The sequence below is a fragment of the Hibiscus syriacus genome, unplaced genomic scaffold, assembly GCF_006381635.1.
Source record: "Hibiscus syriacus cultivar Baekdansim isolate YM2019G1 unplaced genomic scaffold, ASM638163v2 tig00110160_pilon, whole genome shotgun sequence".
Lineage (NCBI taxonomy): Eukaryota > Viridiplantae > Streptophyta > Magnoliopsida > Malvales > Malvaceae > Hibiscus > Hibiscus syriacus.
The window spans coordinates 3,160,854-3,232,942 of record NW_024062608.1 but is presented as its reverse complement, the minus strand read 5'-3'; the positions used below and the strand labels follow the sequence as shown (position 1 = coordinate 3,232,942).

Genomic DNA, 72,089 nt, shown 5'->3' with positions numbered 1-72,089 from the left:
GAATTATGTAATTTGATAAGGCTTTATAGTATCGATACCCCTACTTAGAGTATTGATACTTCCTTATTAGGGTATCAATACTATTCTGGGTACTGATACCAAATCTGACTACTAGAATTTATGACTCAATGATGATATTTATAACTCACCCTTTGGTATTGATTTCTGATAAATAGTATCAGTACTCTTTATATAGAGTATCGATACTAGCTAGCCAAAAGCTATAATGTTATTCTTACTAAGTCATCATGAACACTCCCTTTTTATAAAGATAAACGTCTCATATCGTTATTCAAGAAATATGCAACTCAAACTCTTATTCGTATAGATTAATTTATTTATTTATGCTCATAAGGGCAATTTAGTAATTTCAATCCTTTAAGGGTATTATAGTAGTTCACTTACAAGTATATTAAATGTTTAAGGCTTATGGAAATAGTACTTAATTAATTATCAGAGTTTTAACACTTTTTTATGTGCACTCTGAGGCTTTTAGTATCACTTAATATGAACAAGGGTATTTTGGTTATTTTACTCATTCGAGGGTATTTTAAGCTTCCACTCAAGTTTAACAAGCAAACACTAATGTCTTGTATCATTTGTTAGAGTCTTATGCTTTCAAGGGTATTTTTAGATCCTTATAAGGCATTATTTACAAATAGGGTTAATTTAGTAATTTCAACCCTTCAATGGCATTTTAGTAATTTCTCACATTCTCAAGCTATATACTCGATCTCAACCATTATTAAACTCGTTGTTGTTGAGTTTAGTTAGAATCTTGAAGTCTATTCACCAATCATCAAAGATGATATCGATACCTTTATATAGGTACAAATACCAACTTTAGGGAATCGATACTCTCCTTGAGTATCCGTACCAAAAATAGCTTCGATACCCCCATAATACTCTTAGAATTGACACCATACATGTAGTATCGATACTCTTTCAGGTAGTATTAATATTTTATTAAGTATTGGTACTCTCCTCTACAGTATCGGTACTCCCCTTATAAAATAGCCTAGTTTCTTCCAGAATATGAATAATATCAATATTCTTCATACATTATCGATAATACAACCCATAAATACCCTATTTATCATGGGAAATAACCCTAAACTCATATTTAAGCTAATTATTAAGGCTTATGAAAGTTATTAGGGGTCATCATACATCATTTTTACACAAAAAAAAACCTAAAACATGAACAACCATTTTCAAGCAACCAAGCCCCCCATATGCTCTTCCATCTTATATAAGCAAGTTATTCTAAATATTATGCACTACAAGTAGTAAAAAAGAGTTATAGTGTGTTACCTTAGGTCCTATCAATCGAAAAACATCTCTAGATTACCCAAGAACCAACATTTGCTTGACCTAGCTCTTTGGGGATCTTTGCATCATTCTGCCACCACTCATATGCCTCCATAATGCTCATTTGAACAAAATAATGATCACCAATTGCTCAAAAACAACTAATCTTAGGGAAAACATGATAAAATCATACGAGAAACCCCTTGGAGCTCAAACCCTCCTAAAAACCCATGGGTGCTCAAGAACGCCATTGAAGAAGATGGTGAGCTGTCCATGAAGCAAAATATCTGAAGATTATAAATCTTACCTCTAATTTTCAGATTAAGGAAGAAGATGGAGATAAGTTGAAAATTTTCTCTTATTCTTGCTTAAATGGAGACAAAGAAAAGAAGAAAGAATAATAGAAGAGGAAGAAAGAAAAAAAGCCTTTTTCGCTTTCCTAAAATCCCGCGTCTAATAGGAAAAAAATCTCCACAAATCAACCATGATTTTCCTAAATAGGGAAGTTAAACTCTAAGTCCTCCTATATTATTTTCTAAACTTAAAAATTCCTTTTTATCTTCTACAATGCTAATTTCATACCAGATTAAACCTAAATTTGAACTGATGGACCTCCATGATAATATAAATTTATTAAATAAATTCTTATGTTAGCAAGAAACTACTAAACCAATATTCGGGGTGTTATACACATTACAAATATAATTATTCGAATTTCACATCTCAAGAGAAAATAACACTAATTTCTACCGCTAAGGTTACTCATAGGTTCAATAAGTATTAAATCTGGCAAGGAAAAAGAATACGTTAATAAATATTAAATACAAGAGATATAATTTAGATCTTGTTTTTTTAAATAGTTTGCAGTGATTATAAGATAATATTTATTCAGAATTTTCTTTAATCATTAACAACGTATACACACTCCATATCATAACTATTCAAATTCAAAACTTATAAGGAAAAATAACAATTCTTTAAGTAACTAAAATTACTTGGTAAGTTATGAATTAAGCCTCGATGGAAATAGGTATATGAAAGACAGAATGACGTGAGGTGATGCGAGGGTGACGAAGGGATCTGTGGGACGTGAACGGCTTTGAGCCCTGCTGCTTGTCCAACCCAAAGGCCGTTTCTAATGATACGATAAATTTCATAGAATAAAGGAAACCCTTTTTTTCCACCACCCAACACACGGAAAAATGGCTGAGATAATGTAACTGTGATTTTTTAATTTTTAAATTAATTTATTTCGGAGATTATTTCTTCATCTAAAGTAAATTGAACAGTATTAATCTAAAGACTTTAGGTATTTCACGTGTCTTCAAGTTAAATATGAAGACTCCACGACTGCATGACTTTTTCAGAAAAATGAAGAAGACTTCACGACTGCATGAATTCTTCAGACAAATAGAAAAGACCTCAAGAGTGTACGACGTATTCAAACCAATAAGAAGACCTAATTCAAGAAATAATATGATGAATACATTATATGAGAAAATAATATTTCCCACTACCATTTTCTTTTCATGGTTTTGTTATTTCAACTTTATGCAAACATTTTTTTAAATTTTCAGAAAATGTTTCCATTTAATATATTATTTTTATTATATTGATAATATAAATTTCATATAAAATATCAGCGATCTGAAATATAATAATATTTTTTTTAATAATATAAAAATATTATTTTATTGATAATATATCATAATATAAATCATCTATAATGTATCTATAAAAATTGATTCGTGATAATATATAAATTTACATATTATTAATGGGTTAAATACATAAAAAAGGATAATGATGAAAAAGTAAAGTTTGGATGGAGATGTTAGATGTCAAAATGTCGCTTTCTTGTCCCCCAATCACATTTTCATTTTGATATCGTATGCATCATATTTTATACATTAATGGTATGAATTATTAATAGCGTATAACTCATTTAATAAAATATATCATTGACTCATATATATATATATATATATATATATATATATATATATATATATATAGATGAAAATATATTGTATGTTTAGACCTACATTTTCTAAATGTTTTAACGTTAAATTTATTGAATAATTTTAGTGATAAAATGAATATTATTTTTTTATTAGTAGATTTGAGTTTGAACATTTTTATTTGTAATATATATATATATATTATTAATAAGTTAAAAAAGTTAAATAAAGATTATCTTATAATCACTTTAATTTTTTTTTAAAAAATTAACATTAATTTTATTATATAATTAAAATTCGAGGAATTAGAATTTATTTTACTAATAAATTTACTATCTGATTATGTATCCATATAAAAAGGACCTAGATAATGTCCTAAATTTATTTATAAAGTTGTAGTTGTATACTTTTATAATTATTTTTCTACAATTTATATAAAAATAATTAAAACGTTTTTCTAATTTTATCTTTATTTTTTTATAGCAATGAGTGGAGTGGTTGAATTTTGACATATTTGGGTAGACATAAATTGATTGGGTTTAGACAATAATTATCATTTCCATATAAAATCAAAACTATATGGAACCAAATTTACTTAAAATATCTTCAAATCACGTTCCTTTATTTAAATAAATAAATAAATAAATACACTGTTATGGTCTTTATTTCAAGAATATCTTGACAAATGATATTTGAAAATGATATAAAATTTTCATCAAACGGTAACAATAACCAAGCCAAGTATCATGCCCGTTTAATTAAGGTCCCATATGATAATACTGTCTAAAAGCATTTTTAATTAAAAAAAAGTTGTTCTGATTGCAAAATCAATATCAAATAGTTAAAATTTGAAAAGAAGAAGAATATAAAAATAATAGTTTCAAACTCACGGTAAAAATTGAGATTTTTAGTTTTTTCTTTTTTAAATTGTGTTTAGAAGTAAATTTATATTTTTACTCTTATCAATGAATGTACTCCACTCATTTGACTTGAAATTTTTTTGAAATTCCATTTCTTTTATTAATTATGTATTTACATTTTATTTCAATAATTTAATACTAACATCCTTAAAAAATGATTTATTGTTTAATAATTTGTTTTAATTACTTAAAAATAAATACAATTTATAATTTATATATTAAAATATTAGTATTAATTTATTATAAAATATATTTTTATTATAATTATATTTTGTATTTGTATTTGTATATATTTATTATAGTTTAAATTGTTATATTTCAATATATAGTAATATTTTTTAATTTTTTTATAATATATATCTTTTAATTTTTTATTTTTGAATGATTAAATGGATGAATATATTATTTAAAATTTTAAATGAGTATTTGTAATTAAATCAGAATAATTAAAATATTATTTTAAAATCTAAATATTAATAAATATTCAACATATATTTTTCTTAATAAAATATTTTATATATAAAAATATTATTAATGAATTATTTTAAAATATTTTTTATTATAGTTTTCGGAATAGCAGGTGTTGGCAGAATTCTTCACGATCACACTGATGCAAGTCTTCTTCAATTTTCAAGATCCATATAGGATTGTCGGATCCTAATAACGTAGAACTTACGGGAGCTTCTGCGGTGCGGTGCCTAAAAAACGGCTAAAAAATAGTGTGACCGGTTAAAATTTAGACCGGTTATGTTATATCATTTAACCGGAAATATTATCAAGTACAATAACATATTAGGTAGCGCTTATATAATGTAATAGGTATCGCTTATATAATGTAATAGGTATCGCTTATATAATGTAATATGTAGCTCTTATATAATGTAATAGGTAACACTTATATAATAAAATAGACATTTAACCGGAAATATTATCTAAGTACAATAACATATTAGGTAGGGCTTCTATAATGTAATATGTAGCGCTTATATTGACATATTTTCTAAGTAAACCGGTATATTTATATCGGTAACATTGCAAATTTACCTATTACATTATAATTATCGGTTTCGATGTTTTTTGGATCGATACAATTTTAAATGTATCGACACTTTATGCATGCACCTCGTTAGACATTCATTCTAGAAAAAAGTATCGACACAAACTTAAGAAGTGTCGATACATTATTTAGACCTATTTTCTCATAAAACCAATATATTTCTATCGGGTACATTGTAAATTTACCTATCACATTGTAATTATCGGTTTCGATGTTTGTGGGATCGATACTTTTAATAAATGTATCGACACTTTATGCGTGCACCCCGTTTGACATTCATTATGGACAAAAAGTATCGACACAAATTTAAATAATGTCGATACTTTATGCTGACCTATTTTCTTATAAAACTGGTATATTTATATCATTTACATTGTAAATTTACCTATTACATTATAATTATCGGTTTCGATGTTATTGGGATCAATACTTTTAATAAATGTATCGACACTTTATATTCTAGATAATAAGTATTGACACAAATTCAAAAAGTGTCGATATATTATGTTGATATGTTTTCTAATTAATCGGTATATTATACCAGTTACATTGTTAATTTACCTATTACATTATAATTATTGGTTTCAATGTTTTTGGGTTGATACTTTTAGAAAATGTATCGACACCTATTTAGCTAGTTATTGTACATACCTAAATATGTCCTATGAATTTAATGTTGTACTCACCCTTCAACTACCACTACCAATACCACATCCTATTGAAAGCATGACTAAAACATGTTCAATGAACCTTTACTTACATCTTCATCAACTCCGGGACCACTGAACTTGCACAACAAAATTTTTGCCATGGATCATACTGATGCAGACAATATTAAGCCAACCAAGGAATACCATGAAGTACATAATGTTGATGAATCTGACAGATTGGTTGGTCAACTCTTCTCTTCACGTGATCAAGCTTGGTACTTTTACAAGGGATTTGCACGGGAACATGGGTTTAGTGCACGTAAGGGAACAACACAGCTTGACGTGGAAGGGAATGTGAAGATACAAGAATTTTGTTGTTCCAAAGAAGGGTTTCGAGTATCAAAAGTCAATACTGTTGATCGTCAACGTGCTCATAGGCCAGTCACAAGAATAGGATGCAAGGCTAGAGTCGTAGTTACAAGAACAAATACAAACCATCAGTGGGTTATAAGTAAGTCTTATCAGAAACATAATCATGCATTGTGCACACCTGCTATGACACAATTTATGCATTTTAATAGAGTTTTAAGTAAGGATGATATCGATGAGACAACAACATTGAAAGAGGTCGGTGTTGGAACGTCACAAGTAATGAACAATGCACTTCAAATAGGTAAAGCAAAGGAAATCGTCGATGGGGATGGGGATGTGAATGCACTTATTGCTTACTTTGATTATAAGAAACATAATGATCCCGGGTTTTTTATAACATACTCGGTAGACGAATCAGGGGCATTGCATAATCTTATTTGGTCGGATTCTATATCGTGATCATATTACACATGCTTCGGTGATGTAATTGCGTTCGACACAACGTACAGAGATAATTTGTATGGCCGACCAATTATGCCTATTGTCGGTGTCAATCATCGCCATAACACAATTGTGTTTTCCACTGCAATAATTGCTGACGAGACGTCCCAATCTTTCGAGGGGGTGCTACAAATTTTTTTAGAAGCCATGATGAATAAATCTCCTATTTCAGTTGTCACCGATGAGGATAGGGCAATGCAGAGGGCTATCAAATCTGTTATCACTTATGCTAAGAACATATTATGTTCTTGGCATCTTTCTCGCAATGCACAAGCTAACATTGGTGACCCAAAATTTACATCAGCATTCTCAAAATGCATGGCTTCCTGGTCGACAACCGAGGAATTTGATATTCAATGGCGTTCGGTTGTTTCAGAATTCAACGTCGAAAAGCATCCATGGGTGATTGAGAAGGGAAATACTCGACACTTATAGGCACAAACATATCTAACAGGTCATTTATTTTTCAATATTCGCTCAACACAAAGGTACGAGTCTATGAATGCTTCACTCGCGATTGCACTGAAACACAAGAAGACATATTTAGATGTTGTTCGTGCAATTGAAGATAGGATAAGTAGAATGCGTATGAACGAGTTGAAAGCGAATTACTTAAGTTCCTAGACGAAGCCTTTCCAGATCAAAAAACTGGTCGACCTTGAAAGCCATGCTGTTGAGATTTTTACCCGCGAATCTTTTCGTGCGTTCTAAGACGAACTTCAATGGGAGACATTGTACCGGATTCAGGAAGAGATTCAGTCCTTATCAGATGAATGTCAACATTATATTTTGACAAAGTACAAAGAAAAAAAAGACATTTGAAATTAATTTTGATTCTCGTACGAAAACCTTAAATTGCTCATGCAAAAAATTTGAGACAGTTGGACTTCTGTGTTGCCATTAACTTCACATTTTGAAGCACTTGGATTACACATATTTGCCCGAGACTTTGATTCAAAATAGGTGGACTAAGGATGCGAAGGTTTCTGCACCCAGTTTTGTTGACTTGAATGTGCCTCCAGAAGTGATGCAAATGGCAAGGTTCGTTGCTCTACGTTCAACGTCAAGTAGGTTTTGCTACATTGCATCAAAGACAGACGCGTATTTCAAAACTGCAAGAGATGAGATGAAAAGACTAACAGAAGAATTTGAAAACTCGTTTGGTTTGAATGATTCAGTCAACTAGAGTAGTGTAGTAAACAACGTTCGCGACCCTCAACAAAAACAAAGCAAGCAAAAAGAAGTACCGAAAAACAAGGTCGAGAAGAAAATTAGGCGATGTGGGTACTGCAACGGTGAGGGACATAACAAACTAACATGTCCTCAAGTCAAGCTCAGTTTGAATACAAGCACACAACCTACATCAACTGATTTTTTCGAAGATGAAATGGAATGGCCATTCAGTCCCACACATGATGACAACGATCTCCATATATCGTAAGTATCAACATGACTCCTACTGTGTATAAGAAACATGTACAACAACCTATTGCTAACTTTTCTCATCTCATACATAATTACATATAATTATTGAAGAATTGTTGTATTCAGTTGTTGAAGAATTGTTCTTAATTTTATATAAGAATAGTTGTTATGATATACGTTCATGTTTTGGGACCAATTAGTTAGATACATGCAATAACCTATATCCTCGAGGCAGAGCACAAGAAATCTGGCACTTAAAGATTTACCAAGAGCGGTAGCTTTTGCTCTGCATGAAGACTGAACCTAGAATCAACTTTACAATTATGCCTATCATGCTGAAGAGAACCTGCTGAATAATATGATTTGCAACTGCAAGCATTTTAAACGCTAAACCCAACTCCTCACATGGAAAATTATGTAACAGAGATGTCAGGATTTCCCATAAAATAATTGACATGTCTGTTGCGTAATTTTCCATGTGAGTAGTTGGGTTTAGGGTTTAAAATACTTGCAGGGTTATGCAAATCCTATTATTCAGCAGGTTCTCTTCAGCATGATAGGCATGATTGCAAAGTTGATTCTTCATGCAGAGCAAAAGCTACCACTCTTGGTAAATCTTTAAGTGCCAGATTTCTTGTGTTCTGCCTCGAGGATATAGGCTACTGCATGCATCTAACTAATTGGTCCCGAAACAGGAACGTATATCATAACAACTATCCTTATATAAAATTAAAAACAATTCTTACTGGTCGCTTTCGATTTTCTTCAATATTGATACGCTGGGGCTCCATTTGAAGGTCATCATCTTCACGAACAAAGATTGAACTTTCAACCTATAACCATTCAAAAACAGCAAACTTTAAAACCTAACCCCTCTTTTTGAAGACTAACATTCTAAAAAATTAGGGTTTCGACAACATACCTATCGAACATGTGAAGGGAAAAAAAGTGTCCAATCTGGAAATCAATACCCTAGGATTCGATAAATTTACATGAATAACTGATCGTAACTGTTATGAACGCTGGTATTCGTTGGAGTGAAAGAGAAGAGAAGCTTTAGGGTTTATTGATTTGGGGTTTGTATAGCGTTACATATAAATAATAAAGGGAAAAACGCGTAATTTAAAAACGTATCGACATAAATTTAAAAGTGTTGATACACTATGTTAACCTATTATCTCATAAAACCGGTATATTTATACCGGTTATATTATACATTTACCTATTACATTATAATTTTTAGTTTCAATGTTTTTTGGATCGATACTTTTTTATAAATGTATCGACACTTTATGCGTGCACCCCATTTTGTATTCATTCTGGACAAAATGTATTGACACAAATCTAAAAAGTGTCGATACATTATGTTAACCTATTTTCTCATAAAATCGGTATACTTATACTGGTTACATTGTAAATTTACCTATTACATTATAATTATCGGTTTCGATATTTTTGAGATCGATACTTTTTAAAAATGTATCGACACTTTATGCGTGCACCCCTTTTGGTATTCATTATGGACAAAATGTATCGACATAAATTTAAACAGTGTCGATACATTATGTATACATATTTTCTCATAAAACCGATATATTTATACCGGTTACATTGTATATTTACCTATTACATTATAATTTTCGGTTTCGATATTTTTTGGATCGATACAATTTTAAATGTGTCGACACTTTTATACGTGAAGCTCGTTGAGCAAAGGCTCAGACAAAAAGTATCAACACAAATTTAAAAGGTGTCGATACTTTATGTTGACCTATTTGCTCATAAAATCGGTATATTAATTTTGTGTTTATTAATTTTTCATTAAAAAAGTCTATTTTTACCACCTACATTGTAAATTTACCTTTTACTTTAAAGTTATTGAATTTTGTAGTTATTTTACATACCCACAATATGGAATGGCCATTCAGTGCCGCACATGATGACAATTATGATGATATTTGGAATAATGCAGACAACGATCTCCATATATCGTAAGTATCAACATGACTCTTGCTGTGTATAAGAAACATGTACAACAACCTACTGCTAAATTTTCTCATCTCACACATAATTACATTCATATATAAAATTATAAATCGTAGATAAAATTATAAATCTTATACAAAATTAACCCTACATATATATCATCGCTTCCTTTTGTTATTCTTGTGTCTCATGGCAGCTTTTGTTATCTCGTCTCTTAGTTGATTTTGATTGTGGCTTACGAGATTGTTTAATATTCGCGATCGATCCCACTTTCCAACAACCTATATTCAAATTGTCAGTATGTTAAGTATTGTAAACCACAACATTCATTCTACGACTTTTAACAATTTAACCGCAAACGATTTTTTAATTCCACTTACAAAATCACCAGTTGCCCCTGTAGAACTGATCGATTTCATCCACATCATTACATATATGCCGCAATCATATCTGTTACAAAATTTGAATACCACATATGTCAATTATGAAACCTGCATAAATTAAGCTTTCTATTTATGATAACATCTCATGCCCATTCACTTGCTCATTCATCTTATGCTCTACAAATTTGAAATTTTTCAAGGGGAACTTTCCTATAGATCCACATGCTTCTACCCAATTACGTTTCTTATTATAACTATCTAATATTTTCATCTGCATTAAAAACTATGAAGTTATGATCCAAATAAATTATGCATTATAATTTACATAATTTCCTTTTATACATACCAATCTCTTAGCATCATTCACTCTCTGTTTAGTTGCTTCAGATGTAAACAAACAATCATATATTGTTGCAACACAATCTACCATATCCAACACCAACAGATACTAATGTGAATTATGGCAGTTTATGTAATCATGATCTGCAACAAATTTCACCCAATTTGACAAAATTCAACATTCTATATCCGAAAACATCATTTGCAATTCGTATGGTGTCTTACCTTCTCACAGTCGGTGAATTTCACATAGTTACCCAATATGGGACCCCAAAAGGTAGCAATATCCTCAACCCTTACTTTGCTGTTGGCATCCAACGCCTATTGCTGCAATTAGGCAACAATCATTATTAATTTACAGTCTATAACATTACTTTTTAACATTTATTAATTTAACTCACCGCTAAGTGATATGGAAGGTAGCCAATCCTCTGGAGTGACTTTTTCGAATCGTAGCATACTGTCCAGGCGAGCAAATCAATAACCTAACAAAATTAATTACACAATCAGAACATATTCAATAGGTTTTAACATTTTTGTACTTTCTACTTACCACACCGTCAACCTATTCCGTAGGCTTCAACGTTGCAACGTCGGATACACTAGCGAATTGATTTCATATTGAGATTACAGAATATCTGTATGAATCATTAGGATTAATATCTTTGTCATGAATATTTAAATATCACTCACAAAGAAATATATTTCACTTACCCTGATTCTAACCCACTATTCCATAAATAATCACAAATTGCAGCTTCGAGGTCATCAATTTCGCTTGGAATATCCGTTTTTTCAACCTACAATTTTGCATACAAATTTTTTTTCACAACAACATGATAAAGATCAAATTAAGTTTTCTTTTATTCAACTTACCTTCTGCTTCTTCTTCTGGGGTGCAGGACATTCCGAATCCAAATCTGCATCTATAACACTCTTCGGTGTATAGATCACATCGACATCCTTCCTCCTCATTTCCTTCATCTTTTCTTCTTCCTCTATCTTTTCTTCTTCCTCCATCTTTTCTTCTTCATATTTTTTCAGTTCATCGTATTTTTGCTCTACATAGCTCTTCATCTCTTTTATTTCACCCTTTAATTTTCCCCTTAATATAAGTATTCATCAACCACCCCCTTCACCCTCGTAAGTTCACTCCTCAATTCCACAACCTCCTTCACCACTCCATCAATTTTTTCACCCGTCACCATCTTAAGTTCACCCCTCAACACCTCAACTTCTTTCACTACTCCATGTATTTTTCCTTCAACTTCCCCTTATGCCTCTCAAGTGTCTCTTCGACTCTCTCAAATTTCTCTTCGACTTTTGATTGTCTTTGCATGATATCAAATTGGAATTTTTTGGTATCAGCCAATTCAAACATCAAAATGTTGAATTTACTCTGGTTTCCCTCACCGTCATCCCCCAATACAACCATCTCTTCTTCCTTCTTCTCTGCCTCTACTACCTCCTCTACCTCCTTGCCAATAACCTTTAAAATTAAATTACAGTATTAAGACATTGATTATATTCTTAATATTATTTAATTATATTTATTACCCTTTCTTTCTTCCTCGGTCTATCCAACTTCAACTTCACCATCACTCTAACCACCTCTTTCTTCCCCCATGCACGGATGCGTGCCACTCCGGTTCTTTCATAAGCCGGAACTGCCTCACAGCCCGACCAAAAATCGAACAGTGCAACCTGTTTTTATAATAAAATTTATAATTTTATATAATAATTATACTATCATTTTATATAAAAAACAAAAACGTTCTTCAACTCATTTACCTCTAAGATTGCTATGCACCCTTTGAGGTATCTCTGGCTGCCCTTTTTAAAGGTGATTATTGATTCAATCAATCTCGAATGGACATATTCAGCCCAATTGAATTCACCCTTCAAGCCTTCATCGCAAATGAGCTTCATATAGTCCTTGTTCGTTGACGTATCACCCGTTAGACAAAGAAAGATCCCGACAAGTTATAATAGAACTCGGGCCTTCAGCTCATCCCCCCCGTAAGATCCACTTTTGATTTCCTCTTCAAGTTCAACATATGTCACCTTCTGCTTCAAACCATATTTGGAGGCAAGTGCTTTCCAGTTCTTACTCTTAGAGACTTCTACAACACTTTTGCCTTCATTTCTTACCCCCAAGACGGCTGGTGCACATGGGATCCCCAGAGGAAATGAAAAATCACCATATTTAGCAATACATTGTTCGACATCAAATTGCTCCATCAAGGATCGACATAATTCCCTCCGAATAGGTCGATCCCTTACTCCTACCAACGATCCAAACCCCATTTCTCTCAGCACATTCAACTGACTCTTCTCATTAAGGTGTTTAATTAATGAATTCACCATTTTAATGTTGCACCTTGTCGACACTTCCTACATTTTTTAATAATATATAATGTTATAGTTCTTATATATTTTGTATCAACGTATTTACAAGTTTAATGAATACCTTCTTTTCATGTGCTTTCCTCCATTCTTTGTATTATTCACTATCCATCTTTGACTGTGCAATGTAAGGTTCCTTATCAGCATCACTCATCGAATTCAATTTCTCCAACACATCATTTCTCACCTAATATTAAGCATAAACGTTTCTTAATCAGTACATTAATGCTAAATAATACTCAATGTCAATTTCAATTTACATACCGAACCGATGTGTTCGCCACCTTCCTTTATCCTTTGGCATTCGGTCATACTGTCAATATTTAAAATTTGTAATCAATTTAAAGTTCTTAAATACTTTAATCCAATTACCATTTCAACAATAATAATAAAAAGACATTGATACTTACTAGAAGTACACATAACCACCTTTTGGTTGCTTTTGAATCTCGGCCTCAATTTCAACGTCATCTTCACCACCAATAATTCCAATATCCTTTGACTTCATTTTTCCTTCATATATCAGTTTACACAAATCAAATCAAATACTAGTTACATACACTTTATTCAATATAAAAATATCGATAACTACTCTTGTAGTAAAACGATTTCCTTCAAAAGAATTTGAATGGCCACCACAACAAGTGTCGGCACATTTATACAACCTACAATATCATTTTCTACCTATAATATTATAAAAAGGTATCCATATTTATTTTCTACCTATAATATTATATAATCAGTCCCAGATCCTTCTTGGCGGCTTCGATTCGAAATCCCTAAACTAAACCCAAAAACCCTAATCCCTATTTCCTTCAAAAGAATGTGAACACTCAATACTTCAAGTATCGACACATTATACAACCTATAATATTTAATAAAAGTATCAATATTTATATTTTACCTTGAATATCACTTTCTACCAGTAATCGGTCCTAAATGCTTCTTTACTCCAAAACCCCAAATAACATATAAAAACCCAATTTTTTGATTACTGTAATAATAAAAAACTAGGGTTTCGACAACGTACTTTTTGATTCGACTACAACAACAAACAAACAAACTTCGCTTTAGAAATGCCTTCTGAAATGCAGCAACAATTACGCTTCGATTTCAAAAACCCGTCCGTTCTATCTATTTTTCAGAGGATATTTAACTATGCCCTTTATATTTTCACCAGATATGTTATTTATATTTAATCGATACAACTACCAAAGTGTCAATACTTTTATGTCAGGTGTCGATAATTTCGATAGTATAATTACATATTTATTTGAAAGTATCGATAATTTATTATGCGTACTTATTAAAGTATCGACACTTTCAATATATCCGGTAGCACTTTACCGGTTTTGACTGGTTTTGTCATATTTTTACCTGTTATATCATTATGGATCGATACATTTTTATAAAGTATCAACACTTTATAGGCACTAAAACTGCTTCTCTTTTAAATTCACAAAGTGTCGATACTTATATTAAAGTATCGACACTTTCAATATATCCGGTCGCTCTATACCGGTTTTTTCCTTTAGAGATCGTTTTTATCATATTTTTACCTGTTATATCGTTGTGGATCGATACATTGTTATAAAGTATCGATACTTTATAGGCGCTAAAACTGCTTCTCTTTTAAATTCACAAAGTTTCGATACTTATATTAAAGTATCGACACTTTTAATATATCTGGTCGCTCTATACTGGTTTTGTCCTTTAGAGACCAGTTTTGTCATATTTTTACCTATTATATCGGTATGGATTGATACATTGTTATAAAGTATCGACACTTTATAGGCGCTAAAACTGTTTCTCTTTTAAATTCACAAAGTGTCGATACTTATTTTAAAGTATCGACACTTTCAATATATCCGATAACGCTTTACCGGTTTTGTCTTTTCGAGACCGGTTTTGTCATATTTTTACCTGTTATATTGATGTGGATCGATACATTTTTATAAAGTATCGACATAAACCGACAAGCTAAGTTTGTCGGTTGCCAAATTTTTTAATATTTCTCCATGATTTAGACCTACTACATTATTATTACTCAACATTTCTGGTAGCGCTAAACCGAATTTGTTAAATATCTTTTAATGTATCCGGTAACGCCGTATATTAGCCCGCTTTTCCTGAGACAATCCCAGAACTTGCTGCAATTATGTAATCATGTAAGATGTTACTATCTTTAGCGAAGGATTGTAAAAACAAGCTGTTGATCGAGTTGTCGCGGCCGTCTTTCGGTTGGGCCCAGAATTGGGCTTCGACTTGAATAATGGGCTAGAGTCTCCACCGATCATTTTAAAAAAAATATTTAGGCTGATCGAGCACCATCTTACCTGATATGCGTTTTACAAGAAATATGTCGGGTTCGGGAGTCAGTTCCGGTCAAGGAAGGATTAACACCCTTGAACCGCTCTTTCGGTACCAATTAATTTGTCGGTTGTCTTTAATTGTGAAAATTATAATTGAAATTGAAATTTAAAACATTCGATTCGACTTACTTACCTTTGATCGATTGGAATTTATTCTAAAAATGGGTCAAAAACGTTATATAAAAAACAAATAAATAAGTCTATATAGTAAAAATAAAAACAAATCAAAGGAAAGGAAAGGAAAAAATTAAAAAAATTAAGAAAAAAAATAAAGGAAAAGGCCAAAATAAAATAAATGTAACATGCAAGTTATAAAAAAAATAAGTTAGAGATTATAATGAGTAAATGAAATAATTCAAGAATGAAATGAATAAAACACAAATATGGATATATAAAACTAAATAATGAGAAATAGTTAAAACAATATAAAAAGAGACTAAATTAAAAGAAAGAAGAAATTTATGGGTTTTAAAGGAACCAATGATATTTGAAGAACCATGGAGAAAATTTATCCTCCAAAGTTAAAAAACACATGGGTTTTTTAACTTTGGATTTAGCCTGGGACGTGAAATAGATACAAAAGTGAAAAGATATTGGCTTTTCATCCATTTGCAGTGTCTTCTCCAAAAATATATAACCCGTTCATCGTTGCCATTTGGATCACTACCGGCCAACCATCATAAGTCATTGATGGATTTTAAATTATTCCGGGAGGCTCGCCATGATCCTCTGAGTCCAAATCTGGAGTTGATTTCATCGGGAAGTGCTCTTGTCACCGTAAAATAACAGGAAACCGACCCGGCCTTCCTTTTCATGATCCGCGAACGTCTACCATTGGATCGCTCCCATTTCGAGATATGTTGCTCCCCGACATCACCTCTTTCTTCCCAACGGTCGAATTTGCGAACGAACCCCCCTGGTTACTGGAAAAAGGCTCTGGTTGAGAGGCTAGTACCATCTCTCCATTTTGTTTCGAAAAGAATCTCCTCGGTATTTTCTTTGACAAACTCTGTATTCTTTCGCGTGTATTTTGCTCATAAATCCCCCTCCTTATTTCGTATCCATTTATAGCCTAGGATTTTGCTAATTTTAGAGAGTTTCATTCGAACTAAAATGTTTGGTTTGTTAATGATGGAGTCCTATTGAGACTAAAACTTGATGACTTGGTGATGTTGCCGTGAAAATCGGATGCGTGGGGTGGTTGAACGTGAGGAGTCTTCGGGGGCAGCTCCACTGGATCCGGTTTGGGTTAGTGACTGGGTCGATTGGGTATGTTTGCAATTGGATTGTACCTAAAAAATAAATGGAAAAATATTAGTTTAACAAAAATAACAACAGTAATATAATAATGTAACATACATATTACGCAATGTAAAAATAACGTATAATGTCAGACGAAAATTAGTGTCTACGGCTGCCCCTCTTTGTCCTTTTTCGTGGAACAAAAAATTGGACAAAGATAGACACAATTTTTTGTTCGGTGGAGTTAAAATTTGACTCTGATATTTCAATTAAGAATAACTCCCTGTCGAATTGAGTTGCAGATGGCTCCTCCATCGCGAAGTCGAGTCCATCTTAAAATGATATGGAATTGAAGTCGTAGTTTGGAATTTGAATCGGGATACGGCTTCTTGTTGCCAAATTGTAGTTAACCTCGGTCTTTTTCTTGGTTTAAAGACCTTGGTTTAAAAATTTGACTGGAAAATAGTTTCTTGACTCCACCATGTGGTTGATAGTCTCTCGAAATCGAACTTAGAAATCTTCATTGACAGATATCTTTTCTCGACATAAGCTATGTTGCTGGAAAATGGTTTCTTGTCACTAAGGCACGGCTAACCCAGGTCTTTTTCTCAACTTAAAGACCTCGGTTTAAACTTTAGCCAGAAATTAGTCGATACATCATCGAGCTGAATGGAATCGAACTCGAAAGTTTTCATTGACCGATAACCCTTATTGCCTTGAGTTATGATGTGCTAAGCTGATAGATTGCCCCCAGATCTTCTTTTTTACTTAAAGACATTGGCTTCAACCAGAAAGTAGTTTCTTGATACTACAATGCGGTTGATGTGTCATCGAGCTAAATGGAATCGAACTCGAAATTTTTGTTGACAGATAACCCTTCTTACCTTGAGCTATGCTGTAAATTTGATTTGCCTCTGAGTTGAATATAATCGAACTCGAAGGTCTTTGATGACAGATAACCCTTCTCGCCTTGAGTTATGCTGTAAATTTGATATGCCTTTGAGCTAAATGTAATCGAACTCGAAGGTCTTTTATTGGTAGATATCCCTTCTTGCCTTGAGCTATGCTGCAAATGATGCGCCTTTGAGCTGAGTGTAATCGAACCCGAAGGTCTTTTATTGGCAGATAACCTTTCTTGCCTTGAGCTATGCTACAAATGATGTGTCTTTGAGTTGAGTGTAATCGAACTCGAAGGTCTTTTATTGGAAGATAGCCCTTCTTCCCTTGAGCTATGCTGTAAATGATGCGCCTTTGAGCTAAGTGTAATCGAACTCGAAGGTCTTGGTTGATAGATAACCCTTCTTTCCTTGAGTTATATTGTAAATGATATGCCTTTGAGCTGAGTGTAATCAAACTCGAAGGTTTTTTGTTGGAAGATAGCCCTTCTTGCCTTGAGCTATGCTGCAAATGATGTGCATTTGAGCTGAATGTAATCGAACTTGAAGGTATTTTGTTGGCAGATAGCCCTTCTCGCCTTGAGCTATGCTACAAATGATGTGCCTTTGAGCTGAGTGCAATCAAACTCAAATGTCTTGGTTGACAGATAACCCTTCTCGCCTTGAATTATGTTGTAAATTGGATGTGTCTTTGAGCTGAGTGTAATCGAACTCGAAGGTATTTTGTTGGTAGATAGCCCTTCTCGCCTTGAGCTATGCTGCAAATGATGTGCCTTTGAGCTGAGTGTAATCGAACTCGAAGGTATTCCAATAGGTCAAATTGGTTTAGGTATAGCTCCTCGCTGCTGAGTTAAGCAACCAATTCTAAAAGTGCTTTTGAATCCAGTATCTTTCTTCTTGGAGTTGGAACTTGACTCAAAGAGCTGTAAAAAATTATGTATGCTAAAAATGGTGAATGTGATGATCTTAAGTATGTCTAAGATGCATACAACATGAATTAGTTTTGTTATCTCCTGGATAGAGCCTCGTGTTTTTTCTGCCGATATGGTCCTTGTTGGAATCGACAATGCCCCATTTTCTTCTCGGGTTTCAGCCTTTCACAATTGAGATTGTCATGTTCAAAAATATTTTTCTTCTTTCTCTTATTTTTGGAGGGAAAAAAAGGATATAAGAATTCTGTAAAACATTGCTCCTTAATTCAGGCTTGCAATCGAATCAAATCATAAACATAAGTTCAAAGAAAAAAAAATCAATAGCTCTTTTAATACTTTCAGAGTCATAATTCTTTGACAAATATCTGAATTGATGAGTTGGCTCCAGGTTGGCTTCCTAATTTCTAAAGTTTAAGAAAAAATGTCATTTTCCTTAGTTATTGCAACATGCCTTTTTATTGGCTTGGTATTTTAATTGGATGCGAACAAAATAATGCAACTAGCATGACCAATTATTAGACCTTCTATTTCAGTTCTCTGAAACCTTTCATTTGTTCAAGCTTCATAGGCTCCTCTAACAAAGGTAGTGCAGAAATATCGGTCTAAAAATGTAATTCTTGAGTGCTCGTGTGAAATTGACTATAACAGGTGTTCCTTAACTCTCTTAGTCCATCTTTATCGAAACTCCTTATTTAATTTGCTATTGTCTGGCTAGCTGGATCCATAAAGCCGGGGCGTTTAACCAATTGCTCTAGAGGGAAAACTCAAGCTTTATTGTATATTATAATCGTCTTTATCAGGCTAGCTAAATTTTATCCATAAAATCGGGGCGTTTAACCAATTTCTCTAGAGGGACAGCTCAAGCTTTATTGTATATATATATATATATATATAATTATAATTTGGGTATACGGATTCAACTTCTTAAGTTTGTCAAGAAGAACCTGTTATAGTCTAGGTGTTGTTAAAAGTCAAGGAATCTCATCTTTACAATTCAATTTCTAAGAAACTGACCTAAAATAGGTTCACCTACTCGACTATTCCATCTGTGAAGATCATTATCATCACTGAACGTCTTAAACAAAAAGTATAGTAATGTCATATGCAAAAGATGCCCCATGTTGTCTGCACCTATGCACATCTAAATACCAATCCCCTTTTTCATTCCCTTATGAGAGGAGAAGGTTATATTGGTTATTTGTAAGAGAAGGGTATAGTGATTTAGCGTATCTTCTTGGGTAAGGTCAAAGTCCTTGTTTTACCACTTTTAAATCATGTTACTTTGTCAAAGATCTATAACTTTGAATCATTTACAGAGTTTTTTTAATTCAGTTGATATTCAAAGAATTGCAAGTTTGCAATTTGATTCATTGCTTGCCATCTTTAAAGTAACATAAATTTATTTAAATGTTCAAAAAAAGAAAGTTCAAAAACAAGTTACACCAAAATATGAGAAAGTTTAAAAACGAATTCAAACAGGATGTTGTAAATGATGAAATAAAATGAAATGATATTCTTCCTTATTTGGATGCCCCCGAGTTGTTGAAGTCGATTCTATTGAATGCGTAACAGTTCACAATAATGTACCCTGGGACGCCGCCATGATATTCACAATGAGCGTTTTCATCATACGACTTGGAGTATGGAGCTTCATGGGTTCCACCGGGTATGGAGACACTATGTGAGTATCAAAATGTTGTCGGTAAAGTTCCTTGTAAGTCATGGGAATAGGATCGAAATGTTCCCATTTTTTATGAGACATTTGAATGTAATAAAAAAAGAGAAAAATAATGCCAAATATGCAAGAATGCACGATGCATGCAATGTTCGAGGCATTGATCCAAAAATGTGTTTATTATTATAAATAATCCTTATTAGGGACAAAAGTGTTATTTCTTAAGAGTCAAAAAAACATTTTAAAAGTATATTCTTTTAGACGCTGAACAACTTCTGACAGGACACTTCATCTTCCGCCTTTTTCTGTCACCGATTGAATACTCTTTTGAACCATTCCGGCCTCTCTGAGTTGCTTTTTGTACTTGTCCCAAGAAATCTTGAATGGTTGCATCTCTGGTTTTTATTCTTTGCTGAGTCTGCTATAAACGAAAAGCGCCTTTGGAAGCCTCCATTGAAGGGAACTATCTGAAACTCACTTGCTTGCTTCTTGGATTTGTCAAAAATGGTCTGTTGTATTTGAAGGGACTCTCTAGGTCAATAACCTTTTTCTCGTCTTTCCCCTGCAACCTTTGCTAGCTCAAAAAGTTGACTTTTTGTGTGCACAGTGTAAATCTCGGTCCATTCCGAGTCCTTCACCATGCAACAAAGTGGTGTACTCTTCGATCGTGGGCATCACATTTTCTTGACATGAGTCTTTTCTGACCATAGTCGGACCTCTGAGCTTTTCATCTCTTGTATTATAACCCCTTTGTCCATTAACGCAAATTATTTACATTTAACGAACACGTTTTTAGTGGATCAACACCTCTTTTGGATGATGTAAATGATAAAAATAAAATAGAAGAAGACAAAAATGAAAGGAAAAAGTTAGTGAGATAAATATGATAATCAAAATGATAATAAAAGTCTTACCCCACATGATATTTACCCAACATGCTTATTATTCCTACCCGGACATGATCTCTATCCTGTAAGTTTATTTTGGACAAGCCTTAACCGCATAAATTTCTAATTCACATGCTTTGAATAGAAAATAAAGCAGGAAATAATTCAAGCATCTTAGGTTTTGAAATGGAGTTTTGGGGTAGGCTCTAACTCCTGTAGTCTCCCGGTTTAGGTTCTAAAAAAGGTACCCGAATTCTCCTTGTCGGTGCCCCCTTGGGCTTGCCAGACCCTTAGTCCTAAGCTCATTACAAGCTTATGTGAAATAAGTTAAATTCGAGAGGATACATTCCCTTATGCCCATAAGGAGAATAAATTCACACGAAGATATAAGGTATATGAATCCCGAAGGTTACTTGTTAGGCCCATACGGAGAATAAATTCTCACGAGAGCGTCACTTTCACCCCCACTTAAAAGGGTTCGGAGCTCGGGTATAGAGCTAGAGATAGAAACTTTTCAAAAATCTGAAATAATTGAAAAAATATCAGTACAATTATTTATGTGAAAAATAATCAAAGGTAAATAATTGAAATCGAATAAATAAATTAAAACTAAAATTTACTATTTTCGCATAAAAAGACAATCGAAAATTAATTCTGGCCTCACTCACTTACATGTCCCTAGTGGAGTCGCCAAGCTGTCGCGGTCGTCTTTCGGTTGGGCCCAGAATTGGGCTTCAACTTGAATAATGGGTTAGAGTCGCCATCGATCATTTTAAAAAATATTTAGGTTGATCGGACACTATCTTACCTGATCTGTATTTTACCAGAAATATGTCGGGTTCAGGAGTTGGTTACAGTCAAGGAAGGATTAGCACCCTTGAACCGCCCTTTCGGTACCAATTAATTTGTCGGTTGTCTTTAATTGCGAAAATTATAATTTAAAATATTCAATTCGAAATACTTACCTTTGATCGGTTGAAATTTATTCTAAAAATGGGTCCAAAACGTTAGATAAAAAATAAATAAATAAGTCTATAGAGTAAAAATAAAAATAAAAATGAATCAAAGGAAAGGAAAAAATATTAAATAAATTAAAAATAAAAAAATAAAGGAAAAGGCCAAAATAAAATAAATGTAACCTGCAAGTCATAAACAAAAATAAGTTAGAGATTAAAATGAGTAAATGAAATAATTCGAGAATGAAATAAATAAAACACAAATATGGATATGTAAAACTAAATAATGAGAAATAGTTAAAACAATATAAAAAGAGACTAAATTAAAAGAAAGAAGAAATTTATGGGTTTTAAAGGAACCAATGATGTTTGAAAGACCATGGAGAGAATTTATCCTCCAAAGTTAAAAAAACACATGGGTTTTTTAACTTTGGGTTTAGCCTAGGACGTGAAATAGATACAAAAGTGAAAAGATATTAGCTTTTCATCCATTTGCAGTGTCTTCTCCAAAAATATATAACCCGTTTTCCGTTTAGATGCTTGTCATTTTGATCGCCACCGGCAAGCCATCATAAGTCATTGATGGATTTTAAATTATTCCGAGAGGCTCGCCGTGATCCCCTGAGTCCAAATCTGGATTCGATTTCATCGGAAATTGCTCCGATTACCGGAAAATAATAGGAAATTGTTCGGCCTTCCTTTTCTCGATCCGTGATTGTCCACCATTGGATCGCTCCCATTTCGAGATATGTTGCTCCCAGGCATCACCGCTTTCTTCCCAACGGTCGAATTTGCAAACGGACACCCTGGTTTCCCGAAAAAGGCTCCGACCGAGAGGTTAGTACCCTCTCTCATTTTTGTTTCGAAATGAATCTCCTCGATATTTACTTTGAAAAACTCTGTATTCTTTCGCATGTATTTTGCTCATAAATCCCCCTCTTTATTTCGTATCCATTTATAGCCTAGGATTTTGCTAATTTTAGAGAGTTTCATTCGAACTAAAATGCTTGGTTTGTTAGTGATGGAATCTTATTGAGACTAAAACTTGCTGACTTGGTGATGTTGCCGTGAAAATTGGCTGCGTGGGGTGGTTGAACGCGAGGAGTCTTTGGTGGCAGCTCCATTGGATCCGGTTTGGGTTAGCGACTGGGTCGATTGGGTGTGTTTGCAATTAGATTGTACCTAACAAACAAATAGAAAAAATATTAGTTTAACAAAAATAACAACAGTAATATAATAATGTAATATACGTATTATGCAATGTAAAAATAACGTATAATGTCCGACGAAAATTAGTGTCTACACGAGTCATGTAGTCTGTTAGCTGTAAGTTGGACCAATAACTCAAGAATATCTCCTCCCTCATTTGCTGATATAGGTAGTAAATGTAATTCCTTATGTGCACGATATTCCTGGGTCGTTAATTTTGTGCATGGAGAGAGAAATGTTGATGCTCGTGATCTAGTTAAAGAGGGGATAAGGAGAATCAAGCCTTATGTAAATAGATTGGGATCGAGCTCTCTATGGGGTTGAGAGGTTCGTGTAGTAGATGTTTGATAGGGTTAATTTTTGCACGTATTTTCCAGGTCTAGTGATGTTGTTATAAGGGAAATTTACAGAAAATGTACTTTATCTATCTTATTCATCATAATAATGATTTACAACGCTAAGGTAATTATATACAATCACTAGCAGTTACTAATCTAACTAACATATTAATATATTAATAACAACCTAACTAACTAAATAACTGAAATCTAACACTTCCCCTCAAGTTGGTGGTTAAAGATGTAAATTAACCCCAACTTGGAAATCAAGTACTCATGTTGTTGAACTCCCAAGGCTTTAGTTAAAATGTCTGTTGTTGTTCTGTTGTCTTCACATGCTTAGTTTCAATCATTCCATTTTGAATTTTCTCTCAAACAAAATGACAATCAATCTCAACGTGCTTTGTTCTCTCATAAAAAACTGGATTTACTTCTATTTGAAGAGCTGACTTGTTGTCACACGTCAACTTTGTTGGTCCTATGCTCTTGAACCCAAGTTCACTTAACAAACCTGTTAACCAAACTATTTCTGCAACAGTTACTGCCATACTACGGTATTCTACCTCAGCAGATGACCTTGTAATTGTGTTTTGTTTCTTGGATTTCCAAGATAGCAAAGAGTCTCCTAGTTTTATAAAAAAAACCTTTCATTGATCTTCTAGTCATTGGGCAAGTTGCCCAATTCGAATCACAAAAAGCTTGAAGTTGACACTGACTTGCTGCACTTAACAACACTCTTTGACCTGGATTGCCTTTAATATATCTAACCACTCTTAAAGCTGTTTTAAAATGTGATTCCTTTGGTTGCTGCATGAATTGACTTAATAATTGCACTGAATAAGCAATGTCAGGTCTTGTATTAGTAAGATAAATTAATTTCCCAATCAACCTTTGATAGCTTGTCTTGTCTTTTAGCAATTCATCTTCTAAATTATCAATTGGATCTTCTAAAGTCAACCTTTTATTCTGTTCCAAAAGTGTTGTAGTAGGCCTATCACCCCTAGTCCAGTTTCTTCAATTAATTCCAATGCATACTTCATTTGATTTATAACTATTCTTTTTTCTGATCTCAATATTTCCAAACCAAGAAAATACCTTAGTTGACCAAGATCTTTCATCTTGAAATTTCTGTTCAAAATTCCTTTGAGTTCCTCAATAAAACCATTGTCATTTCCAGATATCAAAAGATCATCCACATATATAAGCATTATGACAATTTTGCTTCCTTGTGATTTAGTAAACAATGAATAATCAAACTTTCTTTGAGAATAACCTGCCAGTAGTAGTGCCTCTGTCAGCTTCATGTTCCATTGTCTTGAAGCCTGCTTTAATCCATACAAGGATTTTTGCAGTCTACACACCCTAGTCTCCCCCTGACTGCAAACTCCTTCAGGAAAGGACATATATACCTCCTCAACTAAATCACCTTGGAGGAATGCATTATAAACATCCATTTGAAAAGGAAGCCAATGATGAATGGAAGCAAAAGCAAGAATTGTCCTAACAGTGACCAACTCTGCTACAGGAAAGAAAGTCTCAACATAATCAACCTTCTATTTTAGTGTACCCTTTAGCAACAAGACGAGCTTTAAACCTTTCTTCACCATTCGAATTGTATTTAATTCAGTACACCCACTTACTTCCAATAGGAGTCTTATCTGAAGGCAGGGAAACCAATGACCTGGTATTATTTGATTCCAAAGCTAAAATCTCCTCATTCATGGCTTGAATCCAGGTAGGATTTTGAATAACTTCTTTATAAGTCTTAGGCTCAACCGAATGAGAAATAGAAGAAAGATAAAGTTAAGTTTTAACAGGAAGATGAAAATAAGAAATAAAATTAGAAATAGGATAAGTACCTGGAAGAGAGGAAGATTGGTAGAACTGCACATAATCAAGTAACCAAACAGGCTGTTTTTTGACCCTAGTAGACTGTCTAGGAGGAATATGAATGTTACTTGACAAATAATCATCATAAATAATAGGATGAAGTTGAGGTTAAGATAGATCAGAAACATTTGTTGAAGCTTGAGAAGATGGAGACTGTTTTGAAGAAACAGAAGGTATAGAAGAAGAAGAAGAATGATTGAAGGAAGAATTGGGCTGAGTAGAGTGAAAAGACATAACCAGAAAATCTGATTCAAAAACATCTTGAACAGGGAAAAATAATGAAGAGGAAGAAATAGGAAAATGAAAAGGGGAAAATATAAATCAGAAACATCTTGAATAGGGGAAAATAATGAAGAGAAAGACATAGGAAAATGAAAAAGGAAAATGTCTTCATGAAACTTTACATCTCTATTAACAAAGAATGTTTTTTTTTTCAAGATTGAACAAGAGGTATCCTTTTTGAGTTGCAAAATAGCCCATGAATATGGAAGGTATAGCTTTTGAAGAGAATTTGCCTTTGTAGTTTGGTTGAGTAGCATAGCATAAACACCAAAAAACCTCATATGAGAAATATTAGGTGGTTTACCATGAAGGATTTCAAAAGGAATTTTTTCATCTATAGAGGAAGAAGGCAACCTGTGGATTATGTAACAAACTGTGTTGACACATTCTCCCCAAAATTTAATAGGGACTTACGAATGAAATTTTAGAGCTCTAGATACTTCTAGCAAATATTTATGTTTTCTTTCAGCAATACCATTTTGCTTAGGAGTATGAACACATGAACTTTGATGAACAATGCCCAAGGAATAAAAAAATAAGAACATTCAGAGGCAAATAATTCAGAACCATTGTTACTTCTAATGAACTTAATTGTGACTGAAAAATGGTTTTTTTATATAGGCAAATAACTGTTTTAAAGAAAGGATTGCATTACTCTTAAGCCTCAACAAGAAAATCCAGGACATCCTTATATGATTATCAATAATGGTTAGAAAAGACATATATCCATTATGAGTAGAAATCCTATAAGGCCTCCATAGGTCAATGTGTATTAAATCAAATGGTTTAGATGCCCCAGAAATACTATGTGGAAAGGGTAACCTAGAATGTTTAGCAAGAGGACAAACAGAAAACTTATGTATACAGTTAGCATGAAACTTGTAAGACTGTAAGTATGGTATTTTATGTAAATTGGATAAAGAAGAATGCTCTAAACGAGCATGCCAAAGCTTAGTATTATTAACACTTGAAAGACTCATACAAGTTGAAAAAACAGAGGCTGGAGTACATGAAAAAAGAGAATTATAATGAGAAACAGAAGAAATACCAGAACCAAAAGTAGAAGAATAAAAAAAATACAACCCTCGAGACTATCTACCAATCCCCTTCATCCTTCTATTGGAGAGATCCTGTAAAATGTAAAATCAAGGTAAAAAGAAACATTGCAATTAAGTTTTTTGGTTAATTTGGAAACAAATAGGAGGTTATGAGAGAATTTAGGAACAAACAAGACATTTGTAAGGGAATGATCCTATTTGGAAACAAATAGGAGGTTATGGAGAGGTCCTATATGTGTGATGGAAGTTGTTTAGCCATTGCAATTAAATACCTGCAAGATTTACTGTTAGATCCACAGAAGGTTCATTTTTCAAGAGGTTAAGGATTTGATTGTACTGAGCGCGTGTGAAAACAAGAGCATTAGAAGCAGCATCTTGTTGTGGCTTAAGACTTGCCTGATTATGAGAACCAATAGCAGGTCGACTAGAAGCCAAAGCCACCTGACTCCCTTTCTTCTTGGAGAATATGAAATCAGCAGGAAATCTGATTAGCCTATAACAATTCTCACGCTTATGCCCTCGAATCTTACAGTGATCATATACACCAGAAAACTTCTTCATATCACTATTCCCAGTAGAATTAGAGTACATAACAGAAACTTCAGAAATCAGAGAAAGAATAGAAGAGTAAACCCTCTACGATTCTTCTTGAACAAGCATCAAGTATGCATTATTTACAGACAACAATGGCTGCATAAGCAGGATCTGACTTTGCACAGCAGCATACGTCTCATTGAGACCCATGAGAAATTGAAACAATTTCTATTGAGTGTGATGAGCACAGGTGCATTGTGAAAGAACACAACTGCATGAAGAAATCAGAACCAAAGCTTCTTACTCATCCCAAAGTAATTTAAAACTAGCAAAATAGGCTGAAATTGTAGAATCACCTTGAGTTAGGAGAGCAATTTCATGATGAAGGAAAAATGTCCGAGATCCATCAACCTTATCAAATCTTTCCTTCAGGTCTTGCCAAACTAAAGCAGCACTGGACGCGAAAACGATGCCAGTCGAAGATCTTTATTCACCGTATTGAGGATCCAGGATAATACAAGAGCATTGCATCGCTCCCATTGTGAATGCAATAGTTCGTCAAAGTCTTCTTTCCGATAGTCACCAGTGACAAAACCTAACTTGTTCTTCGCAAGCAGAGCAATCTTCATAGATCTACTCCATACACCATAATTTTCGATGCCAAGAAGTTGATTCGATACAAGAAGAAAACCAGGTGCATCAAAGGCATGAAAGAATAACGGGTGATTGAAATCAATGACGGAATTTTCCATGGTAACCAAAGAGGGAAGAAAAAACCCTAAATCAAGTTTGACCGAGAAAATGAATTCACGGGAAGCAGATCAAATGACTCATGATACCATGTTAAAAGGGAAATTTACAGAAAAGGTACTTCATCTATCTCATTCATCATAATAATGATTTACAAAGCTAAGGTATTTATATACAATCGCTAGCAGTTACTAATCTAACTAACATATTAACAGATTAATAACAACCTAGCTAATTAAATAACTGAAATCTAACAGATGCGTTCTTGTTTGTGATGGTGTCTTCTAGTTCTGTTATATATGTGTCGTCGATTGACCAAGAATGGTACCGGTTTGAGTTTCATTGTCTTTGGTTCACGATTTGGCTCGAACATTAATTCGTTAGGTGATGTAGAGGACGAGATAATGGCTCCTCGCTGAGGTGCTGATTGTTTATGCTGAAAGTATGTCAGCTAGCTATCTTGCATTTTAACTTTCTAACCTTGGGTGTTATCGAGTTTAATGTAGGTTGTGTGCTATTGTTGGAATCTGATGATGTTGTTTACTTTCGTTGATTATGGATGGGATGTAAGCTCAGTTATGATGTGTAAGAGATAATTTATATTGGTATTGATAAGGCCACTGTTTTCCTCCATTAGGTATAGGGATTTTTTAACTAAACTCTTATCATTGTCTTATTAATCTTATTTGCATTAATAAATCGGCCAATCTTATTTCTCAAAAAAATATATATAATAGGTGTCAATATAATTTAAATGTTATATTTTTAATTTACAACATAATGTCTAAAATGTATATTCTATCTTTTCAAAATTATTTTGAACATCAATCTCAAACAATTAAATTTTAAATTGCATTTTTGAAAAATCACTTTTAAAATTTCTTTCCTACCCACTTTCAAAAGTCACATTTTTTTAAAACAATATCAGCCCTAAGACTTTCATTCCATATTTAAAATCACACTTGAGTAATTATGAGTAATTATAAACTATGCCAATCAACTTGTTATTTTATTTTATGAAGGATTCAATAAATTAAATTTAGACATAATGATATAATTATGTAAAAAAATATAACTATTATCTGAATAATTATATATAAATATAATTATGAGAATTCTAATTTTATAGACATGTTTGATTGATGGCATATAGCCACCTTGTAAATATTGTAATTTTCTATACATATTTGATTGTATAAATTATAATTATATAATTACAAAATCTTAAATTTAATTATAAAAAAAAAGTATAATTACGGGCACAATTACACTAATTATCACTCATTCTTCATAAATCAAAAATTGAAATTGAATATTTTCAATTACATTCAATTCAATAGGACTCACAAATTACTATAATTATTTAAACATGTTAATATTATATAGTTACAATAAAATCTAAATATACAATTATTTTTCAAATGCATTCTAAATAATTAAATAATATATATTTTCATTATAATATACATAAACTTTGATTAAAATTATAAAATTTTGTTTAAAATAAAATTATTTTTAATACTTAAATGTTTCTTCACCTATAAATTTACACATATAAACATATACTCATTCATGTATCTTCTTATATAATATACTAATAGCATGCTGATTACATTTAAAATTATTCGCCAAAGTAAAATTATGTTTGAGATTAGTATTTGATACGTAATGCTAACACATGTCTGTTATACTTTACATTTCATCCTTTCCATTTCACTTGTAGAGCTTCTGATATTATATGAAATAATGTTAATAATAATAATGATAATAACAACAACAATATGAGCTATAAATTTCCAATTTCTTAAAAAAAAAATGGGACGGTCCAGAACATCCATTGTGAAACCAATCTCTACAGTCAGATCGGATTCCCCCGGTCCCAACTTGTAGATCGGCGCAGTATAAAAACGACGTGATCCCAGTGTTTCAAAGAGATTATATGGTTTACACCACTCCTTTTGTGTTTATTTTCGCTTTTGCCCCTCCGTCCTTGTACTTCTCGAGTTTCTCGGCTTTTGTGGCTTTCTGCTTAATGGAAGAGCTCCTTAAGCTTTAATTTTTTGAGTTCTGCAGTTCGTACATTTTCGCCTGCAATTTTGAAAGAAGTAATCGTTCTTCTTCTCTTTCTTCCTTCACCTAACTTTCACCGGTAAGGTTTTTTTTTTTTTTTGAAAATTTTGTTTTTAATTTACTGTCTCCCTTTTTTTTAATTTGTTTCTGTTTGCAGTTCTGTTTCATTTCAACTGTAAGATCTCCATCCCCTCTTTTACCGGTTTCTGTTTGCAGTTCTGCTTCATTTCAACTGTAAGATCTCCATTTTTTTTTAAATCTTTTGTATTTGTTACCTGCTTGTTCTGTTTGGTTGCTCGGAAAACAAAAAGAAAATGGATGTATAGTACTTTCCTTTTTTGCTATTTTCTGTTTGGTTTATCTTCCTCCTTTTTATCCTGCTTATCATTCAGGCAATATGGAATACTAAACTATCCTAGAAGGATTTAGTGCATAAGACAATAAGACTATACTCTATTTTCTCTCTTTTTTGTACTCTTATGTTTTTTATTTTACATTCTATTGTTTCTCAGTAGTGTAAAATAATGCTAATGGTAGTTGATTTTTCGTACCGACTTTTTTTAAACTAGACTCAGATTTTGGTAAGTTCTTTTTCTTGTTAAAATCAGGGAGTAGAAATCATTCTCCACACGATAATAAGAATTTGTTAAAGTTGACACTCGGTTTTTTCATTGACATGTAATTTAGTGTTTTGTGTGTGTGTGTGTGTGTGTGAAGTAAGACTGGTTAAATGCATATTAGTTAGGCGTTACACCATTATTTGAGCTTTTTGACTCTTGAATGGAAGCCATTTATATGACACAAATTAACAAACCATGGTAGCTCGAGTTTCCTAAGAATAAAAATGTTGAATTAGGTTTAATGGATGTTATTGGATTCTGAAACTAATGATGCATGGGGGCCTTTCACCAGGAACCATCAATAATTATGGAACAACTCTATTTGGTGGTTAAATTTAGATCATCTTAGACATTGATTGTATTTTGTAGTGGTACTGAATCTTGTGTTTTGCTTTTCAAAATAATTTGGCTTAGAAAGTGTTATTCTTGAAGTGAGTAGAAATTTTTTGATTTCTTGTTTTTGGGTTTCTAATCTATACAGTATAAGAGGCTGCCTTGAGAAGTTTTGGGTTCTGATGTCTCCACCGCTGCTGGGCGTGGAGGAGGAAGTGCAGAGTAATGTTTCTTCTCCCTCTGTTGACTGTGGCTTGGGGTTAAAGGAGCATAATTATCTGGGATTATCTGATTGTTCTTCAGTTGACAGCTCTGGTGTCTCGAGTTTGCCAGAAAATAATAAGAATAATCTGAATCTGAAGGCTACAGAGTTTAGGCTTGGTCTTCCGGAAACCAATCCCCTGAGACAGAAACAGAGCTTTGCTTGCCGAATTCAGGAAAATTTGATGAGAAGCCGCTGTTTCATCTACTTCCTTCCAAAGATGGAATCTGCTCATCATCACAGAAAAATGTTGTTACTGGAAACAAACGGGGTTTCTCTGACACCATGGACGGGTTCTCTGAGGTGAAAGGCTACGTGTACATGGAAAAAAGTTGGATGTTTCATGAAGCTGGTTCTGATTCTGAGTCTCCACAATCTGTGGGACGTAAAATATCCTGGTATTTCAGGAGTTAATGTGATTTTGTCAGTAAGGTCTCCTGGAGTTCAAGCATCTGTAGAGAAAGATGAGCCTGCAGATGTGTTACAAAAACAACCTTATTCCACTAGCGGAATCAATCCCAAGCAGACTGATATTTCTAACAACAAAAGCAGTGCACCTGCTGCCAAGTAAGCATAATTTACTGGAGAAATGACTCTTAACATTTGGATGATATAATGGGCATTATTTCTTAACTTTTTTATTTTATTGTTGTTATGATATGCCATCCTTGACAGGGCACAGGTTGTTGGGTGGCCACCAGTAAGATCATTTAGGGCTAAAACCCTGGCCACTTCTTCGAAGAACAATGATGAAGTTGATGGAAAGCCTGGTCCTGCTGCTCTTTTTGTCAAGGTCAGTATGGACGGTGCTCCTTATCTGAGGAAGGTAGATTTGAGAACTTATTCGACTTACAGGGAACTGTCTTACGCTCTTGAGAAGATGTTCAGCTGTTTTACCCTCGGTAAGCTTTGTATTCTTTCATGGCACTTTGGCACTATCAAACTGAACACTTCTGATGCAAGAATGTCTGGCAAAGGTCTGGTTAACCACACGTGCATTATGATTTCAGGTCAATGTGGGTCTCATGGTGCTGCTGGGAAGGAAATATTGAGTCAGAGCAAGTTGAAGGATCTTTTGCATGGATCAGAATATGTGCTAACATACAAAGATAAAGATGGCGACTGGATGCTAGTCGGGACGTTCCTTGGGAGTAAGCTTCAGTCAAATTTACTGGTTGCTTTGATATTTTCTTTACCCTATTTACTTTCTTCCGAAAATTCCTCTTCGAGTCTTGTTGGATGTATTTATGATGAAACACTCATTGCTGATAGATTGAGATTTCCTCCCTCTTGTTACCGTCATCTGCCTTTAATTTTGTCTCAGGATGTTTATTGAAACATGCAAGAGGTTGAAAATCATGAAGAGTTCTGATGCAATTGGATTAGGTAAGTAGTAATTGGTTTCCTGATCTTCCCGGAATAAATCAAATTTATTATATATTTGGTATATATCACTTCATCAAGGGAACCAGGACTCATGCACATGTTATCAGCTTTTGTTTGTCTCTATCTTTATGTTCATATATTTGAGTGTAGATCTGAATTATTGTACGTCTTGCACTAGAAATGTACTCATCTAGATTCATGTTTTCTACACAATTTAATAATTCCTGGTGTTTTTTGAATGGGAGTTATACCAATCATCATATTCATGCATTCATCTCAAGGTACAACTAAAAATTGGGGTGTGGAGTATTACTTGGACCAAGTACTCTCATGTCTTACAACTCGAAATGATGTGCAAAGATTATCTGTTATCTGGAAATAATTATGTTCTGTACTCAAATGCCCTATAAACCGTTGATGGCCAAAGTCATAGACTGAATGTTACTGTATCTTCCGTGTGTACAGCTCCTAGAGCAGTGGAGAAATCCAAGGCCACCAACAAGAAAGAGTCCGGATATGATGGATAATATCCTTGTGTGAAGCAAAAATTCCAAAGCAGATGCTTGCAGGGTGTGTTTGTGCCTAATGAAGACATATATCATAGTCCATCTAATCTATGTTTTAATGGCAAGAATAGTCAGCATTTATCTTTACCACTAGTTTATAATAATCGCTGAATGTGCTGTGAAAATTAGTGATCGGAGATGCATAATTCTCGTAGGAACCTGTGATGTTTGAGATGCTCTGTTTTTTGTCAAATGTGTGTTTGATCGTAAATCTTCCTCATGCTTCTTATGTCAATGATTTATACGATTACGCCATATCGAAAACTAACAAAAATATGAACTTGATACCGTCTCAAAATAAGGAGGGTAGAGTCGATTACAGTCGACGGTGCCAGAAGGAAAGGACGACCAAGGCGAAAGTGGGAAGACTGCTTGAGATCTGATTTGAGAGATTTAGCCCTTACCGAAGACATGACCTCTGATAGGAAAATATGGAGGCTAAAGACTAAGGTAGTCGAGTAGTGTGGGTCACATCTATAGGGTGTATCATCTCTGTCTTCTTTTAATGTCTTTGTAGTATTTTCCATGACTTATACTTTTAATACGTTTCTGTTATTGGTATTTATGAAGGATTAGAATTGGGCTTGCTAACGTTGACTTCTGTGTATCATTCTCTTCATGTTGCCTCTTTTAAATTTAGCCGGATCTTATGTTTCTGTCTATATGCAGAGATTCTTTCGCAGGGATTATTATGCAGGGATTAATTCCCGTTACAGACGCACATATGATTTTAATGACTGCATATGAATACTGTTTAGCTATGTATTTATGTATTTATTTATACATGCATTGCATTTTATCTAAATTTTTAATTTTCTGACTGCCGAAGGTCTTTCACGGAAGCTACTCTCAACCTGACGTTGGGGTAGCCTACTACCCTACCTCCCCTTACCCCATACATATGAGAATTGGATTTTGTTGTTGTTGTTGAATTTCAATTGTACCAAAATTTATAAAATTATAGAGCACGAATTTGACAAAATACATGAATTGATAAAGGTGTTGATTTGTCAATGAGTCATGTAATGATCAAACAAAAAATTCATTTGTATAACCTGACTATTTCTTTGTTTTGACCAATTGAGCCATGACAACTGCTTGTATCCTTTTTTTCCACTAAGAAAAAGAGTATATAAAAGTTTGAGCTCAGTTGCTTAGCGGTCTTTTTCAACGAGTAATTGAAGTGCATGAATATGACTCATGTTCGGATCTCTTAAAACTTTGTTTTTGTGTGATGTGTACATACAGCTTTGGTGTTTTCATGTTTCTAATGATTGGAGGTTTTGATTTTGTAGAAGGGAGGACATGAGCAGCACTTGGAACAAACAAGTGGGTTATTGGATATAAGAAGTAACAATTCCACCTTCTCCCACTCTGCATTTCTCCTTTGCCTCTTCTGATTTTAGGAAAGCATAAACGAAGCAAATCTAAAGAAGAATGAAAGGAAAACTCAACATAAAACGAATGAAGAAGAAGACTGAGAAGAGAGATAGGGATTTTGACTATAAAGTCAACGAAGGAAAAGCAACGTGAAAACATAAAATGTATTATTGAGAAAACTCCAGTCACCTTACAAAGAAAGCCCATTATTTATACAAGGCCCAGATACAACAGACTAACCGTCTGACTCAACAAACCAACTAGGCTAAAGACACAATCAGGTACAACCAAGTATAGAGTATATTATTCTGCTGGTTTTCTCAACTTTAACAACATTCACCTGCTTCCTTCTGAGTTTCTGCCCATGACTTAACTCCAAGTCGATAACGCATTCTACTAAACGCAGTTGGAGGAATTGGTTTTGTATGTAGGGCTGTAAAATCAGGTAATTGGACAGGTTTCAGTCGGATCTTGGCGGGTCGGGTAAAATCGGATACAGATCAACTCAGGTTGATTTGACACTGATCCAGATCGGGTTCAGGTCATGTCAAATGGGTTCGGGTTAATTTCAGGTTGATTTGACACCAGATCCAGATCGGGTTCAGGTCGTGTCATTTTCAGTTTGGATCGATGTCAGTTCAGGTCCGAAGCAAATAAAGACCAAGTTAATTCAGGTTCGGGTGGACTTCAGTCGGATCTCGTTCAAATCGGATCACATCATTGACAGATAAAATTTAGGTCGGATGTTTATCATATACGGATTGAGTTCAGGTCAGGTCATTTTTATTTTTTGGATTAAATATTTTGTCATCTTTCGTGATTGTTGAATTGCAAGTTGTAATTGTATATGATTTCGAGTAATTTAAGAGAAAAATAAATATTCATAGATCAATTTTGTAAAAAATATAAATTTAATGACAAAATTGAAGAAATATAAAATTAAAAATAAAATCTTTAAATATAAATTGAACAACACACATATGTAAGGGACTAAATAAAAATAAATTTAAAATATGAGGTTTAAATTAATATAAAAAAGGATTAAATTAAACACATTTAAAAAATTATAGGCCAGTTACAAAAAAAAAATAAATAACAACTAACAATGGAAGATGCAAATATAAATTTAAGGACTAAATTGAATACATATAAAAGTGAAAGACTTAAAATTGAAATAAATTAAAAAAACACAAAAGGATTAAATCAAAATAAATGCAAAATGTGAAGAAATAATGAAAAATATAGTAAATTACATTCATTTAAAAAATTGAAAAAATATAATATATATATATAATATAAGTTTATATATAAACTATATAATTATTATAAACTATATATAAATTATGTTTATGTGAACTATATAATTATTATAAACTATATATAAATTATGTTTATGTGAATTATATATATAAATTATATATGTATAAACTATATATGTATAAACTATAGAAAATATATAGTTTATAAAATATTATTTATATTAATATAGTATATATATATATATATATATATATATATATATATATATATATATATATATATATATATATAAACTATATATGTATAAACTATAAAAAATATATAGTTTATATTATATATTATAATTTATATTATATAGTATATATATGTATGTATAACTATATATATATATATATATATATATATATATATATATATATATATATATATATATTAAAGAAATACTATGCATAAACTATATAAAGTAATAAATTATATAGTTTATAAAAACCCTAAACCTTATACCTTAAAACATAAATCCTAAATCCTAAACTTTATAAACTATATATATGTATAGACACATTTGATAATTCATATATAGTTTATATAAACAATAGTTTATATAAATTATATATGTAACATTAACCTATAGTCTATAAACAATAGTTAATATATGTAACTTATAGTACATGTATGTATAAACCATGTATAGTGTGTATATATATATATATATATATATATATATATATATATATATAAACCATATAAAGTAAATTACTTATATAGTTTATAGAAACAATATGCATAAACTACATAAATTAATAAAGTATATAGTTTATAAAAACCTTAAACCCTAAACCCTAAACCCTAAATCATAATCCCTAAACCCTAAACACTATACATAAACAATAGTTAATATATGTAATCTAACCTATAGTATATGTATACATGTAAACTATAGCCTATATATGTAACTTATAGTACATGTATCATGTATGTATAAACTATGTATAGTATATATAAACTATGTATATATATAACCTATAGTATATGTATATATACAATCTATTTATATGTTATATAAACTATATATGTAACCTATAGTTTATAATCAATAGTTTATATTAGTGTAATATATAGTTTATACTTTATAACCTATAGTATATAATTTATAAACTATAGTTTATATTAATGTACTATAGAGTTTATATTAATGTTAATTATATTAACTATAATTTATATTAATATAGTATATAGTTTATAAACTATATTATATTAATATTAATTATATTAACTATAGTTTATAAATTATACTATATAATTTATAACATATAGTTTATATTAATATTAATGTTATAGACTATATGTTATATTAATATTAATCATAAATTATAAACTATATTATATTAATATAAGTTAATATTAATATTAATTATATTAATATTAATATTAATTATAATATATAATTATTATAATATTAATTAAAATAGTTAATTAATAAAAATTATAAAGGGATGAAATTGAAATAATTTAAAATATAACGATTAAATTGAATCATTAATGTTGGACTAAATTGAATAAAATCAAAAATAGAGGACAACACTACAATGCCAAAAGAAATTAAAAACACACGGATCCAAAATACCCGACCCGAACGGATCGCTATATAATGTCAGAATTTTGTTTTTTTTCCTCATTTTCAACTTCTTATTCACTTCTCTCATTTTGCTCTCTCTTTAGCTCTCCATTTCTCTCAAATTCTCTGCCTTATCTCTAGAAGTTCATCCGTGTTCTTCATTTTTCTTTGAAAAAACCTTGTTTTGATCTTCAAAAACACCAAATCCAATTTTTTTTTTGTTTTTTGGATCAAACACTCGAAATTTCATCATTGTTCATCCTTATTCATCCGAAAACCCTCATTTGATCTTCATAAACACCAAAACCCATACGTTTTCTTGTTTTTTTCGATCAAACACCCAAACTTTTCTCCCTTGTTCATCCGTTTTCATCCCAGTTCATATTTGTTCTTCACAAAAACCTTCCGTTGATCTTCACAAACACCAAAACAAATACCACTTCATGTTTTTTAGATCAAACCTCTCTTTGATCCTTACAAACACCTAAACCCTTAGATCATTTTGTTTTCTTCAATCAAACCCAAACCTGTTCATCTTCTGTCACCTAACCTTAACTTGAACCTAAACCCTAAATTAGAACCTAAACCCAAACCCAAACCTAAACCCTAACCTAAACCCAAACCCTAATTAAACCCAAACCCAAACCCAACCCAAACCTAAACCCAAACCCAAACTCAAATCTGAACCCGAATCCAAAACCTGAACCTGAACCTAAATCCAAAACCCTAACCTAACCCCTAACCCAAATTTTAACCCAAACCTAAAAAACCATAACTGAGCATCTTTACTTGCTGTCTCTGTTGATATTCAAATCCCTTTTTTCAAGGGTTTCATGGACAACTTTTCTTACGAGTTGAATGATCCAGGTATGTTATTGTTTAGTATTGTATTATTTTGTTTTTGATTTTAATATTGTTTATTAATATATTATTAACTTCTTTTGTAGGAGAAAACCCAACAAATCACAGTGAAGGGCTTTCTGAAAGAGGTAAATAAACTGTTTAATTTGTAGCTACTGTTGATTTGTTTATACTGTTGATTTGTTTGTGTTGTTGGTTGTTCATTCGGATTGTTTTTATAAGGTTATTAGTTGCCTTTATTTAAAGTTTAAATAAACTGTTTAATTTGTAGCTACTGATGATTTGTTTGTGTTGTTGGTTGTTCATTCGGATTGCTTTTATAAGGTTGTTAGATGTCTTTATTTACAGTTTAAATAAACTGTTTAATTTGTAGCTACTGTTGGTTATTCATTCAAATTGCTTTTATAAGGTTGGTTCCTAGGCCTAATTTTTGTTTGCAAGGGGATATAAATGATGTACTGTCCGAAGCAGTTGATTTAAATAAATCCTCTAAGAGGAAGTCCACTGGTTCATTCAAATTTGGGAGAAGAACCTCTGCTGTTTGGGACCACTACACATTCACCAAAGCTGATGATGGTTTTGTTTATGTCGAGTGTAAGTATTGAAAATTGAAAAGGTATAAAGGTGATTCCTATATTGGTACATCTAACCCTAAAAGACATATTGAGAAATGCCAAGCATATAAGGATTTTCTTGCTGAAAATCCAGATAGTGTAGCTTTTTTTATCAAAACAAATACTGTGAATTGTTTGTTGATGCTATTCTGTGTCATGGTTATGCATATAGTATAGTTGAGCATGAAAAACTTAGGGTTTTACATCAATACCTTAATTCTTTTGTTAAGGATATATCTAGGTATACTGTTACTAAGTATTGCATATTGGAGCATGAAAAGCATAAAAAATTAATGTTTGATTCAATGAATTATGTCTCAAGTCGTTTTTGTTTTACATGTGATGCTTGGTCTGCCTGCACTTCACATTCTTATTTTTCCCTTACTGCTCATTATGTTGATAATAATTGGAAACTTCAGTCTAAAATACTTAATTTTCATCGTTTTCCTCCTCCTCGTGATGCTGAGTCTATCTTTAAGTTTGTGAAAAAGATGATATGTGAATGGGGTCTTGAAAAAAAAGCATTTACCATTACACTTGATAATGCTTCTGCAAATGATAGAATGGTTAAGAGACTGAAAGATGATTTGAATGTCATTTCTCCTCTTCCCTGCAATAGTAAGTACTTCCATATAAGGTGTGTTACCCACATTTTGAACTTGATAGTTTAAAAAGGTTTGAAGGTAATTGATTCTTCTGTTAATAAATTACGTCATATTGTTAAGTTTATTGATTCTTCTGACTCTCGACTTTTTGCATTTGAATTAGCTATTAAAGACTGTGATTCTTCTTTCTCTGGTAAGTTAGTATTGGATGTTCTTACTCATTGGAATTCGACTTACTTGATGATTCATAGGGCCCTTGAGGCAAGATTAGGGATTAACTTGTTTGTTAATAGGGAAAATGAGTTGGATATCATTACTGATTATGAATGGGAAACAATTCAAACAATCTGTGATTTTCTTGAGCCTTTTTATGAAATTACTACTCTGTTCTCTGGTTCTGAGTAACCCACTTCTAACTTGTATTTGGTTAACGCTGTTGCAATTGAGAAATTGTTGTGTGATGCTCATAATGATCCTTGTGAAGGTATTTCTGCAATGGCAGGACCCATGCTTGAACTTTATGAGAAATATTGGTCTGATCACTCTATGATTCTATCTTTTGTTGTTTTACTTGATCCTCGATATAAATTACAACTGCTTAAGGAGTTGTACAATGTTCTTTATGTTGAGGATGAGATTCAATGGAGGGTAAGTCTCATTTATGATGAGTTTCTTGAGTTATATGTATTTTATTCAAAAAATGCACCTTGTGTTTCTTCTTATTATTATTCTTCTGTCCAAAGTAACACATCCTTGGACAGAAATGGCTCAAGTTCCAATCGTCCTCGAACATTTAGAAAATTAGATTTATTTCAGGTTAGTTAATATAATTTCTAGTTGAATTTTAACTTATTTATTTCCTGTTTTTATTTACTAATTTCTTGTCTTTTGTTTTTCAGAATTTTGATGCCAATTTAGCTTCTTCAAGGAGTGGACGATATGATGTTGACTCATACATCAGTTTTCCCCTTGTCCCTCGTACTGGAGAATCGAACTTCGATATTTTGGAGTATCGAAAAAATCAACGTGTTTCATATCCTGTACTTTCTTGCATGGCAAGAGATATATTGGCTATTCCAATTACTTCAGTTGCATCTAAATCGTCCTTTAGTATGGGGGTAGAATTTTGACCAAATTAAGAGCTTCACTCTAACCAAAAAATGTTGAGATTTTTGTTACAACCCGTAATTGGTTGTATGGTTTTGAGCCGAAGGATAAGGATAAAGTCTACCTTACTGTGGTTAATGAGTTTGCTATGTAAAGGTATGATATAATTGCTTTCTATTTTATTTTAATCTCAATATTTCAAGTTGTTTATTAATTATTTTAATTTTAATTTTTTAGGGTGTTAACGTTAAGTGAAACCATTGGAATTTACGATTCAGTCTTGTTTCTTCCATTTATAGGTAACTTTTACTTATTAATTACTTATTATCTTTATTATGTTTAGCAGTATCTGAAACAAATTTTAATTGATGATTTTTTTTGTAGGATACTTCTGTCCAAAGTAACACATTCTGATTTTGCTTGATATTAATTTTATTTTCATAAACAATGTTGAATGTTTGATTATGTAAGGGTTTGGTAAAGTCAGAAATGTTTGGCATTGTTGGCCATCGTATTCCCTTTGGTTTTATCGCTAATTAAATGTTTGTTTAATGCAAAAAATCTGCCTGATGTTGTTGTTGTTGCCTGCTGTTTCCTGCCTGTTGTTGCCTTGTATTTTATTTTGTTGGTATGACTTAAATAGATTGTTGAAACTGTCATTTTTTTCGAAATAGCTACTCATGTTAAATTATGTTGGTAGCTTTAAAAGTTGCCCGTAATTTAACAATGTTGGCAGCTATTTCGATATAAAAGCTCGATGAAGAAATTTCTGGTAGCAAAGTTATGTTTTTAGCCTTATAACATTTTTGATATATGATCTGAGAGCTTATTTTTTTTAATTTTTTTCTTCATTTTATTGTATTCAACTTGAATTGACTCAAATGTTATTCAAATTTTATATTAAATGTTATTTAAATTCTCATTATCAATTAATTTTATATTTTATATTATTTTTCATTTATGTTATAATTGTTAGATAATTTTTTGTACCAGAATTAAACGATATAGTTTATATATATATTTTAGAGAATTAAACATGTTCAATACTAATATTCATTTATTATCAAATTAATTATCATTTTATTGTCAAAATTATTTATATTAATAATGTAAACCATTAATATATATATCACATAATAAATACTTTCATTATTAATATTATTTTTTCTTTATATAAATTAAACTATATAATTTATATAAATTAAACTATATTTTCCTTTGAATTATTAATAATGTTTTATCTAATTTACATTTAAATAATTTTATTAAATAATTTTATATTATAAGTCTATTTATTAATTTAATTATCATAATAAATATTTTATTATAACATTTAAAAAGTAATCATATTATTATTTTTAATTACAACATAAGTTAAAAAACTCACAATTTTATTAAAATCTTATAATTTTATCCATTGCAATATATAAGTCAGGTAAATATCAAATTAGGTCATTAACAAGTCGGATCATTTACAGGTCAGGTTAAAAACAGGTCGGGTTAAAAACAGGTCGGGTAATACCAGTTATTTACCAGGTCAACCTCGGGTTCATGTTCATATCAGTCGGATGCAGTTCGGGTTCAAGTATCATATTTTCGGTTCAATTCGGGTTCATGTTGTTCGCAGGTCGGATACAGGTTGGGTTCAGATCCACAATTTCCAGGTCCAAATTGGGTTCAGGTCAACATCAGATCCGACTCGAGTCGGTTTCGGATCGCCACAGTGCATGTCAAAAATAGTTTTGATTCGAGTCGGTTTCAGTCAGTTTTGCAGGTCGAGTCAACTTTTTACAGCCCTATTTGTATGGATGTTTTCTATTTGTTCGGATGAAGGAACAAAATTAACTATTAGCTGTTCAGCCAACACTCTTTCTCGAACAAAATGGATATCGATTTCCACATGTTTGATACGATGCTTGATACGAGCGTGATGAGTAAGGTTGGCTGGCATGGAAACAGTAGAGGTGTTATCACACCAAACAATTGATTTTGCAACAAGTTCCACGCCAATTTCACTAAGCAACTGTTCTATCCATATTAATTCATAGACAGAATTTGCAAGACTACTGTACTCTGCCTCTGAAGTAGAACGAAACACCACAGATTGTTTCTTCGAGCACTAAGCAATTGGATTGTATCTCAGGTATATACAAAACCCTGAAGTTGAGCGTATGTCCTCGACAGAGTCGAGGAGGTTGCCCAATTGACATCAGCATAGCAGACCAGGCTGAAATTTCCTATAGGGCAAAAAATAATTCATGATCAAGCGTGCCACTGAGGTATCTCAAAATCTGCTTGACCGCCCGCAAAAGAGTGTCACAAGGATTGTTCATACACTAACTAGCCTTGTTTACAACATATGCAATATCCGGTCTAATAAGACATATATTGCAAGCCGCTCATAACACTACGATAGAGATGAAAATCATTAAACAATTGTCCATCATTGACTTTCAACTTAGGAAATATAACCATAGGTGTGGGTGTAGGAGTTGAACCTTTCATATATGATTTCTCAAGCAAATCTAGGATATATTTTTCTTATTAAGGATCATTATATTTGCAGATTAATGAACTTGCATGCCCAGAAAAAAAACTTAAGATCTCCCAAGTCTTTGAGATAAAACTTTATGTTAACACTCTGAACCATGACATCCACTTCAAGCAACTTGGTGCCAGTAATTACGATGTCATCTACGTAAACCATCAAAAGAACTTGTGAGTCCACTGAATTTTTGATAAACAGATATATGTATGCTTTAGAAACAGTAAACCCAAGCTTTGCCACTAAAAATGCCTACAACGTCTCAAACCAAGCCCTCGGTGCCTGTCTAAAACCATAGAAAGCTTTCTTATGACAACACTCAAGCTTTTCGCAATTCTCACTTCTCTGCTCAAATCCTAGAGGTTGAGACATAAATTTCCTCGGATAATCTTCCATTCAGAGACGCATTGTTTATATTGATTTGAAGAAGAGTCTATCCCTTCATAATGACAGTAACAAGAACGACACGTATTATATTTGCTTTTACAATCGGGAAAATTTCCATTTCTAGAAAACTCCAACACCCCTTTCTCTCTCACTTTCCCTTTTTAGCAAAAAATAAGAAAGAATCTTCGATCGTCGTTTTGTTGGTGTCCATTGCTTCGTCATCGTCACAATCTGTACCATGGTGTTCCTTGTATCGTCCTGAATCCAATGGTGGTCGCGTTGTCATCATATTCACCGGTATGTGAAGGAGTGAAGTGAAACAAATTCCCGACATTACCGAATTGAGCTCTCCGTTATTCATCATTGTGAATCGAGGTTAGTAAGTGCCTTAGAACACTTTAAAATATTTTTAAGAAGTTTTCTATAATTTTCCCATCACCGAAAACCTCTGTATGAGCCCTCACTCGCTGTCATTGCGCATGGGAAAAGTCCACCTCTTGGTGGGTTTCTTGAAGCGGGTCAGACCCTACTTGCTGATCCGATCCACCTGCCCGACCCGTGCCTGTACCACATCCAATATGACCCGAATGGCCTAACCGGCCTTAACCTAGATCAGCCCAACCCGAACCGGTCCAGATGCGCCGCACTGCACCACGCCGCACCGTTAACCGTCACTGTTGATCGGCGTTAACTTTTTCCAAAAACCTCCCTTTTAATGTTTTTCGACGTCTTGAGTTCGATTTTGTGATTTGTTTCATCAAATTCTATCCCGAAAGCTCCAAATCGAGCCCGTTAATATGAAAATGCTTATTATTTTTAGCATTTCTGCTTATTTATTTGGGATTTGATTATGGAATTAATTTGGGATTATATTTTCATGAACGTATCCATGATTCCACTGATCAAGGGTCGACCAAATCTTGTGCTTTATGTCTAGTAGATTAGTACGGTCTGCGTTCTTCGAGAGTTACTTGTAGGTATTCGTAAATTGGTTAATTAAAGTTTATTATTTATTTTATGTTAGGATTTTGAGATAATTTTTTCGATTTATAGGGTCTAGCACTACCTCTGATTGTGATAGACATACACGAGAGTAGGCTACCGTCCCAGACTTCTCAGATCGATAAAAGTGTGTTCCTATTGGTGTTACAATATTGTTTTAAACTATCTATCTAAACTGTTTTGGAAATTTAAATATTCTGACTATGTGATTTTTGTTTTACCGCATGATTTGACTTCTGATATTTGGTTACCATATATTTCTAACATGATCTCTGGTTATCGTATTTCTGTATCTGGTTATGAAAAATGGCATGTTTTAATGTTTTATTAAATTATTGTTTTCACTCAAATTCATGCATATTTACTATCAATGGGGGTATAATTGGAAGAAATATCTCAGGCCTAGTCTATGTCTTGTAAGACCTTACTGCATGCTCCTCTGCTTTGTGCATTGGCTAAGACCTTACCGCAGGCCCTTATGTTATCAGTATAAGGTCCTTACTGGGCATATAGGTGGGTGTATGGTTCAGGGGAACCTACACATTATGTTGTTTGGATGGGGGGTAGTGTTCATGTTTTAAAAATGATGTTTTATAAATAAAATTTTACTGAAATATTTTATATGTACATTTTTATACACCACAAGGAGCACACTAGGCTTTTTAGCTTATTCTTTAATTTTTAACTTTTCAGATACAATCCGACAATAGGCTAGCGGACTTGGCATGTTTTAATGTTTTATTAAATTAAATTATTGTTTTCACTCAAATTCATGTATATTTACTATCATTGGGGGATATGATTGGAGGAAGTATCTCAGGCCTAGTCTGTGACTTATAAGACCTTACCGCAGGCTCCTCTTCTTTGTTCATTGGCTAAGACCTTACCGCATGCCCTTATGCTATCAGTATAAGGTCCTTACCGGGAGTATAGGTGGGTGTATGGTTCAGGGGAACCTGCACATTCTGGTGTTTGGACCGGAGTAGTGTTCATGTTTTAAAAATCATGTTTTACAAATAAATTTTTACTAAACTATTTTATATGTATATTTTTATACACCGCAAGGAGCACACTGGACTTTTTAGCTCATTCTTTATTTTTTAACTTTTCAGATACTATCCGACAATAGGCTAGCAGACTTAGCATCAGGAGGACCGATTTCTCCTTAATTTTCTATCACTGTATATTTCTCTATACCCCTTTTTGTTATACTTTGGTGATGTAACACCCCCAACCCGAACCCACCCGGTTACGAGTCTGAGGCGTCACATTGACTTTTAAAACATTTACTTTTTCCAAAAGAATGAAATTTCAAACTTTTATTAAATCAAAATGCATAATTTATACAATTTAGACCAAAGAGTTTACAAAACTTATCAGAGCGGATACCATTCAAATATTTAATTACATGCCAACTACATTCTCTATAACCTAACACATATCATTCAAAAATATGCTTTTCTGATCTGATCTTTGGAAAGGAGAAGCTGACCTGAATTCCCTATCCATGCTCATTTTCTTTCTCACAGAACCTACGTGTGAAACACTCACACGCTAAGTCTATGACTTAGTGAGGTATAAAACATGTATAATAGAACTCTATATACTTAGAAAAGCATGAACAATTCACATTTCATATAATAATATAATATAACAATCATATAACAATTCATATAAGCAACTTTATACATGCACACATATTCTCATTATCCTAATCACATCATTGTGATTATCATTAATTCATTTAGAACATACAATTTGATAGTTAATCTGTGTAGCATTTCATAACATACCTTACATAAACAAAGTATATAATATCACATAAGTTTTCTTTAAGTTATTTCTTTTATTAGCCCATGTACACTTTTGAGAACTAAAGATATGCGAGTACATTGAGGTTGTGCACATAGGCTATCACCACAGCTCGTATAATTCCCACTAAGGGCACTTAGAATTTGTCCCGAAGGACCACTATGTCCCGAAGGACCACTATGTTCTGAAGGACCACTTATAACCCTCGACTCTTGGCATGCGAACTATACCCCTAGCTCTCATAACAAATAACATGGGCATTATCTTTTATGTTTGTCACATATACACATTCATATCTCATAGTCATATAAGTTCATAGTTTCATATCACATGGTCATATCTCATGTCACATTCTCGTAGGGTCTCATATCTCATTATATGTCATGCCATCTTTTCTTGTATTCATATAAACATGTAATCATATATCACATATCTTATTATCACACATAGCTCATGGTCATATGATTTATCACACATTCATGTATTCAAATAGTTCATCTATTACATATTCATGTCATTCCCTATGTTCATATCATATAACTTATATAATCACATAAATCCTTTATACCGGTTCATATGGTTTATCACACTAACATATATTCATATCAATCATGTGACACATGCGATAACATATAATACATACATTCATATCAAACATATGATTACATTCATGAGTTCATGCATTCTAATATAGGAAATAAACTTGTCGGAAGTCTTATTTCCATTAAACATCTTATACTAATGAATATGCACTCACCTGGCCTCACTAGTCAATGCCAATCTCTTACTTCTTCCTTGCTCGATCTTATCTCGTTGACTCATCAAATACTCTCTTCCGATCAATATCTACACAATCATACATTTGATATGCATATCAGAATTCTAACTGTTATAATTCGATCCTTAATAACTTAATCTAGAAGAAATGCTTAATATTATTTCCACTTTGAGTAGTATCGGTACCCCCATGCATGGTACTAATACTTCCCTAGCTATGGTATTGATACCAAGCTTGGGTATCGATACCCTTTTTGCATTCAAAATCTTTGTTTCAAAAATGGGTACCGATACTGACCTTATGGTATCGGTACTCTTGGTATCGATACTACCCCTTTAGGTATCGATACCCCTTGAATAACTTGTCAAATTTTTTCCTATGGTATCGATACTGATTCATGGAGTATTGATACCCTCTTTCATATTTTGACCCTTTTTCTCTTTGAAGTATCAATACTGGATGAACAGTACCGATACCCTATGCCAATAATTCATATTTTTAGCTCGAAAGTTCACCCATCCTTACATATACGTTCTATTTTTAACTCCTTTCATGACATTAAACTCAACTACCATTATTCCAATCATCTTATATTCATTTAACACTTCATCATCTTCAATATCCTAACATAAATCTTGAAACCAAGAATCTTACTCAATTTCCAACATGTTCCAATTTCATTTCTAACACTTATAACTTATTAATTAGATCACTGACAAGTCAAATTTCACTTCAAAACTTATTTACTAACTCTTTCTCAAGATTTCACTTATAAACTCTTTACCTTCAATCTTACATAACTTTTTCATCTTTGATTTTTAAGCAATCTTAAGCTTCCTTTAAGCTTTCCTATCACTGCAGGAATAAAAAGAAACTTTAAAATGGAAGGAATAACCAACTTACCTTTAACCTAGCATTCACGGTGGAAGAAGAAGAATAAGCTAAATTCTAGAGTTCTCTGATTTTTCCATTCTCTCTATCTATACGTGTAATTATATATCACCACAATCATTTTTTAATTATTTCTTGACAAATGACCATTATACCCTTCTATCTTTCAATCTTTACTAATAAATCATCCTTACATAATTTTGCAATTAAGTCCTTAAACTTTTAATCTTTTTTGAAATTGATCACTAAGTTTTAAAACTTTCATTTTGGTCACTAATCCGACTTTTGGGATGTTACAGGTGACACTTGTTTTTACCACTGTCTTCACGCATCTGTATTATCGATATTTTGTTTCCAACGTTGTTATCTCTATATATTTAACGTATGGACTTTTCTGTTGGTTATTTCAAAATTTTACCGTTACATGGATTTCAAGTATACGATATGTGACCGTCTAGATTCGGGCCTACCATCTAGGTCGAGTCTAGGGGGGTTACAAGTACTCTGTCAAAGATGCTGAAAGTTCTGCTATGATAGTGCTCCACGAACTGCCCAAGCTACTAACCTACCAACGAAAAACATCCGAAGGCTGAGCTTACAAAGCTCAATAATATAATTTCTAATCTAGAGAAGCATAAGAATTTCATAAACATAAGCATGCTGAAGACATGACACTAAGCAATAGGTACATGCACGACCTAGATCAAGCGTTACCTACTTAAGGCTTTACTGCTTTATCACTGAAGTAGGGGTCTCATGCTTCCCTTAATCCTCTGCTAAGGGCCTCGCCATAAGTACACCTCTAAAGGGTCTCTAGCCCTAATGACTAAAAATACTACGCATATCTAAATGTGATAATATTACTTCTATGCATTATCTGAATGCAAACATGATATACTATGCATTATCTGAATACAAATCTAACTAGTATATGGTCTCATATAGCTCTTAGACATTAATTACTGAGGGAACCATAGTATCACATAGCATCGACGTAATTCCCACAAACATACTGAATGATCTCCTAGTCCTCACATAGCCATCAGGTAGATCACTGAAGGGAACCCAGTGTCACATAGCATAGGTATAATTCCCGCACAAACTGAAGCATTGGTTTGGTCTTACATAGCCTTCAAGCCAAGCTTTAACATGTTTGACATATTGAACTGATGGGACTATACATGCATGACTGACACAGACAGACATGGGATAGGTCTGGTGGTGTTACCGGAGGAATTTACGTGCATCTCGGAGAAACACCTCAGCCTACCTTGAATACGAAAAAGCCTAGAAGTAAGAACCGAAAATTTACGTGCATCAGAAGCTTACCCAACTGAATTGAAATAACTAACCATGCAAATCTAAGGCCCATAGGCCACATAATACTAACATTTCTAACCCACTCATCGCGAGTGTTCGAGTGTCACACCCTAGTTAGCCCCTGAGGTGCCTCGCGCATTGTTAATGCCCTACTAGGGCAGCTAAGGTAATATGAGTATACCTTAACATAGTTAGACTCACTAAAGTGAAGTAAACGTCACGCTAGTTGTTATCTCACTTGTTCTCTCATCTAGAATGTTAGGCGAAGGCTTACTTATTATCTGAGGAACTGGCTAGCCCGATATCTGGCTCGGGTTTGCTTCTGAGTAGTGGTACTCTATTCGGTCGTATTGTAACTTTCTTAAGAACTTCTCAAACTAACAAGGACGACTTAATTTTCCTAGGTTCACTGACATTATCGAAGCTCATACCATTGTGACCACTGAATCTGACGTAATCATCGTACCGCTTATCGAACGCCTCCTGAACGATCCTTGGTCCTGACTATTCGTATTCGTCCTCATTTGAAAATACGTTGGTGTATTACGCTTAATATGTGTTTCTAAGTATACTTGGTCGTTTATGTCCCTTAAGGACTAATTCTTAATATTACAGATCGTCCTTAGCTCTTATGAACCTTAAACGATTCAAATATGACCTTTCAAAGTGAGTAGTATCGATACCCTAGGGTCAAGTATCGATATCAAAAATACATTTTGTTGTGAAATTGGGCCCCAGTATCGATACTGACACCTTGAGTATCAGTACTGCACCCTTGGCAGTATCGGTGCTCTAGCCCAAAATCCATAAAGTTTGGCCTAATTTAACCAGTATCAATACTATTCAACCCAGTATCGATACTCGAACCTAGAAATAGATATTTTAGGCTCGAGGAACACTTGAAAATCATAATAAAGTCCATAGTTTGATTCTAAATCATGCACTAAAGTTTTAGAGAGTTAATTAGGGTTCCTAGGTATCATAAAACACATTAATAACACCTAAAACATCTTTTAATCTTGAAAACAAATTTAAACCCTAATACGCGTAACTATATAAATCTTTGCAAATACTTGTAATTTATGAAAGCTTAATACTCCAAAGGATTAGAAATACACTACCTTGATTTTAGAAACACGAAATGAACCTTCTTTAGCTAGCAATCACCCTCCTCAAGGCTTTGATGATGAAAACCCCTTTTTTCTTACAAAATAAAACTCAAAGCTTGAATCTTCAAAATTGATGTTGTTGGGGTTATTTAGGATGAAAATGAGATAAGAAAAATGTTCAAGACCTTACTTGGAACTATTGTTACTCAGAGAAGATGAAGGATGAAGAAATGAAGAAGAAAAGCTGAGAATGTGAAACCCACGTCCAAAACCCCTTTATAAGCCAAATATATCTTCTTTCTTTTAATGGTCTAATTACACTTTTAGTCCTGTGCATTTTCCTCGTATTTAAAAGTCTTTTTTTCTGGTTAATTGGGCCCAAATACAATACAATTAAACCCAACAACTTAAATCATGAAATTTACGAGATCCACTTACCTCTCGGATAAACCTGAACTGCTAGATCGAAATTTGGGGTGTTATAATTCATTTGTATGTGTTACGAGTCTCCTCATTCTGGTAGGTCTCGGGCTCTTCTTGTGCTGGCTAGGTGTGGGCAAGCTTGTTGCATATATGGTATAAGGCTGCTTTATTTCTGAATCTCCTTGAGGATCCTTCTTCTTCGGTGGCTGAGATTTTAAATGTCATTCGTACGAGAGGTGCGTGTATTCCTTGAGATAGGTTAGTGTGGCACTTGAGGCACATTCCAAAGAACTCAACAATTGTATAGATGGCGGTTCTAGATGGACTCTCCATGAAAGGTCGTCTTATCTCGTTTGGTTTAAATGTTGAGGGTAGCTGTGTTTTTTTGCTTAAACGAGCTTGAGACTTTTGATCACCTCTTCTTTAAATTTGATTATTCTAGGCACAATTGGGGTGGGTCTTACATGCATATGGCTTGTCGAGGGAGGGCTTGGATTAATGTCATGAGCTTAGCTGGGCATGTTGTAATTCTAAAGGGAGGTCGTTAATCTCTTTTGTATTTCAGCTGGCTTGGAACGGTTGCATCACCCTGATTTGGAGGGGAAATAATCGACGTCTCTTTCAAGGGATGGGCAAACTAGAGACAAAGATTGTTGATTGCTTAAAGAATTTGGTGCGCCTAAGGGTGGCGGTCTTGAAGGAAGTTAAGCGTTGGCACTGATAGCTTGGTAGCGAGTGTTGTAGAGAATAGAGGTTTGAATGATTAGTTTCTGTTTTATCTGATTATTTAGTGATTTTCGTATAGTAACATCGGTTCTTTTTGGATATAAAATTTTGGATAAACTCTGCATTTATATAAAAAAAATATTCATGACAGAAATGAAATTTATTTTTGAACTTAATTTATGGATATATGGCACTTGGTAGCTATGTTTCTTAATGTTGACAGCTGAAAAAAAATTAAAAATAGGAAAATGAAGAAATTTCAATCTTTACTAATAAAAATAGCTCTTTTCTCTAAAGTCCTATCTTTAAGAAGTAGAAAATTTGATGATAGGGGTTGAAATTAAGCGCATGGACCACACATGTAATATTATGAGATCCCCTTGATTTTCAAACAAAACCTTCAATCTCTCTATCTTAAGCCGAAGTATCAACTACTCCAACGAGGCAATGACAAAACAAGAAGAAACCTTAATGTAATATGAAAATTAATACACAAATATAATAAGATTTATATCATTATAAAAATAATTATAATATCATAAGGTATACTCTCCTGGTCTCATAGCAACTTCTTTCACGAGTGTGGTCTAGACGAACTTTATTTTCTTATTCTTTTTTTTTCTGGTTAAATTATAGTCACTATTAAAGCAAGCTAAACAATCCAAAATCAAAGTAGCGGTGAATGAATAGCAAAATTATAGAGCAAAAAGAGTTTCAATGCAAAGAAGACATGGCAAGAGAAAGAAAGCATCAAACAATAAAACAAAGAAGATAAGACAAAAGAAAGCATGCATAAAACAGTAAAACAAGAAAACTGAGTCAATGGTAACTTTTACCTTTCGAATGTGCTTTGTAACGATAAAATTATGGAATGCTTTTTATTCCTCGAATAATTCTTTCTATTTCCTTCTCTGTCAATAATTATGGGACGAAGAAATTATTTGTCATCTGAAACATTTTAGTAAACTCAGAAGTTTTTTTTTATCCCGATCAGCTTGTTCCATGTCGGCCAGACAGAGACTCATAATTAAATAACACTTTAATATTTTATCTAAACTATTTTTTTCTTAAATTATTTTGGGTTTACAAAAAGACTCGTAATTAGTATTTCATCTCAAGTTTAAGGGCTAAAATAAAGATTAAATCCTTTTGCTAAGGTGCCGTGTCATTAAACTAACGGTACTCAATGTCTCAAGGACTAAAACTTAACTTTTTTTTTTTTAAATTTGATGAGCCAAAAAGTACAAATAAAAAATTTAAGTGACCATTATTGTAGTTTACCCTAAAAAGAATAACAGCTAACATATATTCTCGTACCTTTTATGCTTTAAATAAGAAAAAATAATATCTGTGCGTGACTCCAAAAGCTGGAATAAAATCACGAATTTCATATCTTATCCCTTCAAATTTTGAACCATTTAACCGTGTAACAATTCTCCAAGCAAAAGCTAGTGTACAAAACTCAACCAGGCTAAGCATAAGAACACTGGACGCCAGCTTCACCACTCTTGACATAATTTAATTTAAAAGATCAAAACATTGCAGAAATAAGTGCTATTTACATGTATATTTCACTAAGATACAACGGCAGGAACCCTTAGATTCCTAGGTTGGTTTGTGGGGGATACCTCATTTTTACGAGCTCATCCCATCCATTTACCGACTGTTAGGCTTCAGCCTACTGGAGGTTCTTGGTGCACAGCCATCTATATCCATTGAGAGTGAATCTGTTCGCACTAATCAACTCGTAATATTCTTCTTCCCCATAGACTTTCCTGTGAAAATAAAACAAGGATCGTACATGGTGGAGGAATTCTTCTTGGTGCAATCAATGAATGAGATTGATACAAGAGACCTCATACTAAGAACTCGGCCTAATGCTTCAAGCTAACAGTTAAGGTTACTATATATACTAATATCTTGGTTTGATGCATCGACACTTGAAAATTAAGAATAAGGTATTGAGTTTACTACAATTTTATTACTAATATCAAGGGCTCTTGTTAACAAAACCCCACTTAGAGAAGGTAACTTATTGAAGATCTTTTACCCGAACTTTTCATTTTCCGACTCATATTTAAACATAGATATGAGTGTATATTTCTCCAAATATATGGAAAAAGAATTTACAAAAAATTAAACATACCGATGATGAATACATATTCATTCCAGTGACATAGCTGAGATACATATCTTGGAGTTGTATAACCAAGATGCACAACCCATAATATGCTCTGAAATAAGAGGTTCAAGAAAGTTGTAAACTCATGCAAGTCCAATCCAGTGCCAGAATGTGAAAACATAACCAGCATGGCAGAAACCATACTACAAAATTTTGAAGAAATCTTCAGTGATGACGAAATTTAATTGGGAGCATTAGACAGAAGAAATTGCTTTATTTAAATCATTACTCTGAACAAGCATTGGGTTATTTCAACAATTTATTTCATTTCTGTTTCATATCATGATTCTTTTACCCAAGAGTGAGATCAAGAAATAGTATTACCATTCTTTAAAGGGAAATTGCAGAGAACAATTTCAATTTTCAAGTTGCACTTAAATTGGGCAGTATGGAGAGGCCTACCTTCCTAACATACTCCTTTTTCACATCTTCCCAATGTTCTTTTACTTTGGGAGAGAAAATTGAAGCATTCCAGAGAGCACCTCTTGCAACCATAACAGATGAAGCACCTTTATATATGTATATATAATAACACATATCAAGACACAATATAAAAGCACATATATAGAATATAAAAGACTTTGAAATTGGGTAACTGTATAGAAATTTAATACATTCTAGAATCGTAGGAACCATTCATATGGAAATCTTGCAAACAGTCACAATTTGGCAGTGCTTGGGGCAAGGAGGATGAACACAAATGGTGCAAGAATGTCTTTTAGTCACTTAACGTGTACCAACTTAGAAACTTAGAACAGAAAGATAACAAAGATATCATTAGAAAACCAAAAGTACCTTCTAGCTACCTGTTGCAACTTTAATGCGCTCGATATGATCATATTCAAAAACATCACCATTTGCAATAACTGGAATAGACAATGATGACACAATATCAGCAATATCATTCCACTCAGCTGGATCCCTTGGCCTATCTGCTACTTTTCTGCAATTTTTACAAGAAAAACACACATCATTAAGAGGGAGGAGCACCAAATGCTAAACGAGTAAAGCTTCAAAGATAAACGATGGCAGCACAGAAAAATGATCCATATGGTGTCCATAGTTTGTTTAATAGTTGATATCATAACAATCTTTTATGCCTTTACAGACAACAAATATCTATTCATTGGCCTGACAATCAAGCCTTTTCCTTCCGAACATAACTTCAGTTCTCAGCCTTTGATAGTTTGAATTCTTACTATCTATTATCCATCAAGTATGCCTCACTGTTCCAGCCTGATTTCACCAACTTTGTCCCCTAATACCCTCACCCTACAATTTTAAGCTAACCACTGAAGTTACAGATTTTGATATAAAATAATGGCCAAATATTATATTTTGAAAAAATAACGTCAGGTAAAAGGTTGTCTTACATAATCATTCAGAAGAAAGAAGCACAATTCCGGTAGCTATATCAAGAATATGATAGAATTTTCCTTTTCCATTTTCGATTTCCAGGGATGTTACAACAAAGTTTATGTTTAACTACTGAAAATTAAAAGAACTAGCATACATATTTCAGAACAAAGAAACATAATTCTGATCGCTATATCGAGAATATGATAGAATCTTCCTTTTCCATTTATGATTTACAAATCCAACAAATACATTACACTCTTGGCTAAAAATGGTACCTTGCTACCTTATATGACCTATCCCTTTTAAACAGATGAAGTTGTTATCTATTATAATCAAGAAATATGAAAAGCATTAATCTTGATCTTATTGATTGACAAATTGCAGTCGCATCAAAAAGTCATAACTGTCTCAAACAAACAAAAGTTTGGCTCTAAAGGGTTTCTTTCAAAGCTGGTTTGGATCTAAAATTACCTTCCATGGACAGCAGGAGCAGAAACACCAGTCTTCTCAATTCTCCTCGCAAGTTCTACTGTATCATGGGATGAATTTAAAAGTCGAATCTTGCATGTTACTGGAGTGTCTATGTTCCTCCTTAAAGTTGTTAAAATCTGAATTAGCAAAATAATAATGTGATGGATCAAGTTTAACAGAAGATAAAGGTAATAAAATTAAAGGATTTATCCAATACTATGCAGCACCTACATCATGTATGAGATCAGGCTTTGACAACAAAGCAGCACCCATGCCACCACTCACAGAAAATGGCCTGGGACAACCCATATTGATATCTACCACAGCAACATCTTTACACCTATAGAAAGATACAAAATTTAAAGGGTTTTGACTTTCAAAGGAAAAAAAATATCACGACTTTTTTATATTAAATGTATTGCCAATATCATAAAAATAGAATATAATATACATAAAATAAGCGTATATTTCTTAGACAAGCAGTTGGAAAGAAGCAATGATCAAATTATCATAATGACTTAAAATTTTGGTAAAAAATAAAGCACTTCAACATGAACCATACATTTAATAAATCAATCATCTGTTGTCATGATAAACCAGAGTTTTCAGGTGCACAATTCAAATTGAAGTATAAAAATCAAATTAACCAGCCTTAGGCACATGGATACTGGGTTAGTTTTTCTTAGATTCAATTGAGCTACAAATACGGTGGATTCCGAATTCAACCGTTATCTATGTAGTTATTGTAGATAATAACCCTTTATGGATTCCGATAGCCTACAACACAAGCCATTTCCTCGTATTCTGAAGAGCATTTTCAACTAGAATTTTGCATACCAAACAAAAAAGAAAGTGATTTGATGCTAACACATGAGAATTTAACACAACAAAAGGTAGGGACATTTTTCAGATTATCACCTACATAATTAATATTGTTCGACTTGAATGAAGAAAAAAATGAATAAACAGTGTAGTGATGCGGGAAAAAAGTTTATGAGCATCATTGCAACTTCATGACAATGAGAAAAATAATGCCATATAAGATTTACACTATTTCAGCAGCCTTTAGAGCCCTCACAGCATCAGAAGTGCCCATTTGAAATACAACTCGATCCCTTTCTTGATCGCAGGTTCTGAAGACAACATTATCAGTTCCCTTCTCAACAAAATCAGTTGATCCGATATATTCTGCAAAAAAAAAAAAAAAGAGTGGAACCAGAAACAGACATGACTCTCAAAATCAGTTCAATTTCAACTATATGAGAAAGACATCACATATAGTTTTATTACGTCGGCTTCACAAGAGAAACAAAAGCGAGAACATTAAAACACAATGTTCTTCTCTTTCCATTTCTATGTGTTAACAATACCAATGGCGTATGATAACATCAGCAGCTGACAGTCTCGTGTTCAGCTCAGTTGAAGATAGTTTCATTCGGTTATTAGTCGGTTAAAGAATCAGTTTCTCTGTTAAAGAAGTTTCTTAGAGGCATCAGCCACCAACTGTAATATTCCATTTATGTAGATGATTGCAGATGTAATCAAAGGCGATCAATTATTTGATGAAACACTAGAAATTATAGCAATCCAAAGTTTTCTCTGTCGTTTCCATTTCACTTTCTTCAATATTCAACACTCCTCTCACTTTCATTTTACTGACTCTGTTTGAAATTTAAGAAACTTAAGCAAAAGTCTGTATGAAGTTGATGTTCCATCCAGGTTTTTTTTACTTTATCATTATCATATTTTGAAACTGATGTTCCAATTATTTTCAAAGTTAAAAGCATGTCCGCATACAAGAAATTAAATCAAAATTGTTAACGTAAAAATAAAGAAAAATAAATAAATTATTAAAATTTGTTGCACCAACAGAGTTATCAAGCACGAGTTCAGAAAAGTAAAAACACAACTGAACCAAAAGATGTGTTGACGTACCATTAACAATGCGGTCGCATTTGATAATCTTGTGATCAATAATTTCCTCGGCGTATGTAATATCTGCACCGTAATCAGAAGCTAGTAATCTAAATGGCAGCGTTCCCTGGATCAACTCAAATTAGAAGTACAATTACAGATCAAGTTTTCAAATAGAAGAGAAGAGAGAGTACACAAGGAAGAAAGGGAGAATTTAGTATTGGCAGTTCAAATTACTCACGACTCGAACCATGGGAGCGAGAACGAGCTTGTTCCTGTACTCCATTATTGCTGCTCCCGAGTTGACTGCGCAAGGAGAACCGCAAAACAAACGGAAAATGCTATGAAACGACTTTAAATGGCGAAAAACGGCGCCTGCAACTGTACATATTATCAAATACTTGGAAGAATTGGGCTCACTAAGAAGTCAGGCCTTCAATCCTAACCTCTTCTAAACTCAGAAAAGGCCCCTTCAAGCCTATAAGTATTATTGGGTTTTGAAGCCTACATCAGGCTTATTAGTAATAAACCAAATGAATTTAGTATAAAAATAGAAGGCAGATGAAACTATAATTAGTAATAAACCAAAGTTTTGTTCCACTGCACTTGCTAAAAACTTTAGCTAAACCAAACTTCTTTCTTTTTTTTAATCAAGTTTTCATTCATACCCGTAGTCTTCCAACATTAATTAAAGCACAGACAACATTACTTGACTCAACAAACTTCCTTCATCATGTTTGACTCAACAAATATTACATCAAAATCTTGAAAGATAAGCCTACTCGGTTTGAAGGATTCAATATGTTACAAATTCCATTTAGATTTTTAAGTAGTAGTACGGGCAAATGGCCGTACGGATGGTCTCAAGTCTTGAATCAAAGGACAAATTGCATTACAAAACTCCAATGGCCGGTTTTGAGTCTTTTAACTTTTTTTTTTGAAGTATTTGACTTTTAAAAATTACAATGTCAAGGGAAAAGGACTAATTGAGAAATGGCCTCACTTCCAATTCTGTTTAAAGAAAACACACTTATATAAACTAAGGGTGTTCAAACCGTTAATTCAGCTACCGACCGAACCGAATTACAATTAATCGAACTTTTTTTTTCTTTAACCGTTAAAAAAACTAAACTTTTTTTGAAAATATTAAATGGACCGAATAAAGTTCGGTTATTTCAGTCGGTTAACCAAATTAACCAAAATTTTTAATAATTTTTTATAATCCGATTAATTTAAATATAATAAATGTATATATTTTATTTGATTAAAAATTAGTTAGGCCTTGAGAATTTATTGAGTCTAGCGTGACTAAAAAAATAATGAGTATTAATTTTTAATAGGTTTTAGCTTAAAATATGTTTATAATATATATAAAAGATTTAATAATTTCGGTTAATTCAGTTAATCAACTGATTCAAATTGAATTAATCGTTAATCGAATATTGGAAAAAGAGTTAACCGTTCCCCAATCGAACTAATTCGATGGCCGATCGAATTAACTAAACTCAGTCGGTTAATTCAGTTAAAACTGAATAATGAACAACCTTAATCTAAACAACTTTTCAAGTATGCCAAAGGAAAAACTAAATAGAAACACTATAGCAGAAGTGGTCTATAGCGGCTTTTTTTGTCAGCTTTTAAAAGCGCCGCTAAAAATGCTTCTGGCGTAAAAAAATGCCGCAAAAATACCGCTATTACAAATGCCACAACTGTTAGCGGTATTTTCTACTAATAAATGCCGTTAAAAGTCAGGTTATTTAGCGGCGTTTGAGTATACAAACGCCGCTAAAGGTCATGTTATATTGTGGCATTTTAGAATACAAATACCGCAATAGGTTTGGTATTTATAGGCGTTTTACATAAACATGTTCGATATTTAGTGGCGTTTGTGACCACAAACGCCGTAATAATTAAATATTTAGCGGCGTATGTAGTCAGAAACACCGCAATAAATTTGATATATAGTGCCATTTGTAGTCACAAACGCCGCAATAGATTTGATATGTAGTGGTCTGTCTGGCAGAAATGCCGTAATAAGTTGGTCATTTAGCAGCGTTTAATCGTAAATATGCACTCCATTAGTGGTGTTTTGCCCCTAAAACGTCGCTAATCGAAATTGATTTTAACATATCTTTTTCGTATTTTGTATTACCCAAATTTAACATTTAACAATATCTAATAACTTGCAGTAAATTTAATTAAGATTCGAATTAACTAATAATACATAAAAACATAAATAAATCAAAGTTTACAAACATCAAAGTTAAATATATTGTAGTTCAACATTTTTCAATAACATAAAGTAAGCATTAAGCTAAGAAAACACCTAGGATGATGAATTATTCGTTTGATTATGTTGCATCATCTACCTCATAGCTTCAATTTGTTTTTGAAGTTCATCATATTTTCTCTGAAATGATACTTCTCTCGCTACTCTCTTTGCTTCTCTCGCTACTTCTTTTGCTTCATCTTCGGCTTTCATTTGGGCAATTTTTTCATCAATTTGACTTAGCTGTTGTTTTAATCGAATAACTTCTTGTTGAGAAGATTGTCTCTGTGATGACATGTACTGAGACGAGCTGGATCTAAAGAATTTGGTTAGAATAACGAATGATCCCTGACAGCGAACTCGACCATATCTTTCAGGACCAAAATCTTCAGCAATAACTTGATTTCCAATCTCCTCCGCATTAATAAAAGCATGGGATGAAGCCGTAGCATCATATTCTACCCTTTTATCGCTCAATTTTTCCTGATAATCAGTTAAGAATGTAGAACAAATTTAAGAATTATTTAAAATACACAATTTCATACTATCAATATAACAAAATGCAAATTTTACGTTCAATAAATATACCATAATTTCTGCAGCTTCAGGAGCCATATGAGAGCCATCTGTTTTTGTATGTGTCACTTCAAAGAGTTGTAATAACCCAAAAATTTCAAAATAATGTTTAATTGAAATTTGAGGTTTTAATTATGAAAATAGGTAAATTTTGGGGACTAAATTATAAGTTTTTAAAACTTGTAGCTTATTTTAGAGTTAAAGAAAATTCAAGGACCAAGCCCTGAATTTACCCAAGAAAAGTTGGTCATATTGGTTTATATATACATGGTTTTCTATTTTGAAAACAGAAAACCACTTCCCAAAATCCTCTCTCCCAACCTCAACTTCCGACAACGATCCCGATGCCGTCCGAATTCCGATCGTCGTTTTGAAACCACCTTCGTGTTCGTTATCGAGTGAGAAACAATTCCCTTAAATTAATTGAGGTGAAACGCTGCCAAACGTTGTGAATTTCAAGTCAAAGCCTTGACGTTTTTTTTAGCACAACCGCCTAGAAAATCCTAAATTCATCGCTGATCGTCGCTCCGTTTACGACACCTCCTGCACCATAGTGTTCCTTGTGCCGTTCCGAGTCCGCCGGTGTCATCCTCGGTCTCCGTCGACGGAGGCGCGTGGGGAGGTGAAGTGGTCAAAGTTTTCGATTTGATGAAATCGAGCTCTCCGCCGTTAAAAAATTTGAACCGATCTTTGTACTCGTATTTCACTTGAGCAAGGATCAGTTAGGTCTGGTGTTGTACGGTCGTTAGATCAGCCTGAACCGCATACTATGAGAGTTACCCGATCTAGCGCTGCAACAGAGCGTGATCGACAAACCCAGTAATAGGCTTCCCTATCTGATTTCTCAGACTGTTACAGGTGTGTTTACTAACGGTGTTATCTTACTGTTTTAAACTATTATATAAATGGTTTCAAATTTATGATGATGTTGAATATTATTACAACATGATACATGTTTCATGAATACTGGTTACCGACACCTGATTTACCGGATATTACTGATCTGACGTATGGTTTATGTAATTTCTGCATATGATTTCTAAGCATGAACCATTTTCATGTTTTAATGGATTAATATTTATTTCACCTAAATACATACATGTTTATTTTTGTCACTGGGATAATATTGAGGGAAGTATTTCAGGCTCCTTTGCTGTGTGCTCAGGGTAAGTCCTTACTGGTGTGCAGGTGGGTGTATGGTTCTAGGGAACCTACACATTATAGTGATTGGAGTGACTGGATAGGGAAGTTATTACTGCAGGCTCTTTTGCTGTGTGCTTAGGGTAAGTCCTTATTGGTGTGTAGGTGGGTGTATGGTACTGGGGAACCTACATATTGTAGTTATGGAAGCGACTGGATGGAGACGTTATTACTGCAGGCTCCTCAGCTTCGTGCTTAGGGTAAGTCCTTACTGGTGTGCAGGTGGGTGTATGTTTCGGGGAAATATATAAAAGATAGAAACCGGAATGATTGAATGGAAATAATGTTCATATTTTAAAATATGTTTAATAATCGATTTTATTGGAATATTTTATTCGTATGTTTTTTTGCACTGTTTGGAGCACACTGGGCTTTTTAGCTCATTCTATAGTTTTTAACTTTTTCAGATAACAACAGACCGTAAGCTAGCAAGTTTGGCATCAGGGATATCAACTACTTATTTTGTACGAATGTATATCTCTATATGTTTCTCAGTTTGTGTTTGGTGACATATATTTTCTATCGTTTTGAATATATTTGTATTATTTATATTTTGTTCTGTATTATATCTAATGTATTAAAAGTTGTTTTAAAAAAAAACTCTGAATGGGATATGTGACCACTTGGATTTGGGTCTAACTTATAGACTGGGTCTGGAGGGTTACATTTGGTGGTATCAGAGCTTTCGGTTTTAAACACTCAGACTGTATATGGGTCCTAAGCTTTGGATTTTTACGAAATTTTAAAGAAAAAAATGTGCCACCTTATTTTATGATTTAAAGATTTTCCGATATCCGTGATGCTAATCTGACATATGTTTTGAATTCTTTCTGTAGAGCCTTATAGATCCAACAATGAGTGCTGCTAGAGGTCGTAGAACAGGACGTAGCCGTGGTCGAGGACGAGTCACTCGACCTTCTGTTACGATAGATGATCCGATGTCTCCACGTGATCCTCCTGCTCCGCAAGTCGATCCTACCCTTTCTCATGATGATCAGTTTACTCCTATGAGAGATCCTCCCGTCACTGAAGATGATGATACTGACATAAATGAAGATGCCTTTAATAGAGCTATATTCCGCATGTTTCAGAGAGCTGCAAGAGCCCCTAATAATATGACTGCAGTTGAGATTTCAAACTCTTTGGTTGCTGTTGGTGTAGTCCCATTTGAGGGTATTACTAGTGGATCCCCGACAGACGCTGAGTATTGGCTAGAGGATACAGAGAGGATTATGGATGAGATGGATCTCAGATCTGAACAGAAGTTGAAGGAGGCCCTAACTATGTTGAATAAAGAGAGCTTCAGATGGTGGCAATCAATTTCTGGTAGTATTCCGAGAAACCAGTTAACATGGGATCTTTTCAAGACGCGCTTCCAGAGTCGCTACATCGGAGAGAGATACCTGCAGGAGCGACGTCAGGAGTTTCAGAATCTAGAGCAGGGTAACATGTCTGTTATGGATTATGAGGTTGAGTTCATCCGTTTGAGCCGCTATGCTCCTGGACTTATTGAAACTGAGACAGATCGATGCTCGAGGTTCGAGAATGGACTCAGGTATGAGATCAGGAGTCGAGTCGCTACCCACCGAGAGAGGAATTTTGATGCATTGGTTGAGATAGCCAAGACTGCTGAAGAAATAGAACGATCAGGTATGGAGCACAAGAAGGATAGTGATCAAGCTCAAACCCAATTCAGAAGGCCTTCCGGTTCTGTTGATTCTTCAGCACGCCCAAACAAGAGAGGCAGGGGTACGTCTTTACAAAGAAGCATGGCGAGTGTCAGGCCTGTGACATCTGGTTCTTCAGTTGTACATTCTTCTAGACATGGTGATTCTTCTGGGTGGAAACCTTTGCAGCTATATGATTATTATGGGAGACGTCATCCTGGAGAATGCTGGAAGAAATTGGGTACCTGTTTTAGATGTGGTTATTGTGACCATTTCATGAAGGATTGTCCAGGGCCAGTTACTACAGTTCAGACCCCAGCTCGTACTCCCGCACGTACTCAAAGTACTGTTCAGACTCCAGTAGTAAGTCGTAATCAGAGCATAGTACCAGGATCTGCTAGTAGAGGCCGAGCATCTCAGAGTAGGGGTCTAGTCAGATCTGAGGCCGGACAGCCTGTATTGGTTTACACTGCCAGACTTCGACAGGATCGCGATGGGTCTAATGTGACTGCAGGTACTGTTACTATTCATTCAGTTCCCTACTTTGCATTGTTTGATAGTGGTTCTACCAATTCCTATGTATCACATTGTGGAGAATACTGAGTATTCGGTGATAATTCAAAGTCCCTTAGGCAAGTCCATAATGTTGAATCGTATTTTTAGAGAATGTCCTATAGAGATCAATGGGGAGATTTTTCTGGCCGACTCGATGGAGTTACCTTTAGAAGAATTTGATTTGATTCTCGGCGTAGATTGGTTGGACAAACATCAAGTAAATATTGATTTTGAGACCAAGAGAGATGTTTTGAAGACCCCAGATAATCGAAAGATTGTAATGATCGAGGAACGCCGTGGATTTCTGACGAATGTTGTAACTTCCTTGGTAGCTGAGAAGATGATCAGGAAAGGTTCCGAGGCGTTTCTTTCTTATATATTGGATACTAGGAGTTCTCAATCTGATATTGAAGGCATCCGGATTGTCAAAGAATTTCCCGATGTTTTTCCAGGGGAGTTACTTGGATTACCTCCGGATAGAGAGGTTGAGTTTGAAATTGAAGTCTATTCTGGTTCCACTCTAGTTTCAATGGCTCTTTATCGTATGGCCCCAAAGGAGCTTAAAGAACTGAAAATCTAACTCCAGGAGTTGTTGGACAGGGGATTTATTCGACCCAGTGTATCACCATGAGGAGCCCCAGTTCTATTTGTTAAGAAGAAAGATGGGACATTGAGACTTTGTATCGATTATAGGAAATTGAACAAGCTCACGGTTAAAAACAAATATCCTTTTCCCAGAATCGATGATCTATTTGACCAATTTCGAGGGGCTTCTATCTTTTCAAAAATAGACTTGAGGTCTGGGTATTATCAACTCAATGTGAAAGATTCAGATATTCCGAAGACTGCTTTTCATACTCGGTATGGGCATTATGAGTTTTTAGTGATGTCATTAGGGTTAACAAATGCTCCTGCTGCTTTTATGGATCTGATGCATAGGGTGTTTCGACCTTATTTGGACCAATTTGTTGTTGTGTTCATTGATGACATACTGGTATATTCTAGAAGTGCAGAAGAACATGAGGAACATTTAAAGATTGTTCTACAGACTCTAAGGGAGAATAAGCTATACGCTAAGTTGAGCAAATGTGAGTTCTGGCTCAGCGAAGTGATTTTTCTTGGACATATCGTTTCTGCTGATGGTATTCGGGTGGATCCAAGCAAAGTGGAGGCTATTCTGAACTGGAAGCAACCCATGAATGTCTCTGAGATTCGTAGTTTCTTGGGCTTAGCTGGTTACTACCGTCGTTTCGTTGAGGGTTCTCCCTTATTGCAGTTCCTCTGACAAAACTATTGAGGAAAGATGTTCCATTTGTCTGGTCTGAGAACCAACAAGCTAGCTTTGAGAAACTGAAGATTGTTCTAACTCAAGCCCCAGTACTGATTCAGCCTGAATCTGGGAAAGATTTTTCTGTCTACAGTGATGCTTCTCACTCTGGATTAGGCTGTGTTTTGATGCAAGATAGAAAGGTTGTCGCTTATGCTTCATGTCAATTAAAGTTGCATGAGCGTAAATATCCTATTCACGATCTGGAGTTAGCTGCCGTAGTTTTTGCTTTAAAGATCTGGAGACACTACCTATACGGAGAAAAGTGTTATATTTATACTGATCATAAAAGTCTGAAATATCTGCTTACTCAGAAAGAATTGAATTTGAGAAAGCGTCGCTGGTTGGAGCTTCTAAAGGACTATGATTTGGAGATAGAATATCATCCAGGAAAGGCTAATGTAGTGGCAGACGCCTTGATCCGTAAGGCGATATCAGATCTCAGAGCCTTATTCGCCAACTTGAGTCTATTTGATGATAATAGTCTGTTAGCGGAGTTACAGGTTAAACCTACTTTGGCCGAGGAGATTAAGTCCAAACAACTTCAGGATAGCTCATTGCTTTCCATTATTGAGCAAATTAAACAAGGATCGAGTTCAGAGTATACTGTGGATCAGGATGGTATTTTGTGTTTTCACGGTCGTTATTGCGTACCTAAAGATGATGAATTGAGACGGGTTATTCTTCAGGAGGCTCATAGTAGTCCTTATGCTATGCATCCTGGAGGGGACAAAATGTACAATAATCTCAAGGAGCATTACTTTTGGACTGATATGAAAAAGAATATTTCAGATTTTGTGGCGAGGTGTTTGACTTGTCAGCAGGTTAAAGCAGAACACCAACATCCATCTGGATTGTTACAGTCAATTAAGATTCCTGAGTGGAAATGGGAGCGCATTACGATGGACTTCGTTACTGGTCTTCCTCTGACTCCTTCTAAAAAAGATTCTATTTGGGTGATTGTTGATCGACTCACTAAATCAGCGCACTTTATCCCTATCCGAAGTAATTATTCTCTGGACAAACTGGCTAAGTTGTACATTTCTGAGATCGCTAGACTTCATGGTATTCCATTGTCTATCATATCTGATCGAGATCCGAGGTTCACTTCCAGGTTCTGGAAGGCTTTGCACGAGGCTTTGGGTACTCGTTTGAATTTCAGTACATCTTTTCATCCTCAGTACTCGTATTCCTATATGTTGGACAGAGTTGCATGATAGAAAAACTTTGGGTCCAGACTTGGTTCGAGAGACTGAAGATACTGTCAGACTGATCCGTGATCGCTTAAGAGAGGCATTTGATAGGCAAAAGTCATACGCAGATAAATGACGTAAGGATATCGAGTTTAAGGTTGAAGATAAGGTTTTTCTTAAGGTATTTCTATGGAAGAATGTATTGAGATTTGGACGTAAAGGTAAACTGAGTCCGAGATTTATTGGGCCGTATCATATTCTGAAGAAAGTCAGACCTGTTGCTTATCAACTTGAGTTGCCTCCCCAGCTCAGTCGTATTCATGATGTTTTTCATGTGTTTATGTTAAGGCGATACCGTCCAGATCCAGATCACATCATTCAAGTTGATGAGCCAGAGCTGAGACCTGATTTGTCATTTGAGGAGGAGCATGTTCAGGTTTTAGAGAGATATGAGCGAGTTCTTCGGAATAGGCGTATTCCAATGGTCAAAGTTCAGTGGAGTAATCGTAGCCCCTCAGAAGCTACTTGGGAGACATTGGAGTCAATGGAGGTTCAATTTCCTCATCTGTTTTCATAAGGTAAATTTTGAGGATGAAATTTCTTGTAGAGGGGGAGAATTGTAACAACCCGAAAATTTCAAAATAATGTTTAATTGAAATTTAAGGTTTTAATTATGAAAATAGGTACATTTTGGGGACTAAATTATAAGTTTTTAAAACTTTTAGATTATTTTAGAGTTAAAGAAAATTTAGGGACAAAGCCCTAAATTTACCCAAGAAAAGTTGGTCATATTGGTTTATATATACGTGGTTTTTTGTTTTGAAAACAGAAAACCACTTCCCAAAATCCTCTTTCCCAACCTCAACTTCCGACAACGATCCCGACGCCGTCTGAATTTCGATCGTCGTTTTGAAACCACCATCGTGTTCATTATCGAGTGAGGAACAATTCCCTTAAATTAATTGAGGTGAAACGCTGCCAAACATTGTGAATTTCAAGTCAAAGCCTCGACGTTTTTTTAGCACAACCGCCTAGAAAATCCTAAATTCATCGCCGATCGTCGCTCCGTTTACGACACCTCCCACACCATAGTGTTCCTTGTGCCGTTCCGAGTCTGCTGGTTTCATCCTCGGTCTCCGTCGATGGTGGCGCGTGGGGAGGTGAAGCGGTTAAAGTTTTTGATTTGATGAAATCGAGCTCTTCGCCGTTCAAAAATTTGAACCGATCTTTGTACTCGTATTTCACTTGAGCAAGGATCAGTTAGGTCCGGTGTTGTACATTCGTTAGATCAGCCTGAACCGCGTACTACGAGAGTTACCCGATCTAGCGCTGCAGCAGAGCGTGATCGACAAACCCAGTAATAGGTTTCCCTATCTGATTTCTCAGACTGTTACAGGTGTGTTTACTAATGGTGTTATCTTACTGTTTTAAACTATCATATAAATGGTTTCAAATTTATGATGATGTTGAATATTATTACAATATGATACATGTTTTATGAATACTAGTTACCGACACCTGATTTACTGGATATTACTGATCTGACGTATGGTTTATGTAATTTCTGCATATGATTTCTAAGCATGAACCATTTTCATGTTTTAATGGATTAATATTTATTTCACCTAAATACATACATGTTTATTTTTGTCACTGGGATAATATTGAGGGAAGTATTTCAGGCTCCTTTACTGTGTGCTCAGGGTAAGTCCTTACTGGTGTGCAGGTGGGTGTATGGTTCTGGGGAACCTACACATTATAGTGATTGGAGTGACTGGATGGGGAAGTTATTACTGCAGGCTCTTTTGTTGTGTGCTTAGGGTAAGTCCTTACTGGTGTGCAGGTGGGAGTATGGTACTGGGGAACCTACACATTGTAGTTATGGAAGCGACTGGATGGAGACGTTATTACTGCAGGCTCCTCAACTTCGTGCTTAGGGTAAGTCCTTACTGTTGTGCAGGTGGGTGTATGTTTCGGGGAAATATATAAAAGATAGAAACGGAATGATTGAATGGAAATAATGTTCATATTTTAAAATATGTTTGATAACCGATTTTATTGGAATATTTTATTCGTATGTTTTTATGCACTGTTTGGAGCACACTGGGCTTTTTATCTCATTCTATAGTTTTTAACTTTTTCAGATAACAGCAGACCGTAAGCTAGCAGGTTTGGCATCAGGGAGATCAACTACTTATTTTGTACGAATGTATATCTCTATATGTTTCTCAGTTTGTGTTTGGTGAAATATATTTGCTATCTTTTTGAATATATTTGTATTATTTATATTTTGTTTTGTATTATATCTAATGTATTAAAAGTTGTTTAAAAAAACTCTGAATGGGATATGTGACCACTTGGATTTGGGTCTAACTTATAGACTGGGTCTGGAGGGTTACAAGAGTTGTATTCGACCAACTCTACTGCCGGACGTTATTTACTATAATGTAGAATATAAATTAATACTTACAAAAAAGTAAGAAATAACAGGAAAAAAATGTTAAAAACTATATGCTACCAACTTAAAATGACTATATGTATAATCATAATTAAAACGTGAATACCTGCTCATGAGCTACACGAGCAAAGTTCTTCGATCCAATAGTGTGAGTAAACTTTTGTTGTTGTCTACTAGCAATACCAACGTGCTCTCGGTCCTACAATTTAAACTCCACATGACTTATAAAGTCAGTAATTTAGTGACATAATATTATTTTTAAAGTGCGTCATACCTCTCATTTCTTTGAACTCCAAAACTTGATTGTATCTTCCCATTGATATCTGAGCATACCAGGTGGGACATTTTGCAGCTTTCCTTCAAGACTAAGATTGTTCTTAAAATATTTCTTTTTTAAGAAACTCTTGTGGTCTCTCCATTTCTTTCCTAATGTTTGCTTCAAATATTCATATGAGACCTCTAAATAAAATTTCTCCTATAATTTATACAAGTGTTGAAAGTAAATATAAATTACTATTGAAGTACAATGTATAATTTTTTCAATGAAATTATTACCTTAATGCAATCCATAGCCTGGTCTTTTCTACTATTCGACATCGCACGCCATGTCTCATAATTGATCGGTAGAATACTTGCATTTCGTGCAATTATGCCTAGATAACCTGATAGAACAATTGCTTCTGTCCCAATAGGTTGATCGACATCGTTACTTGAAACTCTAACGCGGTCCCCAAGAGGAAGTTGGTACAATTCCTTCATTATCGTACGACCTCTACTCTTGCGCCTTTGACCATTTTCAGCTACATAAGAAATAATTTAGTGTAGTTTTTCAAAATCAAGTCAATAAGAAAATCAATCACCATTTAAATAAGGAGTCGAACATTACCTTCAATTTCTACAGTTTCTTCAATGGTATTCGAAACTTCTGTAGATCCAACACCAATCGACTCTTCATTATTTGTTTCTTCCTCCTATGTAGGATCTTGAACAATCCGCAGATCGCTTAATTTTCTCCTAGGCATAATATCTACAATAAACAAACAACAATAATAGTAGATATCGACAACAATACTAGTAATATATATATTCGACGACATAAAAGTATATAAATGATAACATTATAAATTACTCAATTAAGATATAAGATCTAACTACATTGTTATGTCATACCAATTTTCATAAATATCTTCATCCATGTCATCCCGGACCCATTGGAATTGTGAACTAGTACCAGTAATAGGTTCATCTAAATTTTGTTCTACAAAAGCAAAAGTTTCTGATCTTGTTTCTATGTCATCTCTACTTTCATCCCCGATGTCTATCGTCTCTATGGGTGTTACGAAGTACAACATACCAACCTTCATCCATTGGATTGTGCCAGTAAAAAACTTGTTTGACTTGAGAATAAAATACATATGGCTCATCCATCAATTGTTGACTAGTGTGAATTAATCGAGAAAAGTTCACCATTGTAAAACCTAATTGATCTATTTTAATTCATCGAGTACTATTTACATCAGCCCATTCACACTGAAATAACACAACCTTTCGTTTACCATAATAATTCAACTTAATGATATCCGTAAGGATTCCATAATATTCTACATTTCCCTCCGTATGATGGTTGTCTCTAGCACTAGCATAACTTGTAGTTCAAGAAGTAACAACTACTCCAAAATTTTGTGTCATTCTTAATCTTTCACGAGATTTTGTGTGGAACCTGAACCCATTAGTGATTATGGTATTATATTTTTTAATAATTCTATTCGGACCTTGAGAAAACCATTTAACCTTTTCACTAACTTCTCTCGCAGTCCAAACCTATTACACATGAGAATTAAATCGGTTAGCATTTATATCAATATATTAAAATAATAAGAGTTGTACATAATTTTCGTGTCGTGGAACTTCATTATTTGCTTACCGTATGCTTTAATCATTCATGAAACGTTTCTGTGAATAACTTTTGAATGTGGCACTGATGTATTCTTCTAGAGCGTGATTGAGATCTTAAGACTTCATTAACTCACTATAAAGAATATTATGTGGTTAAAGAAAGAGAAATATGAAAGGTCACGAGAAAGTACATTAGAATTTTTACTGTAAAACTTAATGTGTAAAGAATTTGTTGAACTATATTTTGATATAACAATTTATGGCAAAATATTTTTGAACTTGAATTGAATTTATTTAAAGTTTTCAAAAATAATTCAAAGCCCATTTAAGTTAGAATTGAGAGCAAATTTTTTTATGAATAGTGCCGATATTGTATGAATAGTACCGATACTGTGTGAACAGTAATGAACAGTACCGATGCTAAAAAACATCGAATGTAAAATGGGTACCGATAATGCTACAGTAATATCAAGCGCAACGGTCAAAAATTCAAATATTACAAAGGTAGTACCAATACTCATTGAAGGAGTACCGATACTACTTGTTCTGGGCAGTTTATTTTGCAGAAAATGAATCCCCAATGGCTAGATACGACTTCAAACTCATTTCAAGCTATACAAACAAGCTGAGGACACTTGAAGAAGATATAGAACAACTATCCAAGCAATCAAACACAAGAGAAGAGTTTTTCAATCTTATTTCATCTTTCTCTTGTAAATATTTTTGTTCTTGTGAGCTTAATTCTTGTAAACACCTACCTTAGAGAGGTTTTACTGTTTATATTTCCTTTCATTGTACAGGGATTTTGGTTCTAGCTGAGCTTGCTAAAAGCTAATGAAAAGGTTCTAGTTTAGCCCATGAAAAACTAGGGAGTCGTAAAGGTTATCTCTTTGTCATTGAAAAAGAAAGAAGAAATTAGTGAATTTGTTAGAAAATCCTTGGTGAGGAGCTAAGGTAGTGGATGTAGACTTGGTTGAGAAGTCGAACCACTATAAATCATTGTGCAAATTTTCTATTT

The 72,089-nt window shown here is 33.6% G+C and overlaps 1 protein-coding gene and 1 pseudogene across 1 annotated transcript; one reads left to right on the top strand and one right to left on the bottom strand.

The window, feature by feature from the left end:
- The first annotated feature begins 31,503 nt into the window (after window positions 1–31,503).
- Window positions 31,504–33,735, top strand: LOC120216404 (annotated as a pseudogene).
- Window positions 33,736–53,477: 19,742 nt separating this feature from the next.
- LOC120216346 (tRNA-dihydrouridine(20) synthase [NAD(P)+]-like) lies at window positions 53,478–58,263 on the bottom strand. The gene is made up of 9 exons (XM_039213794.1): window positions 58,172–58,263; window positions 57,952–58,057; window positions 57,066–57,204; window positions 56,248–56,356; window positions 56,017–56,153; window positions 54,993–55,129; window positions 54,589–54,695; window positions 54,151–54,238; window positions 53,478–53,779 (listed from the first exon to the last, which is right to left on the bottom strand). The coding sequence occupies exons 1-9, from the start codon at window positions 58,214–58,216 to the stop codon at window positions 53,745–53,747; spliced, it is 903 nt and encodes a 300-aa protein (XP_039069725.1). The 5' UTR covers window positions 58,217–58,263; the 3' UTR covers window positions 53,478–53,744.
- Window positions 58,264–72,089: the final 13,826 nt, after the last annotated feature.

Excerpts from the sequence above, each read along its gene's own strand:
- LOC120216346 (XM_039213794.1), bottom strand. The coding sequence starts at position 58,216 with ATGGAGTACAGGAACAAGCTCGTTCTCGCTCCCATGGTTCGAGTC. Across the intron at positions 57,205-57,951 it reads ATGCGACCGCATTGTTAATG|AATATATCGGATCAACTGAT; the intron begins GTACGTCAACAC and ends TTTTTTTTGCAG. Across the intron at positions 53,780-54,150 it reads TGAATATGTATTCATCATCG|GAAAGTCTATGGGGAAGAAG; the intron begins GTATGTTTAATT and ends TTATTTTCACAG.